The following is a 72,089-nucleotide window of genomic DNA, read 5'->3' as shown; positions in this document are numbered from 1 at the left end:
TTGCAGTCAGACTGATAAATTATAGCAGTACCAGTAAATGGTCTGGGATCAGATGGTTATATAGCATAAATAGCATTGCTGAGATTCCAGCCAGCCACACTTGCCATGCCTCTTTGATGCACGGCCAAATTCTTGACTGGATTTCCCACGCTTTTCCATCGACGACCTCTGCTCTAACTAATTATGTTAAATATAAACACTAGCGCCTCTTTGTTTCAATAGTTATTTTTGTGAAATTTTTCTGTCGGTATGCAAATTTAATAATGTAATGGTTTACAAGGGAATGACAAGAAACAATTTCTTCCAAAGACATTCACATGTTCTTAAGTACACAAAATGGTATTTAAAACACATCTTATTCAAAATTTGTGCTTTAAAAATGTAGAAACAAATTTGTTAACTGATTTGGCAAGATGTTTATAATGGCAACATTTTAATATATGCTTTAGAAAACTGTATTAATAAATGAGCATGCATTTAAGAGATTTCCCTGTACCTCCACTTCAATTGAAAAAACTATTCAGCATGCTTTGGCCAAACTTCAAAATTTAGGGTTCGGAATGCCCCATACTTTTGAAAAATTCTGGGTAGAACTATAGAACAAGACATGGGTACATACAATGTTTACATGCATGTGCACTGATTAATGAACGTGTGCGAACCAAAGTCAAAAGACACCATCAGTCATTGTTCTATCCTCAAATATGTCAAATTTATGTATCAGCACTCCATCTGACCCTGTGGTGAAAAAGCCACAAGATAGAATGTTTTCTTTGTTTATTATGAGAGGAATTTACAATAATATAGAACCCACTGCACACTGGTGTAAACCTGGGTTCCCTGCCTGCAATGGCAATCATGACTGCAGTTTCTCGTAACACGAACTTGGGGCCCTTTCAGCCTTGGTTTGGCTCCATTAACATTAAAATGGAAAAAGCAAAGATGGCTACCAAGTGGCTACAACGTGACAAAATGGGAATGTACAATATAATGGTAGGATTTGAACCCAAAACCTTGTGATTGCAAGTCCTGCAGTCTTCAACAAGTTTTAAGGCATCTAAATTTGAATTTTAATGTACAATGCCAATGGACATAATTTGCCCTGCACTTTCAGTATGTGTACTTGTACACATGATTACACATGAGTACCTTGTCTGACAAAAAATATGCACAATACAATGAACACTTTACATGTTTTGTAGATCACACTGTAAAGCAATTAGGAACGGGTCATATTAGGTCTTTTGGCCTACAATACAATAAGCATTATTGTTTGAAGAGCATGTGCAGTCATACAATGAATAGCAGGAATTGTGTTACGTGTCTAAAAGAATAAATTAACTTGCCCCACATTTTCATATTCCCATATGGAAAATATTTGAGCCAATTATTTGGACAATGGATTAGTCATGGTGTCTGGTCTAGCACTACGAATTGAACACATGATACATGTACAATGTCTTTGTCTAAATGAACAGTGACAGAGGTAACCCAATAGCCAGTCAAACCAGGTATTGTTGGTCATTCACTGCTGAGAATTTGATGATAATAAGCAAATACACACACACAAAAAGATTATTAAAAAAAATCAGTTTTTGAGACTTTGACATTGTTTGTTAACTTTTGTGAATCTCATCTTTTTAAAACGGTTGATTTGTATAAATTTTGTCTGGTCCAGACTTTTATTGTTGTTCTTTTCCAGCGCCTTGAGGCGGACTCTTTCTGCTAGTGCTTTTGCGCTGCCAACAAAATGAATAACGCACACAGTACTTGGTGCTTCACTAAACATTCATCATTCACCACTTCATGTCAGTATTCCAAAAACTTGCCGGTATTATTTTTTGAACATTTTGGAGTAATAACTTTTCTTTGAAAATATTGTTGACACAATGAAACCCTGACTCGACTAAGGAAATACAACAAACATTCTCATAACGAGCACAGGGATATAGTGAAAAAATATGAGTAGTCAGTCACCCTGGTTCACAGAACCTCGGCTGTAAGCCACAACCGATAATCTGCCAAGGTATGCTAAAAACGCAGAACGCTGGGACTTGCCTCCCATTGAGCAAAATACAAAGATAAACAATGGTGGCAGCTTGTCCATTCTTGTACGACACATTTGTACATTATCAGGAAAATGGTCTGTAACCAAAAGATAGAGGGCGGTTTCAAAGTTCTTGTAGGCCAGTAGTCCAGACAAATTTTGTGAACTGAATACAAAAATAATGTCATGCAAGATAAAGTGGTTCCTAAAACAATGAGTGTTTTCATTGAACTAACGCTTTTTTTATTAGACAGTAAAGTAATTTATTTTTAATAAAAAAACACTTTTTGCACTCCTGGTCACTGTGGTCCTTGCAGGACTTGCAATCAGAAGGTTGTTGGTTCGAATCCTACCAAGCTAACCACTGGTTAAGAATTGAAGTCTAGTACTGAAGCACAATTTCTTGGTTTAAAAGTGCAATTCGTAATCATTAGATTATTAGATTAGATTAGAATTATTTATTCAGCCAACATTAAAAAGTTCAAAACCAAAAACATTGGAAATTGTAGTGCACCTTGAGCTCTCTAGGTTTTACAATCATAAAATTACATGAAGAAGATAAAAATATTATATATAAATAGATGTTAGATATTAAAGGTTGGCTGTTGCCTGTTGCCAGTTTTGTGTTTATATCCCTATATGGGAGTTTGCCGAGTTCCCTTGGCAGGAAGATCAGCTAAACAAACAAACAAACAAACTCCTCAGAACCCAACTTCTTACGTTAGTTTAAAAAGTGAAAATAAAATAGTAGGTTTTATAATCCGACTGCTCTTGATGTTGAATTTGAAAATATGCTTTCATGGGTGTGTTCCATCTTGCTAAATGAATACATTTTCTTTTGCAGTGGGTGAGTGAGAGTCACTGCTATAAAAAGGTCTGAAAAACAAACTCTGGTGTTTCTGATCAGCACTGAGTGTGGGTTCGAATCCCCAGCCGTGACACTTGTGTCCTTAAGCAAGAGACTTACATGTAACCATTGCTTCGTCCTTCAAAAAGGGGGTAAAGCCAATGGTCCGATGTGTTGTGTTACGCATGTAAAAGAACCCAGAGCACTTTCCAAAAAGAGAAGGGGTTCGCCCTGATGTGTTCCTGGCTGTGGCTGCTGTATGCGCCGTAGCACCTTGTAAACCCTTATAAGGTGCTAAATAATTGGGTCTGAAAGTTTGTATACACTCAGCGCCTTGAGTACCTTGTTTGGTACGTGCGTTATATAAGACTTTGATATTATATTTAGAAAGTATGATGAAGGGATGACATTGCCACATTTTGTTGACCCCTGCAGGTATAGATTTCAAGGAGCTTTTTGGAACAGTATCCTCAGGACTAGAGAAGTTGTTCACCAATGAGCATATTTTGTTATCTGAAGAAAATGAATAACAGAGCTACCTTTTTTCATCAAAATGTCTGAATTTATAAAAAGGTCTGATATTTCTCAACCCCCTGTTTTGACCCAAAAATTTCAATAAATTGTACCACAATAAGATCATGTTTTTGGTTAAATAATAGAATCTACTTCATAAGTTCAAAGCATGCCTGTCTTTCTCCAACACTTTTTCTAATATTGACGGATTCAAAGGGGGGAGTCAGAACTCCATTGCATTTTATCATAATTCTGTTACATGCAAAGTTTCCATGTAAGGTATCACAGCATGCAATAACCAACGGAACATCACACCTCCAACCTGATCAAACAGGCGCTCGCAAGGATGCCTTCTTTCTACGTGTAAATTTTATACACCAATACTTAGTGGCTGTCAGATATAAGACAGCTTTTCAACTTCTTAAGTGAAGGTAATTATTGAAGTTTATATCACTTTGTCGGTTTATTCTGATTCTAATTTACAGACAACAATAAAAATCTGTAACATTTCAATCATTCAATTAAATAAATAAAAAACAATAACAAACAAGAAACATGATCCGGATCGAGACTGTCTGAATTAAAATTAAATAAATTATCACAAACAAAATTCAATCACAAATGTTAACAACAAATCACTTAACAAAGCATACCCAATTAGAAAACCAATTTGTTGTAATCGATATTAATTCGCACACGAGATAATTTTGGGAGTAGACCCCTAAATCTGGCATCGTTAATTACAATCCAGTAGTACCCACCACACACACAATACACTTACAGTATGCATTGCAAATGGAAGCACGATGTACCGTACAACGATGTACCGTACACATAACACAGCGTAAAAACGCATACACAGCCGTGTGTATAGTAGTTCCAATGCAATGGAAATGAACAGTCGGCCATTTACGGAAGTGCCAAACAAACGTGACAAAATCATGAAAATATACCTTTAAGTAGCCTCTAACTTAAACGTATACTTACACAGATGATTGAGAAATGTACTGGCGTCCTTCGTAAATATCCTGCTTGAATACAAGTCATAAATTCCTCGGGTTTTGAACTCCATAAACTCCTCCCTGGTTCGTTCACAAAATGGCGGACGAAAGCGCATGCGCATAATTGGCCTGTGCGCGCTGCCACCGGGATTTTTGTCACAAAAGGTCCATTTGACAGAGGGCGCTAGATAGTCACTATCGAACCCAAACTGTTGCTCCTGGGGGGCGGGGCAGGTTTTTTTTTTAGTTTTAAGGGTTGGTGGGATCAACGCACTTTCATAATCCCTTTTACCAAGAAACGTATTTGATGCTGATAGCTAGCTCTACACATACGCGTGTATGTTTGTAAAAAAAGCCATGCAACAAAATTAATGGGAAAAAATCTGTTATAATTCTTGCCCATGTCTTTATTTGCCATGTCTTGCCATCTGTTCCTTGCTCTATGGTCTTTCATAGCACTTTTGGTAACGAGTGAAGGAAATAAACCACTCGATCATAACACATTAAAGACCCAGTCTCATAAATAATCTTGACCCTAGTTAATGTATGTGCCCCCCGCCCCCCCCCCCTATTTTGAAATCCATCCTTTTAAATGATTACAAGTGTAAAATGTGGCATAAGGAGAGCTGAAAGGGGCTTAGAGAAACGCAAATGTCATCTACAGTTATTCTTGGCCAGAGCCTTCCGCCCTGAAAAAAAAATGGTGCACCCCCTTGTGTCCCCCTTAAATTTTACTCTATTCGGCAATAGAAAGACCCTCAACCTACCATAAACTCAAAGGGATCATTAGTAGAAGGGCCAGGGAAAAAACACAAGGTCACATAAACTCAGTATGTAAAACAATAATAATTTTTAATCAATCATCCTTCTTTCAACAAATTCGTACAAGTTTAAACTTGATCATAAGGAAGTTACAGATGGCCACATTAGGTTCATTGGGGAAGCAGATAAGCTTGTTTATATTCTCATAGAGGTTAAAATGATGAGAAGATTGTTTTAACTTGTTTTTCCTTTCCAACCTGGTTTCATACACATAATAACATTATAGCTTCGAAACCATTTTGTAGAAAACAACTAAATTTGTTATGTTGTTTTTCCCCAAAAGAAAGGACTCAGAGTTTGAATCAAACAATATAGTGAGATTAGACTGGTGCCTTTCATAATTGGTGTTCTGTCATGATGATAATAGTCAGGCAGTCTGGCACTCAGGACAACCCAAAGACAGTCCAGATACAATCTACAGTAAGACGAAACTCAGAGACAAGCAGAGTATACTGTTCGAAACATCGAGACCAAACCGGCACTTTTCAAAGCCAACACTCACTCATAAGATATTTACACATGGTTGTACTCGCAAGTTTACTATTTATTTAAAGTTTCTTCTTATTTCTCTACACCATGCAAAGCTTCAAACAATACTTCCATGCACAGTGTTCCAAAGCAGCTTCAGCATTGGCCAAGTTCGCGCGTGGACTATTGTTGACCATAGTTTGTTAAAAGTTTGCTTGAACTCTGTCAAGTTAACGATAGATGGTCTACACAAGTCGACTATTTGGAACTAACCCACCGGGCATGGTCGCATTGCTGGTTACCAATAGCCAGTTCCATAGCACATAGCTGAGTGGACCAGTTACAACAAAATGATAACATGCATTAAGTTGCCGGTCGACCTGAGATGACTCGACAATAGTAGTTCGCACTTCAACCTCTGTGCGCATGCTCACGTCTCTAAACAACCACTCATTCGCCATTTATCCTTGCGCGAACTTGACCATGTTATGGTTTCCTTTCCAACAATCCGTTACATGTCACCTCTCACCATCCGTCTTGGCACCATACTGAAACAACAAAGGAAAGAAACCTAATTTATATAGGTTGAAAACCGCTAGTTGAGTTGCAAGTATAATTGTTTTTAGTTAACCAGTTTGAGGGAAAATGGCCTCCCCAGGGTAAACAGGGATCAAGTTGGCTCAATGATTTCCCACGCTGACTTTCGCCTCTGTTAACCCTGGTTCAAACCCAACCTCAGACCAGAGTCTTGCATGTGGATTGGGTTTTCAGTCCCTACCTGATTGTGTAAGTTTTCCCCGTAAAGGTTTTCCTCCAATATCTAAATCTTAAATACAGTGGACACTATTGGTAATTGTCAAAGACCAGTCTTCTCACTTGGTGTATCTCATTATATACATAAAATAACAAACCTGTGAAAATTTGAGAGATAATAATGAAAGAAAAAACACCCTTGTCACCCATAGTTGCGTGCTTTCAGATGCTTGATTTTGAGACCTCAAGTTCTAAATCTGAGGTCTCGAAATCAAATTCGTGGAAAATTACTTCTTTCTCGAAAACTACTCCACTTCAGAGGGAGTCGTTTCTCACAATGTTTTATACTACCAACCTCTCCCCATTACTCGTTACCAAGAAAGGTTTCACGCTAATAATTATTTTTGAGTAATTACCAATAGTGTCCACTGACTTTAATGTTTCTCAATCATTCCTTGTACGTAGTGTTACAAGCACTAAACACTTATTGTGCTGTTGGATATTTGAAGGCAGTGGACACTATTGGTAATTACCAAAAATATATGTTGACATAACAACTTAGTTGGTAACAAGCAATGGAGAGCTGTTGACAGTAAAAAACATTGTGAGAAACGGCTCCCTCTGAAGTAACGTAGTTTTCGAGAAAGAAGTTATTTTCCACGAATTTGATTTCGAGACCTCAGAATTATACTTTGAGGTCCCGAAATCAAGCATCCGAAAGCACGCAACTATGGGTGACAAGGGTGTTTTTTTCTTTCATTATTATCTCGCAACTGCGACAACCAATTGAGTTCAAGTTTTCACAGGTTTGTTATTTTGTGCATTTGTTGAGATACACCAAGTGAGAAGCCTTGTTACCAAAAGGTGTCCAGAGTCTTTAATAATGAATTCAAATAACAGAAAATAAACTGTAGAGGGCGCACTATATTATTTGCCCATTTGTCACTTCTCTATTGAATTGATAAGTTTCTGAGAAAATAGAATAAGCTGTTGCAATCAACTTACCAACCAAAAGGACCTCAGGCAAAAATTCAAAAAAGATAGTTTTAAAGACACTGGACCCTATTGGTAATTGTCAAAGACTAGTCTTCTCACTTGGTGTATCTCAACATATTCATAGAATAATAAACCTGTGAAAATTTGAGCTCAATCGGTCGTCGAAGCTGCGAGATAATAATGAAAGAAAAAACACCCTTGTCACACACGATGTTGTGTGCTTTCAGAAGCTTGATTTCAAGACCTCAAAATTCTAAATCTGAGGTCTCGAAATCAAATTTGTGAAAAATTACTTCTTTCTCGAAAACTACATTACTTCAGAGGGAGCCGTATCTCACAATGTTTTATAATATCAACCTCTCCCAATTACTCGTAATCAAGTATGGTTTTATGATAATAATTATTTCGAGTAATTACCAATAGTGTCCACTGCCTTTAATGGCCTGCCATTTCGACCCTAGCAGAGTCTTTCTCAAAGTTTAAATAAGTTTTTAACAGGTTTAATTTCTGGTGGATAATGGGATACCTTATTAAGTATCCAATCAGCATCTAGTATTGCTTTGCGTATAATCTCCTGCACTCTCATTGGATCAGACTCATCGGCATGACTGTGGAAGCTCTGCAAGTTTAAACAAGAGATAAAATGCAAAAAAGAGCATTTTTAAGTTTTAAATGTTTTAAATGTGAGATGTGAAGCTTTGTGTGGTGTAGGGGTAAGAAAACATGTCATTTATGGGTAAAATGAGTGAACAGGGGGCATTGTAAACGGACAGCGACATGTACTGCCGCACTGCCTTGTAACACCCCTTTAACAGAATGGTTTAGTCCAACTCGGCCGTGGTTCAACAGTTTGTCAATCCAATAGGCTGGTCCTGCGGTTCAGCGCTTGGTGACCAAAACATAAAGCGTTGAACATATCGGGAAGTCAAAACACGTGCGATGCAACGCAGGTCCAAATTTTCTGTTTCGCTCAATTGTGTTTTTGAGTGTTATTCATTAATGACATTGTCATTATTGAAGATTAAGAACTTCATCCTAGAATTTGTGTCAAATCTGTTGACTAGACCATTTCGCCCTTTGCATTCAAATTTGGCTCGTAACCCTACGACTCCGCCGTCGGGGTTGTTCTAAAACCCCCTCGACCCCCACGACCCACGACTTTTGTGCGATCTTTTTTTCTGTACACCGAAATTGCCACAGTTCACAACCTCAGCCAATCACACACACAATTTTGTATGCTGACATCGACTACCATGCCTCGCACATCACAACAACACAGCGTACGAGACATACCATACACACGTAGTATGCACGAAACAAACTTCGCGTGATTGGCTGCTGAGATCGGGCCTGTGGCAATTGTTATGTACAAATAAAAAAACGCGGTATTTACACGCGTATCTCTTGGCCGATCCGAGATTATTATCCAAACTGAAAACCTGCGTGTACCGCCCGAATACGATTACGGCCAACTCATTACGTGATGATCAGGCAGACCCATTTCCGGCCGATCGCTCCCGTCCTGTGTACTATTCCTCCATGGTACTACTAGTTGCTCTAAGCGGAGCTCAAGGTTGTAGACCAGACCGACCAAATGGCCACACGGACGTGTTTGGGGTCCCCAATTGGTGTGCACGTGACGTGCGGAAGCGGAGAGTAAATACTCCCAATTCTGTGTGGCTGATGCAGATAAATATAACCGCAGTCTCAGACTTGAAATCAAGTCTAGTCGTGGAAGGAAGTTTGGTCGCGGATCACACACTGTGAATTCTAAATCGGGGACTTAATGCTTACTCGGCCGTAAAGCGACATTTTATGAATTCGGAATTGGGACATTCTTCGAACACGGGGCGGACGTCGAGGGGTCGTGGGTCGTGGGGGTCGAGGGGGTCGAGGGGGTTTTAGAACAACCCCCGCCGTCGGGAGGAGGGTTACGTTTAAATGTTATATACGTTATCGCAACTGAACTAGTTTAATTCATTAATAACGGGGCGACTTCGCTGGGGGCAAGCATGGAGGAAAAGGAGATCACTTACAAACCCATCACTAGCTATCAATATCATCAGTTTCATCATAAAGTGGTATCACTTTCAGCTGTCACTGCCTGTCAGTCAGCAATCAGTTTTTACTTTTACAGTGTTTTGTAATTGTATATGGCATGCCGCCAGCGCACAGCCGGCGATAGCCCAGTTTTACTCGATTTACTTCGTGATAATTCCAACATCTCACAATGATCTTACCTGTCTTACGTGGTGTTTGTAGTGACCTTGTGACTCTTCTGGCAGTTTCTTGCAAGCTCTTAACAGGTATTTATACAACTGCTTTGAGTTCTGTACGCCTTGTTTCGCCATTTTAGATATTTGTTTATGTCGAAATAAGGACAGTCAGCGGTGCATTCTTTGCATGTGGTGAAAAGACCAGGCTGAACTCAGCACTAAATTTAGTGCTAGCACCAAATTTGGTGCTGGCGAGAAATTTGGTGCTGGCACAAAATTTCAAAACAACCTGTCAACACACCGTCATGACGAAGCAACGGCGGCGCGATAACAACCGTTACAGGCAGTAAGAGGTACTACGGTATGTTAAATGTTTTCAAAGTAAGATCAATAAATCTTAAGATTTTTCTTTACAGATATCTTCCTTAGATCCCAAACCATCATACCTAGGCGCCCCTAATGAATACTTTGGCTAATTAGCTCAGCCCAACTAATTAAACATTTGCATAATATAGCCCGTATACGCATTTTGTAAAATACGAAAAAAACGCAAGTATCGAATAGTACCAATTTTAATTTCAAATGTTTTCAAAGTAAAATCAATAAATCTTCAGATTTTTCTTCACAGATATCTTCCTTAGATCCCAAACCATCATACCTAGGCGCCCCTAATAAATAAATTGGCTAATTAGCTCAGCCCAACTAATTAAACATTTGCATAATATAGCCCGTATAACGCACATTCTATATACGAAAAAGCGCGCAAGTATCGAAGAGTACAAATTTTAATTTGAAATGTTTTCAAAGGAAAATCGATAAATCGTCAGATTTTTCTTCACAGATATCTTTCTTAGATCCCAAACCATCATACCTAGGCGCCCCTAATGAATACTTTGGCTAATTAGCTCAGCCCAACTAATTAAACATTTGCATAATATAGCCCGCATAACGCACATTCTATATACGAAAAAGCGCGCAAGTATCGAAGAGTACAAATTTTAATTTGAAATGTTTTCAAAGGAAAATCGATAAATCGTCAGATTTTTCTTCACAGATATCTTTCTTAGATCCCAAACCATCATACCTAGGCGCCCCTAATGAATACTTTGGCTAATTAGCTCAGCCCAACTAATTAAACATTTGCATAATATAGCCCGTCTAACGCACATTCTACATACGAAAAAGCGCGCAAGTATCGAATAGTACCAATTTTAATTTCAAATGTTTTCAAAGTAAAATCAATAAATCTTAAGATTTTTCTTCACAGATATCTTTCTTAGATCCCAAACCATCATACCTAGGCGCCCCTAATGAATACTTTGGCTAATTAGCTCAGCCCAACTAATTAAACATTTGCATAATATAGCCCGTCTAACGCACATTCTACATACGAAAAAGCGCGCAAGTATCGAATAGTACCAATTTTAATTTCAAATGTTTTCAAAGTAAAATCAATAAATCTTAAGATTTTTCTTCACAGATATCTTACTTAGATCCCAAACCATCATACCTAGGCGCCCCTAATGAATACTTTGCCTAATTAGCTCAGCCCAACTAATTAAACATTTGCATAAAATAGCCCGTCTAACGCACATTCTACATACGAAAAAGCGCGCAAGTATCGAATAGTACCAATTTTAATTTGAAATGTTTTCAAAGTAAAATCGATAAATCTTAGGATTTTTTTCGCAGATGTCTTCCCTAGATCCCAAACCATCATACCTAGGCGCCCCTAATGAATAGATTGGCTAATTAGCTCAGCCCAACTAATTAAACATTTGCATAATATAGCCCGTATAACGCACATTCTATATAGTACCAATTTTAATTTAAAATGTTTTCAAAGTAAAATCAATAAATCTTAAGATTTTTTTCGAAAATATCTTCCTTAGAACCCAAACCATTATACCTGGGCGCCACTAAGATATTAATTTGCTAATTAACTTAGCCCAATCTTACTATATCTTGATGCTACAGGTTCTATATTAAAAAATAACAAATGCTTTGGTAGCTCAAAAAAATACTTACTATACGATCTTGTAATCAGACATCCGATACTTGGAAATCCACCTTTGGTTATTGCCTCACTAGTTACAACGGACCAAAGTACAGTCTCGGTCTCATTTTTTTTACATTCATTTTTGCATGATGAACAACGCATTTACGGACACAATGGAGTCAAAAATCCTCTATTAATTATGATAGATGGAAGTGCCATGCTACTTTTAGCAGTTCTCTTTTGTTTCACTGGCGAGTTCGTTGAAAATTATTTCATGCGTTGTTACAGAGTAGTTACTGGAGGCGCACAGGCTAAAGATTTAAACAAACTATTTGTACATCAGTGTGCAAGCCACTTCATCAAAAACGCGTCAAGAAAGTGTAGGAAGCTCTATCGTGCTAACTTTCATGAGGGCATGTATTGGATTGGGATTCTGTTAAAGTCTACTAATATTGAAGAGATCGACAGCATAATATACCTATTGGCAATTTTACTGCTCTCTGAAAAAAGTAACGACGACGTTTTTGACAGTTACCAGAAAATGCAGGAAAAGATCGGTATGAAGGAAACATATCTAAATTTAATTACCCATGATGACCAGGACCCAGAAGATAATGAACTTGATAATGAAAATGACACAGACATGAGCCAAGCAGTGTTCATTGAAAAATTAGAAAATTCTCCATTCAAAAACCGCTTTCAAAAAATTGTCAATAAAGCAGTTGAACACATAAGAAAATCAAAATCTTCTGAACAAGAAGAAAACCTTCTTCCAAATGCCTACCGGAGTACAGCTTTCATGGAATATCTTTTCAATTACGCATTTCCATCAATCGCAAATTGGTCAGGGCTCCTACTTGGTGATCTAGGCCGCCATGGTACTGGAGAACCATATACACAATACACAGACATGTTCAAATCATTGAAAAAATCTAAACATCAAAATATTTCATCAAACAATAGAACGCAAGGAATAATTGAAAAAAGCATGGGTGAGGTCAAACGGAATAAACTGCAGTATGAGAGATGTAGTAAACTACATGTTCTTGTTTCAATTTTCCAGAATGATTTGTTACCACTACATCGAGAATTCGCAGAAAGCTTTTGCAAGGCTCGTAACAAGAAATCAAAGTCTCAAAAATTAGCTTCCGAAAAATGGCTCAAGAGGGTTCGCCGACCAGGAAAAGAAGGAAAATACCTGACACCCCCAACCAAAAAAATGAAATTTAAAGAAGGATCATGTGAACAAAAGAAACAGGTTTCAACACAACAATTTCCACAAACAAGCACACCAATCTTAAGAAAGGACAATAACAAACAGCGAAACAAAATTACCACAACAAAAAATAAGTCTGATTATCGGCCACTTTTTCCACTTGGGAGAGGAATATCAAATAATTCATATTCTTGTTGGTGGATTGCATCTATTCAAGCGCTCTTACCTCTGTACCTACAACTTCGTGGAACTGCTAGTCAGATACCTAACTTGAATGAGTTCAAAAGAAGTCTCATGTTCATATTTGATCAACTGAAAGATGAAATAGGGCATTCAGTTCCCTTTCATTCGGTTAAAAAAAGTATCGGTCTATGTGCCTCGTTCCTTTCTGTTAGTGTCCAACGACAGCAAGACGCAGCTGAATTTCTAACTTGTGACGAGGTATGCACTTTTTTTCACGATGCAGGATTATCGCCACGTTTTGTATTACAGAAGACATCACGATGTGCGTTGTGTGACAGAGCCTCAACGGTAGACACAACTAAATCAACTGTCTTGACCATTCCTGCAACAAATTCACGTTTAGATAATAACATCAACAGTTTTTTCAGATGCGTGCGTCTGCCCGACGAGTTGTGTACGCATTGTGTAAATATTGGAGTGAAAACGGTAACTACCAAAATATTACACGCACCTTCAGTGTTACTCATTCAACTAATGCGTTTTCGTTGGAGAGATTCAAGAGCCGAAAAAGTTACGACCACAATCCAGGTTCCCGATACTGTGGACCTCACACAAATGTGCATGACTAAAAACGAACCAACTAAATATCGCCTTATCTCAGTAGTTGTACATGTTGGGGGAACTGTTGAAGGTGGCCACTACGTGACATATGTGAATGACAGAAGCTACAAAAGAAAGCTGTTGTTCGATGATCACATAGTTCGTCAAGTAACTGACGAAGATCATAGCAAAGCTGTCGATGAGGGAGCATACATACTGATATACCAAAAGCACAACAATTCATCAGAGGGGCACACAAAAACACAATACAGATTGTCTCCAATAACAGCAGAGAGCTCTGACTTGAGAGGAGATCCCAATTTCTTCTACAATTTTGATGATAGTTACATTTCCACAAACGAAGAGGACCCTTTCGATCAAAGTAATACTTTCACAGTAAACAAAAATGAGAAGATCTTCGTAGAAAATGTTTGGGGTTACATAGATGAGAGCCTAATAAACAAACAGGCAGTAAAGTTGAAGTCTTCGAACGAAATTTTGACATTCGCCCATATTGCCATGCTAAATGTACACATACCGGCCGCTGTGTATCAATCCTTCATAAAACTGTCACCAAACTTCAACCGGGGATGGATTAGTGATTTCTTTGTAGATTTCTACACGCAACAATTGGCTGAAAGTGAGGAAGTAAGTCAAACATGTGCTGCACTATTGTGCTGTGAAACAAGTGCAATTCTCACGGGAGATGTGACAGCCGCGACATACCGTTCGGTGCAGAGAAAATGTTTCGTCAGCGGTCATTGGTGCGACATCATATTATGCCCTTTTCTTAGAAACTCACATTTCAGGCTTCTTGTCATCGATAAGATTAAACGATCTGTATGTTGTTACGATTCAATGTCGCCCTTCTCAGAACCACTATTGCGTCAAATCGCTAAATGTTTTGGGTTTTTTTTTCATTATGGGAAAATATCAAAATACTGGGGAGTTTTGCCAACATTCATACGCAGCAGCAATGAGGTGGATCGTATCTTCGTCAGCGATAAATCATTAAATTATTACCCAAGATGACTCTGACTCATGTGGGCTGTATTGCTGTGCTGTTGCTGAACAAGTTTCCCTTACAAAAAGAAAGGTTACACAACACGATCGAAATGAAACGCTTCGAATGTATCTTACACTCTCTGTCATTCGAAGAAGTCACATAATAGACATCGGGTTACGTCAACTTTTTGAACAGAGTAATGTGTAAACAAACACACAAAAAAACGATACAGTAGCAGTTTTGCTATACAACGCATGATTTAAAAAAGATTTAACATATTATTTAACACGAACTAAATCAAAATTATTTGTTTTTCAAAAGCTTTAATACATTGCAAATTATTATACAATTACATTTTGTTTTGACTTTATATTGAAGCATTATGAGTGACCAAACTGTTACACACTATACATAAATTAGTAGAAAACAAGTAAGGTCTACACCGTGTGTGCGTTAAAACATCTTTCCTCATAGAGAGGCTGACCATTTTTTGTATAGAAAATGATCTTGATAAAACAAAATTACGACTCTTTGGCCAGTTTCAGCGTGCTTTGTTGAAAACTATTTTGTGATAATAACGCTCTTTGTTTTATTTCTTTTTATTTGAGCGACTTTACACCACAGACCCGTGGTGTGTGACATGGACTCATTCGTATCGTATTCTTGCTGTCACGAACGGCGGCGACGGGTCTGGTGATTTGTAGTAGACAAAGAGGAGCTTACAGTGCGGTACTATGACAGGAGAGATGTTCGGACTTGCTCCAATGAGAAATGGTTCAGCGAAGCATGTTGCATCCACGTCTAGCCTTACCCCGGTACTTTAAGTATTTACTAAAATATGAAGGATGGACTAAAGGCCCGGTCACACAGGCCCCGACAAAGAGAACGACAACCAGAACGATAAAAATGCATGCGCTCGATTGGTTGAATGGCGTGGGCGTATTCTGCGTGGAGCATTTCAACCAATCGAGTGCGTGTATTTTTGTCGTTCTTGTCGTTCTCGTTATCGGGGCCTGTGGGACCGGGCTTTTAGTTCTTCATAATAGTCTAATAGTCAACACAACATAGTGAGCAGGCACTGGATTAGTAACGTTTATAATGATGTCACCGTGAAATGCTTTTGAATTTCTGATCAGTTTAATATCTATGTAAAAAATCAGTGTTGAACTTTGTTCCAAAGAGAAAGAAATATATTTCAATGTGCCATACAATGTTTTGTTAAGTCCCTTTTCTGTAGAATGTGATGTTAAAACTGTGGTATTGTTTTTCAAGTTCATTATGACTCCTTTGTTCATAAACTGCTTGCATAGTGACTCTAAGTCTCATACTGCCAAGATATAGCTGGCACGGGGATAACATAGAGTGAAGAGACACATGGTTTTGAGTAACTTTGCAATTGGGACAACAGTTAAAGTTATTACAATCTATGTAAAATTACAGAAAAAGTTTAAATAAAAGGCAGTTCATATGCCACCGAGATAAATCGAAGTGTTTATTGTTGTTTCTATAGCGGTTGACGTTTGTTAATCACTCTTATAGTTATGGGTCTTTATTATGTAAAGTTTGATTATTCGGGCCAAGTGGATAATTGTTTGGTCTGGGCACGATGGTTTGTGATATAAGGAAGGCATCTGTGAAGAAAAAAACTTTATTTAATGGTTTCGTACACTTACTTTTTGGACGCAAAATGCGCAAACGGGCTGTATTATGCAAATGTTTAATTAGTTGGGCTGAGCTAATTAGCCAATCTATTCATTAGGGGCGCCTAGGTATGATGGTTTCTGATCTAAGGAAGACATCTGTAAAAATAAATCTTAAGATTTATTGATTTTACTTTGAAAACATTTCAAATTACAATTGGTACTATTCGATACTTGCGCGCTTTTTCGTATGTAGAATGTGCGTTATACGGGCTATATTATGCAAATGTTTAATTAGTTGGGCTGAGCTAATTAGCCAATCTATTCATTAGTGGCGCCTAGGTATGATGGTTTGGGATCTAAGGAAGACATCTGTGAAGAAAAATCTGAAGATTTAATGATTTTACTTTGAAAACATTTCAAATTATAATTGGTACTATTCGCTACTTGCGCGCTTTTTCGTATGTAGAATGTGCGTTATACGGGCTATTTTATGCAAATGTTTAATTAGTTGGGCTGAGCTAATTAGGCAATCTATTCATTAGGGGCGCCTAGGTATGATGGTTTGGGATCTAAGGAAGACATCTGTGAAGAAAAATCTGAAGATTTATTGATTTTACTTTGAAATGTTTAATTAGTACCTCTTACTGCCTGTAACGGTTGTTATCGCGCCGCCGTTGCTTCGTAGGCAAAATGACGAAGGTTGATCACAAGAGGGCGCTATGGTATGCAAATGTTTAATTAGTTGGGCTGAGCTAATTAGGCAAAGTATTCATTAGGGGCGCCTAGGTATGATGGTTTGGGATCTACGGAAGATATCTGTGAAGAAAAATCTTAAGATTTATCGATTTTCCTTTGAAAACATTTCAAATTAAAATTTGTACTATTCGATACTTGCGCGCTTTTTCGTATATAGAATGTGCGTTATACGGGCTATATTATGCAAATGTTTAATTAGTTGGGCTGAGCTAATTAGCCAATCTATTCATTAGTGGCGCCTAGGTATGATGGTTTGGGATCTAAGAAAGACATCTGTGAAGAAAAATCTGAAGATTTAATGATTTTACTTTGAAAACATTTCAAATTATAATTTGTACTATTCGATACTTGCGCGCTTTTTCGTATATAGAATGTGCGTTATACGGGCTATATTATGCAAATGTTTAATTAGTTGGGCTGAGCTAATTAGCCAATCTATTCATTAGTGGCGCCTAGGTATGATGGTTTGGGATCTAAGAAAGACATCTGTGAAGAAAAATCTGAAGATTTAATGCTTTTACTTTGAAAACATTTCAAATTATAATTGGTACTATTCGATACTTGCGCGCTTTTTCGTATGTAGAATGTGCGTTATACGGGCTATACTATGCAAATGTTTAATTAGTTGGGCTGAGCTAATTAGGCAATCTATTCATTAGGGGCGCCTAGGTATGATGGTTTGGGATCTAAGGAAGATATCTGTGAAGAAAAATATGAAGATTTAATGATTTTACTTTGAAAACATTTCAAATTATAATTTGTACTATTCGATACTTGCGCGCTTTTTCGTATGTAGAATGTGCGTTAGACGGGCTATTTTATGCAATTGTTTAATTAGTTGGGCTGAGCTAATTAGCCAAAGTATTCATTAGGGGCGCCTAGGTATGATGGTTTGGGATCTAAGGAAGATATCTGTGAAGAAAAATCTGAAGATTTATTGATTTTACTTTGAAAACATTTAACATACCGTAGTACCTCTTACTGCCTGTAACGGTTGTTATCGCGCCGCCGTTGCTTCGTAGGCAAAATGACGAAGGTTGATCACAAGAGGGCGCTATGGTATGCAAATGTTTAATTAGTTGGGCTGAGCTAATTAGGCAAAGTATTCATTAGGGGCGCCTAGGTATGATGGTTTGGGATCTAAGGAAGATATCTGTGAAGAAAAATCTTAAGATTTATCGATTTTACTTTGAAAACATTTCAAATTAAAATTGGTACTATTCGATACTTGCGCGCTTTTTCGTATATAGAATGTGCGTTATACGGGCTATATTATGCAAATGTTTAATTAGTTGGGCTGAGCTAATTAGCCAATCTATTCATTAGTGGCGCCTAGGTATGATGGTTTCTGATCTAAGGAAGACATCTGTGAAGAAAAATCTGAAGATTTAATGATTTTACTTTGAAAACATTTCAAATTATAATTGGTACTATTCGCTACTTGCGCGCTTTTTCGTATGTAGAATGTGCGTTATACGGGCTATTTTATGCAAATGTTTAATTAGTTGGGCTGAGCTAATTAGGCAAAGTATTCATTAGGGGCGCCTAGGTATGATGGTTTGGGATCTAAGGAAGACATCTGTGAAGAAAAATCTAAAGATTTATCGATTTTACTTTGAAAACATTTCAAATTAAAATTGGTACTATTCGATACTTGCGCTTTTTCGTATATAGTATGTGCGTACAGGCTATATTATGCAAATGTTTAATTAGTTGGGCTGAGCTAATTAGCCAATCTATTCATTAGGGGCGCCTAGGTATGATGGTTTGGGATCTAAGGAAGACCTCTGCGAAGAAAAATCTTAAGATTTATCGATTTTACTTTGAAAACATTTCAAATTAAAATTGGTACTATTCGATACTTGCGCTTTTTTCGTATGTAGAATGTGCATACAGGCTATATTATGCAAATGTTTAATTAGTTGGGCTGAGCTAATTAGCCAATCTATTCATTAGGGGCGCCTAGGTATGATGGTTTGGGATCTAAGGAAGATATCTGTGAAGAAAAATCTTAAGATTTATTGATTTTACTTTGAAAACATTTCAAATTATAATTGGTACTATTCGCTACTTGCGCGCTTTTTCGTATGTAGAATGTGCGTTATACGGGCTATTTTATGCAAATGTTTAATTAGTTGGGCTGAGCTAATTAGGCAAAGTATTCATTAGGGGCGCCTATGTATGATGGTTTGGGATCTAAGGAAGACATCTGTGAAGAAAAATCTGAAGATTTAATGATTTTACTTTGAAAACATTTCAAATTATAATTGGTACTATTCGATACTTGCACGCTTTTTCGTATGTAGAATGTGCGTTATACGGGCTATACTATGCAAATGTTTAATTAGTTGGGCTGAGCTAATTAGGCAATCTATTCATTAGGGGCGCCTAGGTATGATGGTTTGGGATCTAAGGAAGATATCTGTGAAGAAAAATCTTAAGATTTATTGATTTTACTTTGAAAACATTTCAAATTATAATTGGTACTATTCGATACTTGCGCGCTTTTTCGTATGTAGAATGTGCGTTATACGGGCTATACTATGCAAATGTTTAATTAGTTGGGCTGAGCTAATTAGCCAATCTATTCATTAGGGGCGCCTAGGTATGATGGTTTGGGATCTAAGGAAGACCTCTGCGAAGAAAAATCTTAAGATTTATCAATTTTACTTTGAAAACATTTCAAATTAAAATTGGTACTATTCGATACTTGCGCTTTTTTCGTATGTAGAATGTGCATACAGGCTATATTATGCAAATGTTTAATTAGTTGGGCTGAGCTAATTAGCCAATCTATTCATTAGGGGCGCCTAGGTATGATGTTTTGGGATCTAAGGAAGATATCTGTGAAGAAAAATCTTAAGATTTATTGATTTTACTTTGAAAACATTTCAAATTATAATTGGTACTATTCGCTACTTGCGCGCTTTTTCGTATGTAGAATGTGCGTTATACGGGCTATTTTATGCAAATGTTTAATTAGTTGGGCTGAGCTAATTAGGCAAAGTATTCATTAGGGGCGCCTATGTATGATGGTTTGGGATCTAAGGAAGACATCTGTGAAGAAAAATCTGAAGATTTAATGATTTTACTTTGAAAACATTTCAAATTATAATTGGTACTATTCGATACTTGCACGCTTTTTCGTATGTAGAATGTGCGTTATACGGGCTATACTATGCAAATGTTTAATTAGTTGGGCTGAGCTAATTAGGCAATCTATTCATTAGGGGCGCCTAGGTATGATGGTTTGGGATCTAAGGAAGATATCTGTGAAGAAAAATCTTAAGATTTATTGATTTTACTTTGAAAACATTTCAAATTATAATTGGTACTATTCGATACTTGCGCGCTTTTTCGTATGTAGAATGTGCGTTATACGGGCTATACTATGCAAATGTTTAAATAGTTGGGCTGAGCTAATTAGGCAATCTATTCATTAGGGGCGCCTAGGTATGATGGTTTGGGATCTAAGAAAGATATCTGTGAAGACAAATCTTAAGATTTATTGATTTAACTTTGAAAACATTTCAAATTAAAATTGGTACTATTCGATACTCGCGCTTTTTTCGTATGTAGAATGTGCATACAGGCTATATTATGCAAATGTTTAATTAGTTGGGCTGAGCTAATTAGCCAATCTATTCATTAGGGGCGCCTATGTATGATGGTTTGGGATCTAGGGAAGACATCTGCGAAAAAAAATCTTAAGATTTATTGATTTTACTTTGAAAACATTTCAAATTAAAATTGGTACTACTCGATACTTGCGCTTTTTTCGTATATAGAATGTGCGTACAGGCTATATTATGCAAATGTTTAATTAGTTGGGCTGAGCTAATTAGCCAATCTATTCATTAGTGGCGCCTAGGTATGATGGTTTGGGATCTAAGGAAGACATCTGTGAAGAAAAATCTGAAGATTTAATGATTTTACTTTGAAAACATTTCAAATTATAATTGGTACTATTCGCTACTTGCGCGCTTTTTCGTATGTAGAATGTGCGTTATACGGGCTATTTTATGCAAATGTTGAATTAGTTGGGCTGAGCTAATTAGAAAAGTATTCATTAGGGGCGCCTAGGTATGATGGTTTGGGATCTAAGGAAGACATCTGTGAAGAAAAATCTGAAGATTTAATGATTTTACTTTGAAAACATTTCAAATTATAATTGGTACTATTCGATACTTGCACGCTTTTTCGTATGTAGAATGTGCGTTATACGGGCTATACTATGCAAATGTTTAATTAGTTGGGCTGAGCTAATTAGGCAATCTATTCATTAGGGGCGCCTAGGTATGATGGTTTGGGATCTAAGGAAGATATCTGTGAAGAAAAATCTTAAGATTTATTGATTTTACTTTGAAAACATTTCAAATTAAAATTGGTACTATTCGATACTCGCGCTTTTTTTGTATGTAGAATGTGCATACAGGCTATATTATGCAAATGTTTAATTAGTTGGGCTGAGCTAATTAGCCAATCTATTCATTAGGGGCGCCTATGTATGATGGTTTGGGATCTAGGGAAGACATCTGCGAAAAAAAATCTTAAGATTTATTGATTTTACTTTGAAAACATTTCAAATTAAAATTGGTACTACTCGATACTTGCGCTTTTTTCGTATATAGAATGTGCGTACAGGCTATATTATGCAAATGTTTAATTAGTTGGGCTGAGCTAATTAGCCAATCTATTCATTAGGGGCGCCTAGGTATGATGGTTTGGGATCTAAGGATGATTTCTTCGAAGAAAAGTCTGAAGGTTATCGATTTTACTTTGAAAACATTTAACATACCGTAGTACCTCTTACTGCCTGTAACGGTTGTTATCGCGCCGCCGTTGCTTCGTCATGACGGTGTGTTGACAGGTTTTTTTGAAATTTGGTGCCAGCACCAAATTTCTCGCCAGCAACAAATTTGGTGCTAGCACCAAATTTAGTGCTGAGTTCAGCCTGGTGTCATTGACACACATGCAGCTAGCTTAGCCAGCTGTGTGTCAATGTGATGCAGACACTACATACACCACAGACTATACATACAATAGGTTCTTTATGTCTGTGGACTACACAGACACGGGATCGAACTCGGACTGGATCGGGACTCTCCCCCTCCCTTAAGAGCTGTTTTTATTGTCTCAGTTTCCTCCTAGTTTGATGCAACGTTCGCAACACAACGTAGCTGTAGATTCATTTTTGGGTTTGGCAAGTGGTGCCCCTACCTAGTTGTCTGTTTAGTTTCGTCAAGTTCGAGTGACACCCGAGAAAGTGCGCATCATTGGTTGTTCACAGCAAAGGTAAAAAGCCCATCTGTCTTGACTATTTCTTACCTCCATGATCAAGTGTCAGATCCCTGGTCAGGTAGAGTTCAGTGACACCGACACTGCATGCAGACTCACAGTCACTGTGACAGCAGAGACATTCCAAAATCCTCTATTATTAATATTAAAGGAGAATACTTGGAGCCTCTATCACTCTTAGTACCTGTTGGTCATCAGCCAAAGATTTATTCAGTTAATTTTGTTATCATCAACTTCCACTTTGAAAGGATAAAAACTCTACTGTTTGAAATAGTAATTATTTTTTGGGAAAAATGTTGTATCCGATATCCTAGACCTAGTTGCGATAACGTAACCCTCCTCCCGACACTCGGGAGGAGGGGTAACCCGACGGTCGGGAGGATCAGGAGGGAGGAGGGTTACGTGGATAACTTTCCGTATGGCGCCACCACTTTTTCACTCATTTTTACAAAAAGGGATATATCAATCAGGTAAATTAGATACTATATTATTTTTTTTCGAATGAAAAAGTGGTGGCGCCATACGGAAACTTTTCCGGTTACGTTATCGCAACTACCGATATCCATAATCCTGCCAGTGCCACCACTTTTTCATTTGTTATACATTGTTTGAAATAGCATTAGTGATTTCATTGGAAAAAGGTTTGTGTACTGCCACCACTTCTTCATTCGTTCCGATATAAATTAGTAATTGTATCTGATTTACTCAACAAAATGAGACGTGAAAAAGTTGCGACAGCAGCCAATTTCAAGGATCTTTTTCCTCCTACACCTTAAACTAAATAAATTTCTGACATCTTCTCTGCTCAGGTATGTTCAGGCCTACCTTTTTCAAAACAAAATGTCCTCCATTAAAGTTTGTATAAATTACTAATTAATTATCATTCCCATTTTAGAAGCTTGCTGAAACCATTTTTAGCTTTGAGGGGATCCTGTCACCACTTTTCCACCAATTTTTACCCAAAAAAAATCATTTATTTTTTTAGGTAAATACGATACTATTTATTTCATAACGAATGAAATAGTGGTGGCAGGATATGAAAACTTTTCCCAAAACCCTTGCATTTAAAGAAGAATTTAAAGCATAATTTCTAACTGTTTATTTTCTGTGGGTAAAACGAAGTGTTGTATGATGAGTGCTCCATCCTCCCTGGGATTCCCAGCCGTCCATCGGTCCTCCGACCGTCAGGAAGATGGAGGGTCATGATTATCGCGATTACATGTAGGTGACACAACATCTAAAAAGTATTGTCTCCTAACATGCATCGGAGAGGGGGGTGGGGAAGGGAATAACATGCAGTGTCAACTGGAAATAAATTCTATGGGTTACCTTTAACAAAAAAAGGTTTGTAGTTTATAATATTTTTTAGTAGGCCTGGTATTAGGAATCTTGTGCAATGATTATGTTTGCACTTACTGTTGGTTTCATATCAATTGTTGCATTGAAGCAACCCTACCTACCCCACCTGCATGTAGAACCGGAGCTCGTTTGTGGATTTGGTTTTCCCCACTTGTTTTTTCCTCCTACGTTTAAAACTAAATTTCTGACATCTTCTCTGCTCAGGTATGTTCAGGCCTACCTTTTTAAAAACAAAATGTCCTCCATTAAAGTCTGTATAAATCACTAATTAATTATCATTCCCATTTGAGAAGTTTTTTGTTTCAACCCTCATTGTGATTAAAACAAGCCCTTTCCCTCCACCCTCCCTTTCAGTGTTTGTCAGAGGGGTGTCTGGGTGTCTTTTGAACACACTGTTTTAAGTTTGGGCACCATGTTTGAGAACTGTCATTTGTATCATTGCTCTATAAGTTAACAGTTTGGACAACCAGTTTGTAAATTTCCAGCACAGTTGGACACCTTTTTACCAAATCCTGACTATAAAACCTTGACCCCACCTTCTCTTGTCCCCTCTTCAATTGTTCATCTTTTTCTAACAGCATTCTGCTCCTCACTTTCCAATTCGTTTCTACTTGACTGCTAGAACTGTTATTTAGTGATGCAAGAAGCTTTGCATGGTTTAGAGCCAACACCGTTTTCAGAGCCAACTCTGCCTGGCTTTAATTGTTAATTCATTGACAATTGCTTGCATTACCATAGTTCATTTGGGTTGGTATGTTTGCAGTCAGCTGAATGTTTTCTTTGTAAAAATGAAGGCATGAATGATTACTAACTGTGAGTGATCTTTCCTGTCTGCTCTTCTGGGAAATGTTAGGCCTCTAATACTTTTATACTTATTGTATTGTGTGTATTGTGATGTCATATTAGCCTTTGACAAAAAACTCTGCTAGGGTTGATTTGTGAGGTCATAAGGTTTATCACGATTCAGAAACACAATGCATTGTGGGAAGGAATGTGGGGCGGTTTCTATGCAGTTTCTACGATTCGCGCACGCAACGCGTTCAACAGCGCCTCTCTTGATATTTTGCTATTCGCGATAAACCTTATTGACAATTGCTGACATTAATAATAGTTCATTTTGGTTCGTAAGCAGTTTGCAGTCAGCTAATGTTTTCTGTTTTAAAGGACTACATGAATGTTAACTTACTGCAAGTATATATTTTTCCTTTTAGATTTTGGTGTTCACTTGGCTTTGCAAGGACTCAAATTCTACAAGATGGGTGAAGAAACGGACCCTTTGGTGCCTGTGGTATTGCAACGTGGCTCAAATCCCAGCCTAGGCCTGAGCCAGACTCTATCAAGGCTACATAGTGGATCGGCAATCGCTTGGAAACACAAGAGGAACGTATTCGTCTTGTCCGTTGCCTTTCTCTTCAACTTCACAGCTTACGCTGCCCTGCAGAACCTCCAGAGCAGTCTGAACAACAAGAGCGGCGTGGCATCCTTGGCTGTCATATACGGAAGTATTATCATCTCTTGCCTCTTCGCCCCAGCATTAATCCGCGTCGTTGGCACTAAGTGGACAATAGCCATCTGTGTAGCTTGCTACTCAGTCTACACAGCGTGTAATTTCTATCCCGAAGATTACACACTCATTCCAGGCGGTCTGGTTCTGGGCATGGCTGCTGCACCCCTCTGGACAGCTCAAGCGACTTATCTAACGACTTCTGCGATCAGCTATGCCGACATTAAGAACGAAGTCCCAGAGGTGGTCATCAACCAATTCAATGGGATCTTCTTTTTCTTCTTCCAATCGAGCCAGATTTCCGGCAACTTGGTTGCGTCGCTGGTCTTGTACCCATACGCCAACGACTCTTCTCAGCCCTTGAGAAATATCTCAAACTGCGGCATTGAATCATGTGGGTCAAGTGGGCATCATGGGAATGACTCAGACTCCATGTCGGGTGAGATTTCTTCCCCACCCATCAAAACAGTAACTCTGCTCATGTGTGTGTACCTAGCATGTGGATTAATGAGCTTTCTTATTGTGGTCTTCTTGCTGAGTAAGTTACACACACCTCAAGGAAGCTTCTTGGAGAACACAAAGAGTAGTCTGGTGGCCACTTTACACCTTCTTATCAACCCCTATATAGTGATGCTGATACCATTGTTCATGTTCAGTGGAATGGAACAAGCTTTCTTCGCCGGTGATTTCACCAAGGTAAACAAATTTAACAAATATTGGATGGGTGTCTGAGTTAAACCAGAGACTTGTGAATAAAATCTGATTTTGTAGAACTTAGTTTGAAATAGACACCAATTGCATTGAAGCCATTGGACACTTTCGGTAAACAGTATTGTCCAAAGGCCCACACATCGTGTATCACAAGAACAAACCTGTGAAAATTTAGGCTCAATCGGTCATCGGAGTCGTGAGAAAATAATGGGAAACCCACCGTGTCATGACATGTGTTTAAAATAAATCCGTAATTCTCTATATCGAGAATTGATAATTGTTTTAATGTTTTCTCAAAAAGTAAAGCATTTCATGGAATAATATTTCAAGAGAAGTCTTTCACCATTACCTTCTGTAAACCCTGTAGGTTATTTGTAAATCTGTGATTTTTTTTGTCCTGTTCCGAAAGTGTCCAATGGCTCAATTATTGGGAAATAATTTTGATATAAACTTCATCCAGTGACCAAAATGTTTGACCAATGTGTACCAACTGATGTGTACAGCACACATTCTTGCAAAACAATGGCGTGTGTCCAGAGCAGTCCAGTGTCTATTTTACAAAGTGTTAACGGCTAGTTCTTGAAAGAATGGTATACATCTTGTGGAGTAAATTTGGCTAAATAAGGACAGGATTAATGGTTATCGCTTAAGAGTCAAGATTCCCTCTGATAAGAATAAAGATAACATCGACTTTTCAAAAGCGCAGATTGAAAGAATGATCACTGCGCTTTGAACTTTATAACCCCTGACCAGTGGGCCATTTATTTAATCTATTTTATAATCCTGTGGCGTCAAGTTAGTAACTCACTTAGAAGCTTTTCAATCACAAGAACCACCGCTGCCCCCATTTATCCCTGGGTGGAGAGAAGCAATAATAGTTAAGCGTCCTTGCTCAAGGACACAAGTGTCATGACCTGGATTCGAACCCTCACCCTGATGACTCAGCAACCAGCGCCTAATTTCATAGAGCTGCTAAGCACGAAAGTTTGCTTAGAATGAAATTTATTCCTTGATTAAAATAACTTAGATTACCAGCCAAACTTCCACGTGATTTTCAGGATAAGCAAACTGTTTGCTGAATACCAGTAACAAGCAATATATGCAACAAATAGAAATTTGGTTGGTAATAATATTGTTTTTATCAAGCAAGAAATTTCATGCTATGTAAGCAAATGTGTGTGCTTAGCAGCTCTTTGAAATTGGGCCCAGAACTTATCATTTGCACTTAACTGCTTGGCCACGGTAAGCCAAAGGGATCAACAGTTATTCTTGGTAAATAACAATTTTACTTGTAATATTATTTGCCCTGAATCTGCAGGCTTTCATCACGTGCACCAGTGGTGTCCATTACGTAGGTTTCATCATGATGGTATTTGGCATCAGTGACGCTATCTTCTCGTTTACCTTGGGCCGTCTTGAGAAGTACTGCGGTCGCATCATCATCTTCACTGCTGGAGGACTAGCTCATTTGTCGCTGATCCTTGTCATAATATTTGTCTGGAAACCAGGAGATGCTTTGTGGGACCGCTTTCTCATTGCCGTGGGGTGGGGATTTGGGGATGCCGTGTGGCAGACACAGATTTCATGTAAGTATCAAATCGCAGTGGACTCTTAACAGGCCTTGCTCTGAAGCTTTTTTTTAAGTGGCCAACCGTGCTAATAAAGTCCGGCTAGACTTGCCCTCAGGAAGTTTTAGTAGCCCTGATTTTAAACATATATTGTTTTAGATGTATTTCTGATGCATTAATAGTAGTAACCACAAGGTGTATAATAGGCAAATAGAGTTACACACTCAAAAAACTATTAACCCATGTACATGTAACAAATGTATTATTCATATCTGGCTGAGTGGAAGAAATAATGAGCATTTTAAACATGTAGGTTGCACAGTTTTTAGTAGCCCACAGGGCAAGTTGGGAGTTGGTGTTTACTAGCCGGTAGCAGTTTTTACTAGACAATGTACGCCTGAAGTTTGTGTTGTTACTGACAATATTACCTTTGGTGATTACTCAAAACATTCATGACTGTAAAAATGACTTGGTAAGAAGCACTTCAGCTGTTGAAAATGTCTAGTATTTTGAGAAACAACTTATCTCCTTAATTACCATGGCCCAGTTTCATAGAGCTGCTTTGAAGTACAAAAAGTACCTAATTGCAAGAACATTTTGCTTACCAGAGAAGAAGGTTACCAGCCAAAATACCTTTTTATGACCATGAGTGACTGGTATGTTGTTCCTCGTTGTTTAGCAGGAAATTGCTGCAAGTAATGTTTTCTGCTTAAGCAGTTTTATGAATTTGGGGGCCATGTGACTGGTTTTGCTTAGCAGATTAATTTTGCTTGGCAGATAAAACTGTCTTGCAGGTATACATACACCTGCGCCTTGATATAATATCTATCTAATCATTGCGGTACCCGCAGCTTAAACATAGGATTCGAACTGCCTCTATCTATTGAGCATTCTTGGTGGGCTAGTTGGTATATGACACTGTTCTAGAATTGCAAGGGTCGTGGATTCGAATCCCACCCCAGTAATATGCCTGTGATTTTGTTTTCACAGTGCTTGGGAAAGTAATGAGTATACAGTGTTAAAAGGAAGGTACACGTTTGGTAATTACTCAAAACAAATGTTAACTTCAAAACTGACTTGGTAACGAGCATTGGAGAGCTGTTGGTAGTATAAAACATTGTGAGAAACGGCTCCCTCTGAAGACTTCTAGCCAGAAGTCTTTTAGTCCTTTCTGAAAGCACACAAATTCGTCCAACAAGGGTGTTTTTTCTCTCATCATTTTCTCGCAACTTCGATGACCAATTTAGCACAAGTTTTCAAAGGTTTGTTATTTCATGCATATTATGTTGAGATACACCAAGTGAGAAGACTGGTCTTTGACAATTACCAATAGTGTACCTTCCCCTTTACAAACATATGTGTAAGGGTCAAACCAAAGATTAACATGGTTATAACTAGTTCCTCTGTGTTTTTCTATTCAGCCATTCTAGGGGTTATTTTCCCCGAGAACCAGGAGGCAGCGTTCTCCAATTTCCGGCTTTTTCAAGCCGTCGGTTTCTGCATCTATTTTGCCATCTCCACGGTCAGCATTGTATGTGTCATACACAAGATGATTATGATTGGAGGACTTCTACTCTTTGGACTGGCGTTGTACTACATCGTCGAATTGCAGATAAGAAAGGGTATAACGTACTGAATATTACAGGCGTGATATGATTGGTAAGGATCAACAAAATTAATTTGTTAGTTTAAATTTTAAAGCTTACTCTTTTTCAGGTTGTTTAATGGCACTGTACACGTTTGGTAGTTGTCAAAGACCAGTGTTCTCACTTGGTGTATCCCATCATAAGCATAAAATAACAAGCCTGCGAAAAGTTGGGCTCAATTGGTCATCGAAGTTGCGAGAAAATGATGAAAGAAAAAACACACTTGTTGGACGAGTTTGTGTGCTTTCAGATAGGAATAAAAGACTTCTAGATAGGAACTACCTCTTTCTCAAAAACTACGCTTCTTCAGATTGAGTCGTTCCTACAATGTTTTATTTTATCAGCAGTTCTCCAATGGGAATGAAGCAATTTTCCACTAAAATATTTGAATTTTATTTCCAGACCTCAGAATTAGATTTTGAGGTCATGAAATCAAGCATCTGAAAGCAGAGATGGTAAGGGATACACGAAGTGAGAAGATTGTCTTTGAAAATTACCAATAGTGTCCAATGTTTTTAAAGCCAAATCAATGACGAAACCAAAAGTTGCACACAATGCAAATAGAAAGCTTCACTTCAATACAAAAGCAATAGAGCATACATGATGTCTAAATATATCAAATGTTTAAACTGTTTTGATAAAAAACTACCAATAACAAGTGATACTACATGTAGTTCACTTCCTCAAACTGCAATTTTTTCAGTTGAATCATGCTCTTTTGTGTTTTAGTTTAATTATTGCTCCTTAAAATACTAATAGTTATGTATTATCAGACATTTCAAAATACCACCAGAAATGAAAGAACAATAAGACTTTTTCATAGAAACCAAATATTGTTCTTTATATTTTTATATAATATTGAATATTTTTTGTATACTCAAATTAATGATAACCTTGAACTGCACTGGAGATATGAAAACAGCAGGTCCTTGAAGCAATTACTTTTAAAATTCTATATCGAGCGGTAGGCTTTATCAGTTATGTAGTGCCTCTCAGCCTGCTCTCACACTGTGGCGGAATACTCTTGCGAATATGAATATTTAAATTTTGCTGTGAATTTGCCCAAAAATTGCAATTGGATAAGAATTATTTTTCTATTAAAGGCAAATTACTAGTTACTTGTTCTTTTTCCTAACACAATTCACAATGTCCACAGGTTTACATGAAACTTTAAACAGTTTGAAGATTAGGATAGTAGAAAGCTTCCCTTGAAATTTTACTTACTGAGGTGCTGTAGTTATGAGGTGCTGTGAGGTTATCTCAGCATTCTAATCTGGGTCCAATTTCATGGCTTTGCTTACCGTGAAATTCTGCACATACAAACAGTAGACTCACTTACTTTACAGGGCTATGTAAGCACAGAATTCTGTGGTAAGCAGTGTCATGGCCAGGATCAGTTGCTCGTCATTTCCTCATTTTTCTTTTTTATATGTGTACCACAGCAAATAACTGTGCAGTGATTGTGTATTTTGATAAACCAGCATTTGTTATTTGTTAAAATGAGTAGTTTTGGTCTGGAATGAGGTAAAAAAAAAAAATATACTCAAGCAGACATTTACTTAAGACGAGAGCAAAGTTTGAAAGATATGTGTTTATTTGAGGGAAGCTTTTTTGATGACATGTTGTTATTGCACAAGCAAGAGTGGAATATTATACAAATAACATGGTTTGAGGGTGACTAGTTGATATTAGCTCCCCAAGGTATTGGAAGTTGACAAACTAGTTCCCGAGGCGAAGCCGAGTTAACTAGTTTGTCAACTTCCAACATCGAGGGGAGCTCATATTGACTATAGTCACCCGAAATAATCCATGTTGTATTTGTTTTACTATACTTCATACATAATTCAGTTGTTTGGAGCAAGGGAAAACCACGACTGTGAAATAAAATGAACCATGATACGTTGTTCATGCGATGGATTTCGCTAGAGCGATGTTCGTGCATGTGTACAACAGTACAACGATTGAAAGCGCATGACAAGTATAATAGTGCCTGGGTTGGCGTCGCACAATGACAGTGCGCATGACAAGTAGAATAGCTCCCGGGGAGCTATTCTACTTGTCATGCGCATTTACCACTTGCGTGAATACTCACGTGCCCGCTTGGTAATTAGCAAAATTAACACCTGGTACGTGATGATGAATGGACCAATGAAAACTCGACTCTTGTTCATGAATATGTATGAGGTATAGTAATAAAAAATATATACCACTTCTGCATCCTATATCCAATGAGGCTAAAGGGAGAGTGTGTTACAACAAATTTATCTTCAAGTAAACTTAACCTGTAGCTTAAAACAGCGCAATATGCGGAGTTAAAACAGGGTTTTTGCTATGGGCCTACAATATATTTTTAAATCACAATTCTTGGTGCTATAGATTGGCCAATTAGAAGGAATAAGGGCTCTGCTTGAACATAGTTACTAATTTCACAATATTTGTGTCCATGAACTTTATCTTCTTCTGTTGTTTTAGCCCATGTGACAACAAACAGGTTGATGAATATCACACTTCCTGATTTGGTATTCTGCCATTTCTTAGATTGAAAGTGAAAGTTTGGATAATGTGCATCTGTTTTGTTTGAACATGTTTTGTACAATTGTTTACTAACTAAATTACTTTACTGTTGGTTACAAAAATGATGAACAAAATTAATGTTGGAGGCAGGGTGTACTTTTGGTAACAGTCAAAAACAAGTATCCCAACTTTATGTTTTCCAACTTGCATGCAAAACAAATCTGTACAAATTTGGCCTCAATTGGTCATTGAAAATGGTAGAAAATAACGACACAAAAAAACATCCTTGTTGCATAGAATTGTGTGCTTTCAGATGCCTGACAAAGGCTTGGTGCCTGCAGCCGTCCTCAGATTCAAATTTTGGGGTGAAAGGTAACATCTTTCTCTAAAACTATATTGTTTCAAAGAAGTTGTTTCTAACATTGTTGAAGAGTATCAACAGCTGGCAGGTGTTTTTTAGTCAGTTAGTATTTTAAATATGTATTAAAGGCAGTGGACACTATTGGTAATTACTCAAAATAATTATTAACATAAAACCTTACTTGATTACGAGTAATGGGGAGAGGTTGATAGTATAAAACATTGTGAGAAACAGCTCCCTCTGAAGTGAAGTAGTTTTCGAGAAAGAAGTAATTTTCCACGAATTGGATTTCGAGTGCTCGGATTTTGAATTTGAGATCTCGAAATCAATCATCTGAAAGCACACAACTTCCTGTGACAAGGTTGATTTTTTCTTTCATTAATATCTCGCAACTCCGACGACCAATTGAGCTCAAACTTTCACAGGTTTGTTATTTTATGCATATGTTGAGATACACCAAGTGAGAAGACTTTGAATAGTTTACAAAAGTAAGCCCTGCCTTTAAATTGAATTTGTTAATTGGGTTTATGTAGTTACTTTAAGGTTATTTTGTTTTTCTGTTTTAATCTCAATACTTATGTGTGTTATTCACAAGGGACAAGTCAAAGTTTTGATACCATCATGTTATATATCGTGGGTCAGTTAAATGTTTTGTTTTAAGTACTAATTTTCTTAGTACTGAAAACAATGTATGGTTAATCATTTGTGTTTTGTCTTTGTGCTTGGTAAAAAGTAATACATTTATTTTTCTAAATTAATTTCTTCTGAGGAATTTAAACAGATAAAATTAACTCTTTGAACAACTCTTCAGCTGAGTAACTCACTGTTTTGCACAAAGTGTTACAAAATAGACATAAATGTTCTACCACAAATTTTGGTTTAAGTGGAGATATTAATGGTGTAAAAAATTATGTAAGAAATTATATTTAGATGTTATACAAAATAAAAAAAAATAAAAAACTTCCTCTTTGGAATTCATTGCTTTCAGTCAGTATTTGTTTAATGCTACAGCTTTATACCTGTACTTTATTTTATTAAAAGCATTTTTTGACAAAAATGAAAAACTTTGTCTTTTGAATTCATTGCTTTTAGTCAATATTTGTGTGTTTTTCTACAGCTTTATACTTTATTTTATTAAGTTTTGTTTTAATTTTTGTATACTATTTTTCCTCGGGGGGGGGGGGGGGGGACAGTGACTAATGGCTTTCAGACATTGAACCTCCATAAATAATAATACTTTGAAGCCTTTTAAAAAAAGTCCTATTGCTTGCATGCAACTTGAGCTAAGAGTTTAGAACTATAGTCTGGATTGATAAATGGTGCAGGGGGCTTTTTAAGGTATCACTGTGACTCTGATCACACTCTTATTCAAATTTGTGTATTTCTGATCTTTAAATATTCCCTGCTGGCCCTGGATGAAATTTGAGAAAAGTGCTCAAAACTATGAGACTCTTGAGATTAAAAACTTGAGGCAGTGTCCCCCACCCTTCATAAAGTAGGGGATATCACCAAGAACAAATAATAATAATAATATCGAAGTCTTATATAGCGCACGTATCTACCAAACAAGGTACTCAAGGCGCTGAGTATATATACATTGCAGTTATTGCAGTGATGAATTCTGAGACCCAATTATTTAGCACCTTATAAGGGTTTACAAGGTGCTACGGCGCATTAAGCAGCCACAACCAGGAACACCGGGGCGAACCCCTTCTCTTTTCGATAAGTGCACTGGGTTCTTTTACATGCGTTACACAACACATGGGACCAACGGCTTTACGTCCCATCGAAGGACGAAGCAATGGTTAAGTGTCTTGCTCAAGGACACAGTGTCACGGCTGGGGATTCGAACCCACACTCTGCTGATCAGAAACAGCAGAGATTCGGTGCTCTTAACCGCTCGGCCACGACACTTCCACGTATACACCTTTTCAGAGAGTACATCATACAAGTAACAAAACGCGCAATAAATTATACCATCCCGCATTTTTTTAAAGGCTAATAATAGCTCCACTTACAACAGCTAGGTTTGATGGTTTAATGATCGACGTCTCAAGAGTTTGAAGCTAATTACATTAATAACTGTAAATTTCAATGTATTAAAGCTTTATAATGTAGGATCTGACTCAGACGGTCCGTTTTGTCCCATGGAGCATGGAGGTCTACCTCCATGTGTGAAAGTGGTAAGTTTGACTTTGGGGAGTAAAATGTGGGTTTTTTGCGGAAGGAAAGAAGAACAAATAAAAATCTTGACGAAAACAATAGCTGTTCAACAGCTGCTAATGACATCTAATATACTCATCGGTCAATTTGAAAATTGTGCCCAGATGGCCGCCGCATTGTGCCATTGTTTGTCCATGTTCCATCCATGGAGGAATTTTCCTCCACGGTCCGTCCAGGTCCGTCCAGGGCCCAATTTCCTGCTAAGCACAAAAAATTGCTTAGCATGACATTTTTGCCTTGATAAAAAGCATGATTACCAACAAAAGTTCAATAGGATTTTCAGGATAAGCAGACAACAGCTGAATACCAGTAACAAGCAATGTGCATCAAATGAAAATTTGGTGGGTAATCCTGTTTTTATTAAGAAAGAAATGTCATGCTAAGCAAATTTTTGTGCTTAGCAGCCCAATGAAATTGGGCCCAGGGTCCGTCCGCGACCTCTTTTGGGGACACAGCATGCCCTAAGGCTAGTCACATGATGTCCGTACAGTCGGTCACATGTGCGGTCAGCTGTTTGTTTTTATTTACCATTATGAAGTGGGAGTCCAGCTGCGAGTGAAAATGAAATAAGTATCAACGTTTAAAGTCGTATAAATAGCGGGTTTTTGAATGCCAGCTCTGTATCTTTTCATGGTGATTGAACCACGCAACACAACTGAGTGAAAATACATCATATCCGTTCAGTTCAGTGCATTTAATGATGTTTGCAGTTGCAGTACAGTTTGAAGGCATGTGAAGACTACACTTAACACTGTACACATAACACACAGCAGAGCAAGGATTCAATTTTCAAGTGAGTTGATGTACAATTTACAAATTTTTACCACTTTTGGAAATAATGACACATATTTTAATCACACTGATTTGATCTTCAATGTGTAATGAATCAATTTAAGATGCCTAGCTCATCATCGAGAACATATTTTGTAGAAAAAAAACGACAAATCTTGCCAGAAACTGACCGAATTTATGGGACAGCTTTATGCCTAGTGTAGTAACTGTGCTTCAGTACTAATTTTTACAAAATGTTGACATTTGCATTTTTTTTACTTGTAGTTACAAAAATGAAAACGTCAATTTTTTTTAATGAATGAGTACAGAGCCCCAGTAACTGCGTTCAGTCACAGCCTGACATGGCCCCATCAATAATGCCATTACGCTGGACTCCCTCAGCTTCGTGGAGGGAGTCCAGTGTTGATGGGGCTCAGCGTGACAAAGAGTGTGCCTGACATTGTTCAGCAAAGCTTTAAAGTTTAACTTGCAGCTCAGTGATTTGCTGTCCCTGCCTGCCTTTTCACCGGTGTGGATCCCAGCACCATGAAATCGTGAAAGGCTATGGCTGGGCGCTAGTATGATGGATATAATGTCAATGACAACATGTAAAAAAAAAAAAGGAGTACAGCGCCCCAGTTATGGGTTTAGATGTGGATTGGGTTTTTCGCTACCTTCCTGACTGCATAGGTTTGCCCTTTTAGCTCGGGTTCAGTAAAAATGACTATTGTTTTTAAATAAGGTAATAAAAGATTGGCAACGAGGTGAGACGGCTGCAGGTTTTGAACTGCTGATTGAAAACCTGCAGGTTCAAGGCCTTGTTATCAAAGGACAAAGCCGAAGGCAAGCTTTCAAACAGCTGTTTCCATCTCATTTCTAATGGTTCAAATTCTGTATGAAACTTGACATCAGCAAGGCACTAAATAACCATAATTGCTTCCCTTGTTCCAGGAACAGAGATGCCAATTTCAGAGGCCAGCTATGTTTGAGATTTTTCGGAGCCTACTTCGAAAACTACTGGGTTGTTTTTTTCTTCAAAATGGTTGGGTTTACACTAGCAGACAATGACAACTATTTCTTTTTCTTTACAGATTCTGAGGGTTGTTTGAATGACTTTTGATGAAAATTCAAAATGGTTGTACACAGATCAAGTTCAGATGTTGACTCTGATGATTCTAACAGTATCACTGATGAAGCCCAACCGGTGTCTCTTAAAAGGGATTCCAATTCCAGTCAGGGAAAAATCAGAGAGTCTTCCAGACCTTCTGTGTTTAGTCTGTCCCCGGCCAAGAAACACAAGCTCAATGTCATTGTGCTCTCCGTAGCGTTCCTGTTTAACTTCACCGCCTTCTGTGCCCTGCAGAATCTCCAGAGCAGTTTGAATGCAGTGAATGGTGTGGCATCGTTGGCCGTCATCTACGGGGCCTATATCATATCTTGCCTTTTTGCTCCCACTTTGATCCGCATCATTGGGACCAAGTGGAGCATAGTCATCTGTGTAGCTTGCTTTTCTTTATACACGGCCTGTAATTTCTATCCAGTTGACTACATACTCATCCCAGGTGGGGTTTTAGTTGGTCTTGCGGCCGCACCACTCTGGATATCCCAAGGGACTTATCTAACAACCTCTGCCTTCAGGTATGCCGAGCTCATGAACGAAGTCCCTGAAGCAGTCGTCAACCAATTCAATGGCATCTTCTTCTTCTTCTTCCAGTCGAGCCAAATTTCTGGCAATTTGGTGGCTTCGTTAGTCTTGTACCCTTCCTCCAATGCCACAGTTCATTCTCTGGAGAGTTTCACCCACTGCGGGGTGAATTCATGCAGTGGTGGGTCTAGTACAGAGTCAGACCATCCTCTGAATGACACAGAGTCGTCGTCAAATACCGGTGATAATTTATCCACTCCATCCATGACAGTGACTCTTCTTCTTGGTGTGTATCTTGCATGCGGAGGTGTGAGCTTCCTCATTGCAACTTTCTTGTTGGATAAGTTGCCCAAATCTGAAGATAAAGCCTCACAGAAGACCAACAGTAATCTGTCTGGTACATTTCGTCTGTTTCTGCATCCTAATCTACTGTTGCTTGTACCGCTATTCATATACACTGGAATGGAGCAAGGCTTCTTCTTTGGTGACTTTACAAAGGTAAAAGAAAAACTTAGTTTGGGATTTGAACAAAGAAAAATTTACCGAAGCAAGACTTGAACCAACGACCTCCGATTCAACTCCTGTTTCAGTCAAATTTTATTTGTTCAAACCCAAACTATTAAAACTTATCCCGTCAGTTTCCCTTTGTTTTATTGCTTGATTATGATAGACACAAACTTAAAGGCAGTGGACACTATTGGTAATTACTCAAAATAATTATTAGCATAAAACCTAACTTGGTAACGAGTAATGGGGAGAGGTTGATAGTATAAAACATTGTGAGAAACGGCTCCCGTCTGAAGTGATGTAGTTTTCGAGAAAGAAGTAATAAATTGTGTCCATGAATTTGATTTTGAGACCTCAAGTTAAGAATTTGAGGTCTCGAAATCAAGCATCTGAAAGCACACTGCTTCGTGTGACAAGGGTGTTTTTATTCCATAGTTATCTCGCAACTCCGACGACCAATCAAGCTCAAATTTTCTCAGGTTTATTATTTTATGCATATGTTGAGATACACCAAGTGAGAAGACTGGTCTTTGACAATTACCGAGTGTCCAGTGTCTTTAAGACACTCTTCCAATACAAATTCATGTTACATATACAAAGTCTATAAAAGTCAAAATCAAAAGTCAACCTTAATTTGGGTTCACTAGCTAGCTGGTTCATTTAATAAGTCTACCTTAGAATTTTCAGAAAGGCCTGCTGTCATTATTTTGGGACTTTTGGGGAATTTATTTTACACTTGATACGATTTGTCCTGATTGAATCTGCAGGCTTTCATCACGTGCACCAGTGGTGTCCATTACGTAGGTTTCATCATGATGGTATTTGGCATCAGTGACGCTATCTTCTCGTTTACCTTGGGCCGTCTTGAGAAGTACTGCGGTCGCATCATCATCTTCACTGCTGGCGGACTGGCTCATTTGTCGCTCATCCTTGTCATATTATTTGTCTGGAATCCGGGAGAAGCTTTGTGGGACCGCTTTCTCATCGCTGTGGTGTGGGGATTTGGGGACGCTGTGTTGCAAACACAGATCTGTTGTAAGTATCAAGTGTTGTATGTCCTTGTTTATAAATACTTTATTTATGACATTTGTTTTTAAAACCTTCTAGTTGCTATAGTGCTGCTGTGACCAATTGGTTGTTATAGGCCCCTTGCACAACGCAAAATGCTACAGGGAGACTGATGTCACGCTAACTGTTAGTATCACGCGCATTTTTTCAAACAAAGAACCCAGAGCAATTTATTGTGGAAGAGTGGTTGTTAACCCCGGTTATTCTGGTTTCACAGAGCAAGCTCCCTTGTTAACCAAACTGGTTTCCTCAGGCTTGCCAGCTACAGTGATTAAGTTCAAAAACCAGAAGAATACATGTACTAATAAAACTATTCCAAGAATGCTACCCACACTTGGTGATAGAGCCTTCACTACTGCCGCTCCCACACTGTGGAATAAACTCCCAATATCTCTTCGTAATCAACAATCTGTCAATATGTTCAAAACACTGCTCAAAACTCACCTGTTCTGTTAAACATTTATCTCTGTCAAGCACATTTGAACATGTATATGGAAAATGTGTTATATAAGTACATTATTATTATTATTATTATTATTACTTACCGCATAAATTTTCTCACTCTTCTAATACAGCCATTGTTGGGGTCATCTTTCCAGAGAACCAGGAACGAGCATTTTCCTGCTTTCGTCTCGGCCAAGCCTTTGGTTTCTGCCTGTATTTTGCCGTGTCTATAGTAGGTGGTGTATGTGTGATACACAAGATCATTTTCCTTGGTGGGCTTCTGATATGCCAATATGTCTGCTACTATACTTTAGAATGGCGCTTAAGACGAGTCTCTACTCATGATGTACTGAGTAACTCTGATGAGGCAGAAGCAGTAAAAAATCAATCAGACGCTGTTGCTGTATAGACCTTCACACTTGCCGTATAAAACAAATGCCTTTATAAATGTTATTTGGCCTTCTTAGAAATTGTTCATGGTGGGGTTTACCCCCCCCCCTCCCCCCTAAAAAAAACAAAAAAACAGATTGTTTTATGCGTCTGTATAGCATTGCTAGGGGCAGTGTGGTGGCACGTGAAGTGGCGTAACCAGCAAGGGGGGCGGGGGCGAGTGAAATAGGGGCATTAACCTATGCCCCCTCTCCACTAAAAAAAACCCCAAACAAAACGAGACCGAAAAACTTCCCAAATGAATGGTTTGATACAGCATTCCCCCCCCCTAACAAAAATGTGGAAAAAGTGTAGTGTTTTTTCTTGGGGGGTGGGGGGGGGGGGCGATGTGCCGAGGGTTCAAATCCAAGAAGTGGTAGCTAAGGCACTGCTTCTAAGTTCTAGTGGGGGTCTTTGAGACAAAATGAGTCTACTTATAATTGTTTCTATTATATTGTTAGTAAGTCGATATTGGGCTATTTGTGGTGTTGTGCAATATCAGTTAAACCTTGCAAAAAGAAGTACTTAAGATAAAAGGTTTAATACAAATTGTTTGTATGTTAAATAAAGGCTAATGCCATTGGTCACATCAACATAAATATTAAGTTTTGGGTACTTTTTGTGGGACAAAAAAAAACCACAATTTCCACAGATTTACATTAAACTTTCAAAATTTGAAGATAACAACGGTACAAAGCATCCCTTAAAATATTACTTGCTGACGTGCTGTAGTGTTTGAGAAATTAGTAAAACAAGTCACAAAATTAGTTAAGCATGTAAAACATATTTAGACTGAGATGACAATTATTTCTAAAAAAAAAACTACAGCACCTCAGCAAGTGATATTTTAAGGTAAGCTTTCTCCAATCATTATCTTCATACGGTGCACTAAGTTTAATGTAAATCTGTGGACATTGTGTTTTGTGTTACAAAAAGTACCCAAATCCTGAACAAGATTTCTCCCTCTTTTTATTGTTATTACTCACACTTCCCACACATAAACACAAGTTTTTGTACTGCATTTCAAAACTGACTTTTATCATTGTATGGTGATTTCAGAGATTTCACTGGAGTCCAGGGTTAGATGATGACGAATTTCTATTTATTGATTTTCAGGGATTTTAATTGTTTTGAAGGATAAACAACTCATCAATTAAAAATGAAATTTTCCATTGTTTATGTATGTATATTTTAATAAATTTATTATGGAATTAATGAAATATTAATTTATAAATGGTAAGGACTCTAGGGAGAAATTTAAAGTGCCCCCCCCCATATTTAGGTTTTACGGGTTCAAACATTTTATACTTTTGTATGTTAATGGTATCTAGACCGTTTTGATTTTATTATTCATAGGTTTTTGGCCGTGTTTTCATGAAAAAACTGCTTAAACATTTTATACATAAACTGTTTTCTCTTTGTAGCCTTTTCAAATTGTGTAAGTTATACCAGATTTCAGTTTATAACAAGAATTTAAACACAATAGTCGCTTTACTGCTACATTTTGTGCCAAAATTGAAATACTTTATACATTTTAGGTGCTTTATATACACAGTGTCCTGCCTTTATTCGACTTGGCCTTCGAAAGGGGTCAAGAATCAAGGCAGTTTACCATGTGGACTGTGAGGTTGTTGCTTATGTTTGTAAATGGTTTATCCCATTTGTATTTAATATTCCCAGGTTCTTGTGCATGTTTTTATGATAATAATAATACTTAATAAATTTACTTAACATGAAAATAATATTACTTAATAAATTTACTTAACATCATCTTCAGAAACCTCTGTCTTTAAGACGCCCTTTACAAGTTTTGCATTTGTTAGGAACAAGTAATACATAAAAATTCAATTCACAAAATATTTATACACAAGGTTTCTAATCACTTGTTTTCTAATCAGTTTTGTTATCTGTTATCAGTACTATTGCCAACATAAATAAATAAACTACCACTTTACTGCTATCTGCTGCATTATCATTGGGACACTCAGTCATTTATTATTTTTTGTATTGCATTTTTGGTGCTTCATCCACAGTGACCTGCCCCTACCTATACGACTTGGATTTGGAAACAACAGTCAATAGGCAGGGGCCAGTTTACTGCATCTTCATTATTGGTCTGTTAGTTTTTTTCTTATTGTGTGTTTTTATGGAAAAAACTACTTAAAACAATGTAAACATAATGTCTCCTTTTTGTAGCTTTTTCAATATTTTTTGTTGAAGGAACAAGTAATGTAATATTTCAACGTTCAAATATTTAAACAAATCTTTTTATCACATGCTAGTAATTATTACTTACAATGATTAATATAATGGGGAAAAAAATAAAGTAAATTTATTTGATCTATCAATGGAATAAATTATTATAAGATCATTTTAGATTTAACAGAAATGACCGATACTTTTCATTAAATAAACATTATACCTATTAAACTCTTTTTGTTTTGCTTTATAACATATTTATAAATAAATAAAGAGCCGAGTCAAAGGCAAACAAAATAATGGTTACAGACCAATTAATAATTTGTTGTCCTTTGTTTATTGCTCTAGGCTTAGTTATGAAATAAAGCATAATAAGTGTGATAAGTTGACCCCCCCCCCCTGCCCTAGCACAACTCTCCCCAGGTTGTAAAGTTTTAAAGTTAAGTTTGCGGTGACACAAGGGAACTCTTTATTTGGCTTTCTTATGGAGCTTATTTTCTGTGCAACTCGGCGGATCGAGCGAGAGGTAGGTATCGAAATTTGGAAAGGCACGGTTGCGGGGTTCTAATCTGCCACAATAAAAACAATTAACAACAGTAGTTATTACGGAAGAATTAATTGGGCGCCCATAAAATGTTTTTTGTTCCCCTCCAAAAAAGTTGATGTCAGAATGTTACTACTGATTCAAGCGCGGTGTCTGTGTGAAATTGTTCGCCGGAGATTCTGTGCTTACACATGCCGGATGAGGTTGATTCACAAGAGGGCGCTATCAGAAAAAGTTTGTACCAAAGATCTTGGCGCCAATTGGCTATACAAATCTTGCGCCAAGCTGATTAAATAATGCATGATGTGTAGGCTCAAAATCTTTTGCATAAAAACATCTTTAGGGGTCATGCAAAAACAGACTGTGTATACAACAATGTTTCACAACCCGAAGGCTCTGTGCTTCACCTTATGAGGAGATTAGTTTAAATTGGTAAATCATGATCAGCTTTGGAGGAAAGTAGGAAAGCTCCGAGTGGAAACTACAAGTCCGTTTGGGTCGTGTGTTTGCAATGTTTTGATCAATAAATCATCATAACAGTTTTTTCGTTCTTTTGTTTCTTCATTAAATTTGCTGAAATAAATTGCTGTAACTAACTGTAACTTTATTTTGTAAACGATTCAGCGAACATCGCAAACAAAAATGTTGCGCAATTGCCTGAATTTCAAAAAAATTCCATCTTCTGGGGGTGGGGGCACATATCCTCCTCGCCAACCCCCCCCCCCCCCCAACCACATGGCTCGCGACGGGCGGTGCTATAAAACGCACAGGCAACCCCCCCCCATTGCTTCTTATCATAATTCAATATTTTTGGAATAAACAGTGATACTTCGAATTGTCGTGAAATGTTTCTCAAAACGCACTATATTTCCAATACAAATCCTAAAGTAACTCTACCTTCGCTCGCCAACGAAATAGAATGGCACGTAAGTTCAAGAGTGACATATGCCGTATAAGTAGAAGTGAAATTCGGCGCTCCCGTTTGCCGAAAATGATGACCGGGAAAACCTATTGTTATATATAGTTGATGAAGGATGACTGTCAGCAGAGTGCCGTTAACCAAGTTATTATTTTAAACTTTGTGATTTATAATTTAGTCAATATTTTAACAAAGTATCGACGACCAGCTTTATTTTCCGCCAAAACCTTATTTTACTTGACAAATAAGAGGGACGGCAAGGGGTGAAAACGGGAAACAGGGCACAACTAGCACTGAGCAGCAAGCTATTCTAAAAAAAAGATTGCTTTTTATTTTGGATGAAGTATCATTAACTTTTCTCCTGAAGTTAACAATTTGTAAGAAAACGTTTGTATTCCTTCAAATTTATTAAAACAAAGTTGGACTTTCAATGTAATAATATATTTTGATTGTACCTGTCACAAGTCCATGCAGCTGTCATTATTTATTTACCCCAAATTTTTAATAAAATGTTTTCACTGGTGAAGGTAACAAAAGCTAATTCAAACTACGTACGACGAGCAGGGAACCAGTCATCTATCAATTATCAAGGTTCAGGTATCACAGCGCATGCGCACATTATTGTTTAATGAATTTCACCAAGACATGCGCTTTCGGTCGGCCAGGTCGGATTTTGCGCCAAGTTACGACATTTGAGTGTTCACAAAAATAATTAATTTTGTATCTTCGCGACATTTCACTGCATAATAAATTTAATAAATCGGTAGAAATTAACCAGTACTACTGCTTCGTCAGCTAAATTTGAAAATTTATTCACGTGAAGTGTCAAGAACAGCATTTTAAAACAGATAGTATTTCAGTGTATTGCCTGGTTGCATGCACCAAGACCAAGTAGCGCGCACACACTCTGCACACACAAGCCAATAATTTCTGTGAACTTCATGTTTGACGTCTGGCTGAAACTATTGTGGTTTGACTGCTCTGTCCGTCCATGTTTTTTTGTGCCAAGATCTGCATGATAGAACAAGGTTTCATGTGGATAAAATGACGACAGTGCAGTATGATTTGGACACGTCTGGTGGACTTATGGACGTAAGTAATTTCATCAACCCTTACTCATTTTGACAGGTCTGTGTGTGTGTGTTACGTTTTCCAGTGCAGACAACACGACTAACCAAAAGTCCGTATCTGTCTGCAAGTCGAACGTCGAACAAAAAGTTCAGAATTTCGGGTTTTGGAGGAAAATTTCTTGAAGGAAACTTGACATAGACTTTTCATGACATTGTATGTTTCTCATGCAGCAAATTCAGGCTCTCATAGCACCTCCGGAAAGTGACGAACCGCCGAGGAAAACCCGGCGAATAAGGGAACATCGTCGGACGGGTCGCGCCATCAACCATGATAATTGCGATAGTTGCCGTGAGGGTGGAGATTTGCTCTGTTGCGACCGTTGTCCGTCCGCCTTTCACCTTCAGTGCTGGTGAGTTTAAACCCCAAACCCTACCCAATAAAACAGCATATTCTCTTTCTTGGTGCCCTCTTTCTTTGGTAGGGCCAAAGAATAGTTAAACATGCTTGGAGAACTTCGTATTGTAGGTGACATTCCACCGTGGTGGTTTCGTTTGATGAACATGAAAAAGAAAATGGCTGCCACCCACAGCCAACTCAAGGCTCCATGAGCAACGTATTGTATACTGCGGTACAACAACTACCCGTGTGTGTGTGTGTGTGGCGGGAAAGGGTTTCATGCAATGATATGATGAGGGGCCAGTACAAGGTGAAGAATGAGAAGTGCTGGTCAAAATGGTTGCACTTTATTCTTTACAGTACTAGTGTAGTGTTACTTTGGGAAGGGATTGCAGTTTTAATAATCACTATTGCTCTTTTACAGTATTGTTGAAACAATGAAAGTAAACTGAGTCAAACATTTATTTCATAGTAGTAGGCACACCCAGTTGACCAGTGTTCTATTATAATAGCTGACTCTCTGATGATCTTTAACGTGTACAAGAAATAACGAGGCAAATTAGGGATAGCAGATTACATTGTACATTTTGCACTGACAATATGCAAGGCATTTTGGAAAACTTTCCGGATGGCGCCACCACCTTTTCACTCATTTTTACATAAAGGGATATCTCATTGAGGTAAATTAGATACTATATTATTTCATATCGAATGAAAAAGTGGTGGCGCCATACGGAAACTTTGCCGGCGTTTTTGTTGTCACTGTCAGTTAATGTTTCATATTAGTTTGTAAATTCATGTTGCTGGTTTTGGCTGCATCACTAACAAAAAAAAAAGGCAAGAGACAATGAATACAGGTTTGCTGTGGCAACATGTGTGACCTTTAAGAGATTTTCATGGTTTGCTGTGCCACACTGCCAGCATGGATTCTTTGCAAGCTTTTGCTGACAGAGCAGTTATTGTGTGTCCTTAAATTAAGTTTCCAGCAATGTCCCAACAAAATATTTGTCAATTTGAAATTAATGGCAGTTCTTGGATGGTAGTACTTGTGTTCGTTGCAACATAGGTTTTTTCTGAAGCATTTTGTGCATTTTCAAGCGAGCTAAACGGATAAAACCTACCTTTGTCATGTCCGTTTGCATTGTTCTCTAGCACAATTAGTAAAATAATTCACTATGACTGTTAATTTCATGGCACTACTTACTGCGGATTTCTGCAGTTGCAGGTCATAGAATCAGGCACTTTACAGGGTGAGCCCAGAATTCTGTGGTGTGATAAATTGTAACCCTTGATCCTCCTGACGATAGCCTGGGACATTTGTCTGGATCTGGATAGTTACTACGTAACATTCTTGGTGGAGCCTGGCACATAGGGTTGGGTGTGTGGGCATGAAGATGCTTAGTTATGCTGGGTGATGTGCTGGAGAGCAACTGTTTTGAAGTATTTGTTATCTTGGATGGTAGGAATACTGTACAGAAATTTGTTTCCATTCTTTAATGATGTTATGTAGAAAACTGAATTTGTAGCAGTCCGTGTTGGCTTGAATTGTTTGGCAGTTGGAATAGCAGTTGGAATGAAGGTACCGCAACAGACGCTTGATGTTACAATTATTGGAATATAGCGATTATTGCAGCTATGGTAAGCAGTGCCATGAATCCAGGATCCTGATCTCATCTAAGGTTATTGACTTTGTGTGTGACTTGGACGTTGCCGTTTTTAAAATATACAAATATATTCATGTTTGTGGTGTGGTGATGATAATGCATGCAGCGTGTATTTTTATAGGCTTTTATTAGCCAGTTGGACTACTTGAATAGTAGCCTATATGAACTCAATCGTAGTTGTTTTTACCACAAACATTTGTTTCGGTGTGCTTTCAGGCTCCAAGGCGGTTAATGATTGTATGGCTTCTGACTGGCACCCCGGAAAAAAGGATAATATAGGGAGACTGCCAACATAGGGCTAGATAGCTAGACAGCTCAGTTGGTAGAGCTCTGGCATGTAAATCCGGAGGTAGTTGGCTCAATATCAATTTGTCTTTGTTCAACCCCAAAACATAAAAAGCATACATGAATCTGTAGGAAAATTTTATTACCTGTAAAGTGCTACGTATTGACACGGCAGCAATGTAACTGGGGTCACTTGCTTAATTTTAGCATGGTTGCAAAATGTAGCAATGTATGATAAAATTTTGCAAGCGAACTTGGAAAGTAGAAAACATTGTTGTCGTTCACACGGGGTACATTTGGTAATATATTACAATCATGCTAAAATTTACCATTACTAAATTTATTGCTCTCATGTGAAAGGGGCTTACAACAAGAAAGCCAAATGGTGTATTGAAATCAGAGATGAGATGGGTACGTGTGCAGGTACATGTCCAGACCTGTTTGTTTTTAATTTATTTAGTTTTAAAAACAGAGGAGAACGATAATTGTAAGATTTCTCTACTGTTTTCTTAGGATATTTCTCCTACCATGTCTACATGGACATGTAGGTTCTTTAGTCTATAGATAGTTCCTGAAAGTGACACCATACTATCTTCATTGGCAATTAAGGCTTGGGCTTTGAGAAGCATTCTAGTTTGTCTTCACCGTAAAGTGGTTCATGCACCAAATTTAATCAAAATCCTTCATGCTGCAAGCAGTGTTTAGGTATAATGCATAGTTGTGCGTAATCAGAAATGATCTAGCACTACCCGTATTCCGTTAAGATGGCCAACTTTACACTATGTGATGTTATGTGGGAACAATTTATAATGCAACTTACATATATGTACACTAATTTGAGTTATGCAGTATAACTGAAGTGCAGCGCTCTTAATGTGTTGTTTCATTTTAGTAGATGAAAAGCCGAGACATTTCAATAGGATTGTTGTTGAAAAGATGTGACATTTCTTTTGGTTTCAAAGTCTTCACACTCTGTAATGGTTGCTAGATCTGCAAACAGTGATATACAAGTACTTAATACAACTGATTTTAAGTGATTGTCATTGAAAGTCTTCACCATTTAAATCAATTTGGGGCTGGGTTCAACTTGGTTATTGAAACTTATTGTTCACAACAATACCTTTCACAATTCAGCGTGTAAAAGCAATATCGAATAAAAACAAGAAGCTTAAATAGTACACACACATGCATGACTTCAAGTTCAAGAAAATTTACATTTGACCATGTTGATGTTTTTTTTATCGAACTAATATCTTTCTCATTATGTTTAATGAACTTTCAGGAGGAGGTTTGGACTGGACTTGAAAATTTAAATTTTGGATTAAATATCTGGGAAAAAAAAACCAATTGACGTGGCTTGTGTGATTGCCCATGCATGAATTATACACTTGTACAAGACTCTGGCCAGTGGTGCAGTGAGTATTCTGAGCAGCCCTTAGTCCATGTCATGACATTGGTTCCTTCCTCCATGATTGATGCATTATTGTTCACTTGCACTCAGGTCAATTGAGGCTTGTCCTGACCTATTGTACTTGGCAGACATTGTGTTGTGTGAGTACTTGTAAGCATAGAGCAAGGACAGATTTAAGTGATGCTTGGGCTTTTAAAGCCTGAAGTATTCCTTTAACTTGGGGGGGGGGGGACATGAGACTATTCGAAGTTGTTAAGTTTGTGAGTTTTCCTGAAGTATTCCTTAAACTTGGGGGGGGGGGCATGAGACTAGTCAAAGTTGTTCGGTTTGTGAGTTTTCTGGACAAACTGGATGCAGGCTGGTACTGTAGATGTAGTCAAGTGGGTATTCTTCCTGACGGGCGCCTTTGAATGTTTTTAAGTTAAAAGTGCGCCTTATAAATGCTTTAGTTTATTTATTATTATTTCAAGGCACTTTATGTTTGTAAATTTAATAAAAAGTTGGCTTTTTAAAAGGGAGGATGCAAAGACAGGTTATTGTGGTGGTGGGGGGGAGTACATGTCAATGGTCCCAACACAAAAGTGGAACATAGGCACTTCCTTGAAGGCACTGGACGCCTTTGGTAATTGTCAAAGACCAATCTTCTCACTTGGTGTATCTCAACATAACTGCATAAAATGAAAAAACCTGTGAAAATTTGAAGGTCTCGAATTCAATTCAAATATTTTAGTGAGAAGTTACTTCTTTCTTAAAAACTATGTTACTTCAGAGGGAGCCGTTTCTCACATTGTTTTGTACTATCAACAGCTCTCCATTAATTACCATTATAGTGTCACAGTGCCTTTAAACAGCTTTTGGTAGATCGTCTGCAGTGGACCTCTTATGACTCACAGGCCAGCAGGACCAGTTAGCTTGTCATTTCACAAGGCAATACTTCAAATCAGATATGGATGTTTTATAACACTAAACTTTCGCTCATCCCCAGCGTCTTGCTTTAACCAAAGGCGCTGGGATGGGCAAACGTGTTATGCACGCTCATTGGTTAATGCGCAGTCCCATCATGCATCACACTCACAGTCGGGGTTCTCCACAGGGTAAAATTTTGTCCGGGCGCTAAACCAATCCTGCACTATTATCAAATTGCGAAAACCATTCCTGCACTGTTTTCAAATTGCGCAAATTATTCCGTATCTATCGGCATATTGCGCACACTACTCCTGTACTATTGGCAAATTGCGCAAACTATTCATGCTCAATTAGATAAGCCAATTACACAAACCACAAACCATTCCTGCACGATCGGCAGTTGCACAAACTATTCCTGCAAGATCGACTGATTGTGCAAACAATTTTGCGCAAATCATTTCAAAACGAACAAAACCACTTTATGCACGATCGCTCGAAAAAAAATTGAGTTTCAGACTTACGTCCGGGTATTTTTCGATCTCTGATCGGTCTCCACATACCACGTTAACTTGATTTCAAGTCTGAGAGTGCGGTCATTGCTCTTCAGCGACGTAGAATTCCCCCGTCGATTTGCTACCACGCTCTAAATACGCTCTAATGACGGATGTTAATTCACGAGAGGGCGCTGTTTCAGCCAATAATATATCAGGGCGACTAAACCGCATGATTCACAGACTTAGAACCAAGTGTAAATACCACGCTGTTGTCAAATGGTAGTCAGGATGCCCTGCGACACAGATAAAAATGCACGCGTAATGCCATTACGAAATAGCAGAGATCTGGGTACCAGTCTTTGCACACTATTATTATATACAAAAAGGTAAGTGATACAGCGCATCGAATGGTGGTTTGAGTTCGTCGTGAAGTGTTTTTCAATTTTTTTTGTCCGGGCGCGATATTTTTTGTCTGGGCGCATTTGGTATTTTCAGAATTTTGTCTGGGCGCAGCGCCCGGACAAAATGCATGGGGAGAACCCTGACAGTGCGCCATATTTCTATGCAATGCATACATGACGTACTTCCTGAACAAGAGTCTGTGCAAGCCCATCCCAGCAGTCTTGGATAAACTGGCCGCTGGGGCCGAGCGAACACTAAACTAGCCAGCCGGACCACTTGGAGTGCTTTTTAACTCGTCAGGTGTTTTAACTGGCATTTAGCCAGCGGACCACTGTTAAGGGAGAACGCTGGACTCTACATAGTAGGTGACTAGACATCTTGACCTAAATTTTGAAGTCCGTTCTTAGGCTGTACATAGATCGGGGCTCCATCTAAAAAATATGTCTCTCAGCCACAGCCAAACTCGCTCAACTTTGGCACAAAATATGCATACATTTTACAATCACTTTGCAAGATTGTATCTATAAGTTCATGACTTTAAATGCAAAAGAAACATTCTTTGTTCCTTGACATTTCCTTCACCAAACTAAATCCTAAACATTCTCTTATCTGGCTTTTTGTTGGCATTATGTCACATTCATGTCCGAATAAACAATTTCATTGCAAGGTAATCACATTAATTGTGTCTTGTTTTTGCATCCATATTATTTGTTACAAGTACATTTAGTTAGATTCCCATTGACTTGACTGCCTGTAATTTGACTAAAAAACCTTAATAAATAGAATAAATCCCTTCTAAATACAAAATGAGATCCACATTTGTCCTGTGTCATCTTTGAGAAATTAAAGATCAATCCTGCATCCAATAGCACTACTTTGCCTTTTGACAATATGAAGTTATCATCAATACAGTTTGTTTGATTGAATGAGTCTTAAAGTCTAGACAGTTTGAATGACAGTTTGTGTTTTTTTCTAAAGCCAATGCTGCACATCCCTCTGTAAACTTAGACAAGTCAGGGGGCTTATGTGTACAATTTATGTAATTAATATGTCTAATAGCATGATCAAACCAATAAGGTGTTCTCAATATGGTGTAATTCATTATTTTGTATTAAGAAGTTAATCAAGGCTTTAACTGTTTAATGGGAGTTAAGGGTCAAGTCCACTACACATTTTTTTTTTTTTTTTACAAACTACAGTGACGTCAAAAACATTAGGCCACACTGTACATAATGCTTTGTTTTTGAATTAGGGAATAACAGTGCGAGTACCCGGTCTTCACTGCGTGGTAATGACCGGGTTGGTGGCTGGCACTGTCTTATAGCAATTAAGAATGTTTTAATGAAGCCCTCTCTCCCAGACCATTTACAGACAGTAGTTAAAACTCAATATACAGCAAGGACAATCATTATGGTTTTATGTTTTACAAAAAGGGTGGTACAGTGTGTATAATTTAGGCTTGTTTCTTGCGTACATGTAAACAAAATGTAGAAGCGTCTCCATTTTAGTAGTTACTTACAGTAGGTTGTTCATTAGCATAATTTATGAGTAAGGAGCTTGCACATTGACCTTGGTGACCTGTTTAGTTGTACACTATGTAGTAGCTTGTCTGCGATATAATTATGGCTTGCTTCCGTGGGAAAATTTGTTATGACATGTGCATTGTCTTTCGTCTTGCTCATTCAGGGCCTCTTTGAATGGAATATCTTGCAATTTGAACCCAAAACTTTTTGAATAATTTTCTGTTTCAAACTCAAACTGTACAATGTACATTGTTTCAAACTCCCCCCAAAAAAGGGCTGCGGAAAAAAGTATTGACTTATATTGTGACCACAGCCAAAAGGGTAAACCACATTCTGTTACCTTGTTGATAAGGCCTTTGCGTGCACAAGTGGACTTTACGTGGGGGAACTTCAAGACTCTACATGTACATGTACATGTATGTAATGTAAATGGTAGATGGCAGCAAGGTGTACTTTTACGGAATAGGGCCTAATAATAATAACAGGTATTTAGAAATGCTGATCATAGCAAACTTCATCACGGCGCTTACAAAAAACTAAAAATGAACAGTAAACAAAAAAGTCTTATCGGAAAAGCTACATATACAATGTTTGAAAAGAATGAGAAAAAGAGAAAGTTTCAGAAGTTTTTTAAATTGGTCTGTGGATTTTACGGCTTTCATGAAGGAAGGGGTTACAGTGAATGTGCGATTGCCAGATTTGCTAAGGGTCCTAGGAACATGGTAAGCAAAAATGGGTCTCTAGAAGAGCAAAGATTAGGGTGAGATGGGTCATGAAAAGTAAACAGTTCTTGATATATAATGGCGTCTAGCCATGGAAGGCTTTAAAAACAAACAAAAGTACTTATGAAATAATTGTTAATTTTTATATTATGTACAACGAGTTCTGGTGATGGACACATTTCTGTCACCAGTAAAGAAGTCGTCTGAGCCTTGTGTCTAAAGAAAGTGTCTCATTTGGAGCCTTGTGTTTGTGCTGCTTGTCATGATAACCTGTTATCTAGTATTGTACATGTTCCAACATTTCCATGCAGGCCTGATACATTACTTCACTGAGGTGGCAGAGGCAGTTCCCTTTGTGCCCTGCCTGGTCATTGCCTTGGTGCCCCTCGCGGGCCTTTCCCCCGGAAGCATCAGGCCTGCACATGTGTGACTGTGTTTAACCAGTTTCAAGTGGGGGGGGGGGGGGGGGGGGGTGGCAGCGAGGGGCATTACAAGACCATACTTCAGGCCAGTGGCCACTCAATCATTTTAGGCGGCTGAATGAAAATGACCTGGGCCCATTTCAAATGAAACAGAAAACAACCACAGTTGACATTGTTAAATACAAAGCCATGGTTGGGTTGTGAATTAAGGGATGGACTCTGTGGTGCATCTAGTCAAGTTAACAATACCGTAGCAGGCATTGTATTCTTCCTAGTGTAGTCTGATTTCCCCATTTGTTTTGCCTATGGGAAAAAAGAAAAAATTGTGATTTATTAAATACGTAGTTTGAAATGTCTATTATTAAAGCCTAGACGATGTGTTCATGTACATGTAGGTCGGTCCTTTTACTCAGTATTATTCCTACTTTTTTCCAAGGACTAACGTGACATCTTGTTTCTTTTCCTCCACAACAGTATGAGTCAACACTCCATTGACATTTTAGCCCTTAACCTCCAGGAAGCCATCAAATTTCAATTGTGCATAATTATTGTAACTTAACCTCTCACAAATTGTACTTTGAAGGAACTGATAACCCATCAGCAGTCGGCATCCCTAACTTGGCTTAAATGCACCATTGAATCTATCAAAATCAAAGCAAAAAAACTCTGCTGTGGGCTGTGACAGCTCCAATCTATCTAATCCACATTATGTGTAATGTAGGCCTACATAAACGAGTTTATCAACCATTTTTTAAAACAATGATATACAATACATGTATCAAAATGTGACCAGTTAAAGAACTAGTGACTAGTTTTACTAGTACCCCAGACCTTATTGTCATTGTCTGCTCTGATAATGTTGCATCAAAAGAGTTGCTTGCTGCAATGGCATTCTTTGCAACGCATACTTCGGCCTCGATTTGAACCATCTCGTGACTAGTGAAGAAGTCCAGACTTTTTGAAGCACAACTAGTCGGGTAGTGGATTCACTAGTCGCCCAATTGTACTCCCACGACAGAAAGTTTCTTAGGGGCTCAGATGTTCGTGTATGCCACAACTACTAATTATGTCATTCTTTTTCTCCCTCGCTCTCTCTATCAGTAACCCTCCGCTGTGCGACGAAGATCTACCTCCCGGTGAATGGTTGTGTCACAAGTGCACGGTAGCCCCTGAGGTAGGTTTGGCCTGATTGGTGTGCACAGTACATCCATGTAATTCCTTTCTTCACAAGGTTTCTTACAATGTTTTCTAGGTTTCTTTAACAAGGTTTGTGAGAAAGGGGGCTTGAAGTTAGGCGGGAGCTTGTGTTGGGCATTGGAATTTTTTCCACGTGGTGGAAAAAGCACACTGTGGCGAACTACAAACAGTGGTGTCTCGGAAAATTCAAGACTTCAAGTGCATACATGTACTTACATGTACATGTGTAGTGTAATTCAACAACAAAAGTATCAGTTGTTTTGTGAGGGTTAATTTATTTCATAGCTGAACAAAACTTAAAAAGGTAGTAGTCAAATCTATGTGGAAACAGGGTAACCGAAGCCTTATTTGCAGTCTTCATAATCACTAATAATCATTATGTCAAAAAACTTACATCAAGGGGTCCTAAAACAGCAAATTTTCAAACAACAATACATGTCCAAAATAGTAAAAACTCGAGACTTGTTCAAAAGAGGCACAGACACTTGTGTCGCAAAAACCATGCCAGATACAAGACCCTTCCAATTTCTGGTGATGCAATTTCAGGTTGTGTATTGCATCATTGCAGAGGCAGTGGGTTTAGAGTAAGGTGTTAAACAAGGCAGGCAAGCCAGTTTTTAAGAATGGTTTGTACACCCCATACCTGATTATTATTTACAAATGAGAAATGTAACACCCAGATGGTCAAAATGGGGGCAAAATCCACAAGATCACAGGACTTGGAGCTCAGAATCTTTACTGGACCGGGATTTTATTCACAACACAGGAATAAAAATGAAAAGGTACTAGAATAAAAATGAGAACATGGGTAGCTATCTAGATTGATCTTGTATGTTGTGTGGGTGATACTACGCAGGATTGAAAATACTTGTGAGACTTAAACTAAACAGTACTGAACTGAACATCATTCTTTTGAGACAAAGATGTTGAAAAAAAAAAAAAAAAAGACCACCGGACTTGTCCTGTCTTGAGTTTACTGGCCCTACACTAAAATCACTGACCTTGGGCCAGTGGTGCAGTGGAAAAATTGAGCCCTGGAATAAGCTTGGGCGATATCACGATATTATCGAATATCGCGATATTAATTTGGAAACGATTTCGATATCGGATGGATTTGGTTTTAATCGAAATATCGATATATCGCGATATATCACAATAATCGCGATAATCGCGATATATTGCAATATCGATTAAATATCGCGATGTATTTGCTAGCTGAGACATCCTGCACCCCATAGGTTTGGAGTAAAACCAGAAGAATAGGTCATTAGAACACCTCTCTTAAGCTATGACTGTCTCTTCTACAACTTTCACTTGGAGTTTGAAGACTGATGATGTCAAATTTCATTAATCGCTATTATATTGAATATCGCGATATATTGTTGGCAATATATCGTGAATAAAATAAATCGATATCGCCCAAGCTTACCCTGGAATTGTCTAGGTTTTGTGTTAGTCAGGATCATCTGAAAATGTGCTGAGATCAGCATGATACCATTGCCAGTGCAAAAACACGTCACTTTCTATTCAATACCCAATCAATGATTGCACTGTACACAACCAATACAGTAGTTCAGCATGATAGACGTACATGTATGTGAGCTCTGAGGGTGTACTTTACATTCTACAACGACATTAAGTTGTCAGATTCAACCAGCAGAACAGTACAAGCCTCTGTGCTATTTAAAGTGATAGTGACTTTGGTTTCTTGGTTGTCTGTCCATCCGTCATTGAATAAGACATGCATCCATTACTGCTGCTACATGTAGTCATTGTGATTGGTGGGCAGTGAGCAGTTGGCAGTGACTCACCAGAGCAAAGGCTCTGCACATTTGCTGCATAATCATCTTAGTGCAGTACATACATTGGGAACATTACACAAGGATGTCTTGTGGGAAATCATGCACATGATATTGTATGGTTTATGTGCAGTTGCTTGGTTACCCTGGCAATGGCAATAGCTATAAATGTGTAAATAACAATTTTGTCTACGGAAAATCAACAAGACGGCACGAAATGTTTGCTGAATCATCCCTGACAACTGAACAGTTTATACTTGAACAATAATTACACTAAGACTAGGCCAAACTACAGAGTATTTATCTCATAATTGGTTCTTTTGGTATTACATATACCCAAGTACATAATTTCATTACGCAATATAATTTATAATTATTTATCATACACAATTTGTTTTCTGTCAAGGTGTCACACAGTGCATTGAGGTACAGAATAAATTTCAGTTTAATTTCACAAAAAAAATCTAGAGGAAACCACACAGAATGCTCCAGATTGCACAGTAGAGCTTTTAAACCCAAGATAAACACCAAGTAGAAAACATTTTGAAGACCTTGTTTCAGTTCAGTGTGCTTCGGCCAAACATCCCAAAATTTGAGTCCAAAATACTCCACAGTTGTGAAAAAAACCTGGGCACTTGAACATCATATTGACTGGTCCTCAGGTGTATATTAAATTGACATTCATAAATACCTCAACAGTTTCGCTATTCCTATTGGTGGAGAGTGCGTCACATGGGTGTGTTTAAACCTTTGGTTATGACCAGTAAAAAGTGTTGAAACATGGGCGTGACACGCGAGTTTGCACCTGTGTTTATAAGACAGTTTCTTCATTCCTATTGATCGAGAGCAACGGCCGAGACAGTTGTGCCACATCACGCGATACGCATGACGCGTACAGCATTCCCTTATAAGGAGTTGTTTACCCGAGGGCCTTGACGGGGTCTTACCATTCATAGCTGGAGGAGTGTCGTTTTGAAAGAAATCATTGAAAAATTATAATTTTGCATTCTTTTTACTTTTTGACCATAAGTGTTGATGTTTTTTGACCGAAAAGGTATTTATGAATGGGAATCAAAGTGTGTTGAATCGGTTTTCAACGAGTGGTTTAAACCCGCCGAGGCCTGGTTCTTGATAATTAACCTTGACTTCGTCTCGGTAAAATGATCAAGAACCAGGCCTCGTTGGGATTAAACCACTAGTTGAAAACCTCATCACCACACATTGATTCCCTTATTTGGCCAGCCAGCAGATCACTGTTAAGGGGGATAATTTACAATGTCAATGTTTGCCCCTTTCAAAATTGTAGATGAATGTAATTGATATGAATAAAGTCTCAACTACAGAGTGTATGCAGGTTAAATAAACAGCTTGCACATTATGCAGTCTGTCTGTAATGTACATTGTACATGATGCAGTTTTCAGTATTTAAGAACTGGCTTGTCAAGAAGAAACACACATTAATGTAAGCAGCCTTGTGTTACAACCAGTGTACACTCACCATGGTCAAGCGGTTAGACTGCAGGAAATGCACTCGAAGGGTTGTGAGTTTGAATCCGGGCAATTGATTGATTTATGCAATTCATAATGACAATTTAAAATTAAAAAAAATGGGCGTATTAACATTCTTTTTAATCTTTGTGTCACGTCCAAATGCTTATTTCTGGGCAAGTGAAGTCAAACACAACTTCATCAAAGCATTTCAGACAGTAATGCAAGATTTGAAAATAAAAGTGGGCATATTTACAACCTTTTTAATTTTTTGTTTCACATCCAAATGCTTCTTTGGCTTAAAAAAACTGGGAAAATTAAGTTTGAGTCAAACACAACTTCTTCAAAGCATATCAGATGGGAAAATTTTTCACAAACACTTACAAATACCAGTGCCAACTGTTCTAAAATTTATATGTAAACTTATATGTCTAGGGCAAAAAACAACTTTTGCGCACATTTAACTTGAGATTTAATTATTTCCCAAATATTTTCAGCCTCAAGACGACGATGCAAGCTCAGTCACGTCGACAAAATCAGAAAAGGACAAACAAGCTAAGCAGCCAGTGGTAGCCACATCGGGTAAGATTCCGTCTGCAGGAGCTAAGGTCCCTGCAGTCGCCAAGGTGGTAGCCCCTGCTGCACCCAGTAAGCCAACGATGAGGTTGAATGACCGACTGATGAGAGAGAACAAGCCCTGTCTGAGGCTGGTACAGCTACAGGCTTATAGGTGGGTAACTCAATGTAGTTGGTGTGTAATTCTTGCTTTGGGGTTTATAGATGGCAATCCAATCCATGAAATCCCGCCTCCGTATTGTACTGACCAATCACAACTGCTAAGGCATGCCCAAAGTCCAGCAAATTGTTCAATTCCAATTCCAATTTGAAAACAATCTGCTGCAATTTAGATTTTCACTTTATAAAATGGGAGTATCTATCATTAGGTAAGGTTTGCAGTAGCACCATCTCTTTTGAGTAGTGTTCGTTCGGAAAACCACCTATTCTTATTAATTTTTGAACTTTTCAACACTGCTGTAAAGAGATTTACACATTTAGATTGATGCATCAACCATATTTTATGTTGTGCAGTCAATTGCTTTGCAGGGTCAAACGCGCTTTGATGTTGTGATTGCTGTTTTTGTCTTTCACTGGTAGATAACTTAAACAATACAAATCAACTTTATACAAAAATAATTTTATACAAATCTCCAGGATTCTGTTGAAAGTTCCCTGAAATCAAACCAATCTTTCCACGTTCTGATAACCAAATTTAACAAAAATTTAACCAAATCTCCCTGGGCCTGATTGTTATACAAACTTTCCCTAATTGCAAGATGCAAATGTTGGTAGCTCTGGTGTACAGACATAGGATATGCTATTTTTATCTCTTCAATATGTTAAAGGCAGTGGACACTATTGGTAATTACTCAAAATAATGATTAGCATAAAACCTTACTTTGTGATAAGTAATGGGGAGAGGTTGATGGTATAAAACATTGTGAGAAACAGCTCCCTCTGAAGTGATGTAGTTTTCGAGAAAGAAGTGATTTTCCACAAATTTGATTTCAAGACTTCAGATTTAGAATTTGAGGTCTCGAAATCAAGCATCTGAAAGCACACAACTTCGTGTCACAAGGGTGTTTTTTCTTTATGTAATCCACCATATATATAAACTGACAAACCTGTAGAAGTTTGAGATCGATCGGCTATCTGGGTCACGAGAGAATAGTGAAAAACTGATCAAAAATTTTGCATTGCCAATGCCAAAACAAAAATGAATAAACTGCTCCCTTCGCGATTAACTCCAAACGCGAAGTTAGACTATTTGTTTCTCATCAAATATGAAATTTCCAACATAAATATTTCAAGGAATGTTTTCTACTATCATCATCATTAGACCATGTAAGTTTTATGTAAATCTGTGATCTTCACGATTTTTGTTTCTTACCAATTCTGTAACGTTCCTTTAAACATTTGATAGAATGAATTGTAATCAACCATTTCCTTCCACTACAGAGAGGCACAGAAGGAAGTCCAACAAGCTAAGACCCAGCCAGGAAGGCCGACCACGCCGGTAATTGCTGCACTCGTTCCCGACGAGCCCTCCACAAGCTCTGCCCCAACCACCAGGACGCGGCTAGCCCGCCTTGAAGCCAAACGAGACCTCAGATCCACCCTGGAGAAGCCAGTACAAGATGCTAGGACGGCTGACCTCAAGGCCAAGCGAGATATCAGACTCGTTCTGGAGAAGATGGGGGAGAAGATGGGGGAGGTGCCAATGGCAAACGCCCCGGACAGTCCGAAGCACGTCGGGGAAATCAAGAATCCATTCCAGATGTTAGTGAAGGCTGCGGAGATACAGAATCCTGTACAGTTTGGTCTGCCAGGGAGTTACATGGTGTTTGCCCCATTGCCAGGTAAGTGTGTCAATCATTTATCTCTATTATATAGCACATTTCCTTTAGTATAGGGGACTTTTATGAGGAGAGTAAATTTGTATTGTAACTTTGCAAGGAGCACCACAGTAAAAGCACAGGGCACGATGGTAATTACTGTGGCTGCTTTTGGGTTAATGGCAGGCTTGATCTAACACCACCCAAAATGTATTCTAATGGTTTAGACTCGCACACCAAAGTGCATTTCACTGGTTATGTGTGACAACAAAACATAATAAAATTAAAGCAAACAATTCTAGGATATACTCAAGAGGTCAAAATCATCCTTGAAAATGGTTTAGTAATTTGATACGTACATAGTTATCCCTTCTGAATGTGATTATTAGACAAATAGTGATTGTTAATTATTGCAGTGGTTGAAACTGCTTTGGTGCACAGCCACAATCATGTGTATACACTTCAGGCCCTGGACTTCTCTCTTGAAGGGGCATGGCAGTTTTTCTTGAGCAAAGGGGAATCTCTATAAGGAAAGTGTGAATTCGTACTTGGCAAAGGGCACTACAGTAAAAGCACAAGGCGCCATGGTAATTACTATGGCTGATGTCAGTTTAATTAAGGCCTGGGAGATGTTCAGAAGTCAAAATCCTCTTTCAAAATGGTTTTGATATAGTAATCCCATCTGAAGGAGACAATTATACAAATAATAAATGTTAATGAGTGCAATGGTGAGAATACATTATTTTGAGAGAATTTTCTTAACCCATACACTCTTGCTTTGCTGAGCCATTCCACCAGCTTTATTCCACTCAGTGCATCTCTTTGGAACTCCTTGCCTGTTGTATTGCTTCCCTCCATCCTACTTATGTACATCAATTCCTACCTTCAGCTCCCCCGAGTTATTTTCATCTTAAACACTGTTCTTCCTGTAGCCTCTTACCAGGGGTGGCTTTTAGCATTGTTTGATGCAAACTTGCATAATTTTTTTTTTTAAATCCATCTTTCATATTGATTAGCATTATGTAATATTTGTCTGTATAACACTTTCCAGGAAGTAGCAGAAAAAGGCGGAAAGAAGAATTGTCCAAAAACTTCAAGAAGCCCCATGAGATAGACAATGGTATAGTCCCTTTACCAGCCAAGTTGTGCTTTCAGTGTAACAAGTAAGTGTCTTGCTTTGTGGTAGACGAAGGTGTCCTGAAAAAGTGCATATTTTCTCCCCAAATATTAACAAAAGTCACAAGTTTGCCTTAAAGGTAGTTGACACTATTGGTAATTACTCAAAATAATCATCAGCATAAAACCTTACTTGGTAACGAGTAATGGGGAGAGGTTGATAGTATGAAACATTGTGAGAAACGGCTCCCTCTGAAGTGACGATAGTTTTCGAGAAGTAAGTAGTTTTCCCCGAGTTTGATTTCGAGACCTCAAGTTTAGAATTTGAGGTCTCGAAATCAAGCATCTGAAAGCACACAACTTCGTGTGACAAGGGTGTTTCTTTCTTTCATGGTTATCTCGCAACTCTGATGACCAATCGAGCGCAAATTTTCACAGGTTTGTTATTTTATGCATTATGTTGAGATACAGCAAGTGAGAAGACTGGTGTATGAAATTTACCAATAGTGTCCAGCGTCTTTAACATTGATACAGGCAAGATATTCTTCCTACTTTAGTCTTTCTGATTCTTGTGCAAAAATTCTGAAAAATACCAGCCTTGAAAGTTTACAAAAGCCCATTCAATGTGTACATGTAGGTCAGCCTTTGTACGCAAGAAAATGTCCTACTTTTTTTCAACAGTTATCCATTGTGATTGGTCAAGGGGAAATCAGAATGGCCATGTTTAAACACACTATAAAACATGTGTTTTAAAGTGACTCGATCTCAACCGTCTGTTTAAAACAATAAAGGACCTTGTGCAATAAAGGACCTAGTGCAATAAGGACATTGCCTTCAGCTTTGTCCTTTATCACATGGCCGCGACCATGTCGGTTTTCACCAGCCATTTATTCCCTTCTTATTGTCAACAGGTTTACATTAAACTTACACAGTTTGAAGATAATGACAGTAGAAACCTTCCCTTAAAATATTATTTGCTGAGGTGCTGTAGTGTTTTTGAGAAATGAGGTAAACAAGGTCACGAAAATAAGTTTTACATGCTAAAATAATTTTAGTTACTAGTTTTACTCATTTCTCAAAAACTACAGCACCTTAGTTTGTAATATTTTAAGGGAAGCTTTCTACTATCATTATCTTCAAACCGTGTAAGTTTAATCACAATCTGTGGACATTGTGTTTTGTGTCCAAAAAGACCCTTTAGTATAATAGCAGGCCTGATACTTCACGGAGGCAACAAAGGCGATTGCCCCCGTGTCCCCTGGTCATTGCCTTGGTGCCCTTGAAATGCTCCAGTACAAATTTGCATATTCATCATTGGGTGCCCTTTACCAAGACAAAAATGCCTTGGTGCCCTTGCCCTTTCATAAACAAAGCATACAGCCCTGTAATGGTATATCTTTTTGTTGTGGTGTTTCAGGAGCTGCCGCCTAAGTCCCTTGATACAGTGTGACTACTGCCCTCTATTGTACCACAAAGACTGTATCAATCCTCCATTGACTGCCATGCCGACCGGCAGATGGATGTGTCCAAACCATCCTGAACACTCCATGGTAAGTGACTTCAAGACTAGAGCATTTTATTCACGTTTATCATATCATGGCCTTCTTGTTCTCTCTATCTTTCTTAAAAAGTTGCATCCCCTGGCTGCCGCTTCCTAGGTTGTATCATAAACTTGGGTTTGATCCTTAGCTACACGGCAGCTAACAGTTGGGAGACCGCTAAGAATAGAAGAAAATCCAGTGTGGCCCATTTTGAACACTGATTTCAGTGCCGAGCCAGTAAACTCAAGACATGACAATGGTCTTGTTTGTTTCAATTCAACGTCTTTGTCTCAAAATAATGATGTTCAAATGTTGAGTTTAAGTCTCACAAATATCTTTCAATCCTGCTGAGTATCACTCGGACAACAGAAGAGATAAATATCCTCATATAGTTTTGTTCAAATAAAACAGTCTATTTGGTCAAACTATGTTCTCATTCTGATTCTAGTCTGTTTCTTATTTTGAACCTGGTTTTTTAAATAAAGGCCTGGTCCAGTAAAGATGAAGAGCTACAAGTCCTGCTGTCTTGTGTTTTTGTATACCAAAATTGGAGCCCTGAGTTTTAAGAACTGTGATATTTTTATTTTGTTACAGACTGGTTTTCAAGGAGTCCATTACACCGAGCGTTGTCGTATCTTCAATGAATTCCACGGCCGGCTAGACCAAAACGCCATCAAACTCCGCTTCATGCACAAACTAAGAAGTACGGGCCCGCCCCCGAAGCATAAAGAGAAGGTGGTCAAGCGGCCGGCGATGGTGGTGCCCAAGGCCATCAAGTGTCAGTATGCCCTCCCTCCACCGTCGTTGCCTCTTCCTAACGAGAAGCCTAGATTAGTGTGTATGACACCAGAGGGATTCAGGTCTAACAGTGTTGTCTGTTCACCGGAGGAACAGGAAGAGGTAAGCAGGCCTGTTATGTGTTCAAAACTTCATTCATTGCTTAACATTTAGGCATCCCCCCAAAAAATGTTACGTTGGCGTAACCCGAACTACCCTAAAAATTACTGCCGACCCTAGATATTTTAATTTTTTTCCAGGGAAGAATTTTTTTAATTTAAATCAATTAAATACATAAAAATTAAATAAATGTCATCAAGAGTTTAAAAGTATACTATTTGTTGTGTGTAGCCTTGTTTTCTTTTGTTGTCGTGTATACTACTGGCTTAAACAATTAGAAAGCGTGTCATTTTCGTTGTTGGAAGGGGAAAAAAATATTTTAAAAATCCCCACCTACCTTATTTTTGGGGGGCCTGATACGCCAATTAATTTTTCATTATGCCTTAGCAAAGCTGCCAGTTCTCCCTGATTCTGCATAAAGGTCACCTGGAAATAAACCAATCTTTCAATGTTCTCAACAAATTTGACAATCCCCTTGATTGCGGAAACCTTTTTCGTATTACATACACATTTATGTTGAATGTAAATATTGCCCTGATTGTTACACAAAATCTCCCTGATTGCAAGATGCAAATGTTGGTTGTCTGCATGTAGCTGAAAAACTTTACTGCGTTTCTTTTGTGGAAGAGTTGACAGTGTTATTGAATTAGGGTTCCTCAATTGGTATTTTTTGCCAAAAATTTGCTTTGCTAAGTGATGTGCTGAGATATTTTTTCTGTGCATGGCAGCTGAAATAAATTAAGCTTCAAGCCTCGATCAAGGAACAGTTTTGTTTTCATTTGACTCTCAAACCAATCATGGGATAGTTGAAATTATGTTATATTTTTTTACAGTGGTTGAAGTGTGTGACAGCCTTACAAACGAGTATAACAAGGTACATGGTCAAGAAGCAACTACCTAAGGATCCAATCAGACCAAAGATCATCACCACCTCCTCACTGTCCAAACCCACACACTCTTCAGCTGCAAACAGTCCTGCCTCATTACATAGTTCGACAACACCTCTGCACTCCTCGAGTAGGACCCCAATCCCAACACATAGCACCTCCACGACGTTAGCGGAGAAGAGACTTGAAAGCACGATTGATTCGAGTCAAAGCAAAGTAGACCTCAAGCACAGAGAGATCAAACTGAGCAATGGACCCGTGCCGCTACAAAACGGTCCAGTGACAATAAATAAAACCTTAGGACACAAAATTGAAGGGACCTTGAATACCATCGTAGTGAAAGAGGCTGGTATGACAAACCACACCTTGTTGAAAACCAAGGCAGGAGAAACGTTACCCCATAATAATTTAGGACTTAAAGTCGTGACGATATCGAACAAGAATGATTCTATGGTGAATATGGCCAGTCCGGTGAATGGATCGATGGTTGGAAAGTCACTTGTGAACTCAGTTAGCAAAGCCAACCCAGCTGTTATTCATAAGATTATATCCACGTCGGCATCGAGTAAAGGATTGACGACGGGGCCCAGTTTGCCCAGAGCAACGAGTCATCAATCAGTCCACCCTAATGCAAAAATGGAAGGGTCTCAGTCACTGGTCAATAGGTCAGGTGGCATAGGAGCCACTGCGAAGGTTACTATAGCAACGACCGGAGGGGTGACTCTATCGTCGGCCCAGGGGAAAATAGTCACTGTCTCAAATGGGGGTGAGTTGAAATTTTTTTTTTGAATCTGGGCCCAATTTCATAGAGCTGCTTATAATAGCTAATCAAATTTGTTAATAGATTTCTGCTAAGGCAACATATGCAGGATATCATTCACAGAGCTGCCAACTCTTTCGGATTTTGCGGAAGACTCACGTATTTGACGGCAATCTTCCGTCATCCCGCAAGCAGTCAAAATCTCCCGGATCCCCAACCTGTTAATGAAAAAATAATAAAATTGACGAATTTCCTAGCCCTCCGCCGTGGCCCGTGTGTGTATAACGTTTGCGCGCGTGCATATTTAATTGCATACATTCGCAGAAAAAGTTGTTCTAACCGTAGTTTCGTCTTCTGCGCATCCATACATGTGCATGCTATGTTTGGCACTGATCAACCTCGCCACCATGGGTAGCGCGCTATATCGATACCTCTCGTCACTAACCCCTGGAATAGATGATTGCACTTACAGTGGCGTAATACTCGTGTGGGATCGTTACGACGCACTGCCCACGATCGAGCAAACGACGCTGCTACATCGTACACCACTGGGAACGTGGTTGGGAATGTAAAGCAAAATGGCGCCGCCCAGCAGAGCAACTGGTAAGTCGCTGAAGAAAATTAAATACGCTCAAAAATACAAAGAAGACTACCACAAAGAATGGCCTTGTATAAAGAAATCATCAAAGGATGAAAACCATGCCTTTTGCACTACGTGCAATATTCTTTAGTAATATTTCAAATGTATATGTCTGTACATGAATATTGGTTTTTATGTCCGCAAAAATCGTCATGACGCGTGCTGAGATTGAGTCTTTCTGACTTAAAATAAAATCTTCCTGATTTTCAAAAACCAATGTTGGCAGCTCTGCATTGACAGAGGGTAGATGTGAGATAGTATTTGGGGGTGGTAACCTTATTCTGGTAAGCAGAATTATTTTGTACTCTGCTCCTTATTGCGCTTAAGTCTATCAAGTTAGGCCCGTGGCCCAGTTTCATAGGGCTGCTTAAGCACAACAAGTAGCTAAGCACAACAAAACTATGCTGACCAGAAAATTGTTACGCAATATTTTCTGTTTAAGCAGCTCTATGAAATTTTGCCCTGGTCTATTAGCTTGCTACCTCTCCTTTTAATTTTATGAAAAGGTTTGCACATGAAAAAAACAGAGATGAAGTGCGCAATGATTGAGGGTGTTACATGATTCAGTAATGATGGAAGAACTTCTGAAAGATGTTAAAGGGAAGGTACACCTTTGGTAATTACTCAAAACAAATATTAACTTAAAAACTGACTTGGTAACGAGCATTGGGGAGCTGTTGATAGTATAAAACATTGTGGGAAACGACTCCCTCTGAAGTAACGTAGTTTTTGAAAAAGAGGTAATTTCTCATTAAAATAATAAAAGACTTCTAGCTAGAAGTCTTTTATTCTTATCTGAAAGCACACAAATTCGTCCAACAAGGGTGTTTTTTCTTTCATCATTTTCTTGCAACTTCGATGACCAATTGAGCCTAAATTTTCACAGGCTTGTTATTTTATGGTTATTAGTGAATACACCAAGTGAGAAGACTGGTCTTTGACAATAACCAAACGTGTATCTTCCCTTTTAGTTTGATTTGGGCTGGTTTTTGCAACCGTTCGATTGTTTTAATCCTATATAAATAGGTATTGGACAATAGAACAAACATGTGCAGATTGAATTGAGGTGGTAGCGTTTTTGAGATATCGCTGAAGAAGCTGCAGTGCCTCTTACCCGATCGTTTTTATGGTCATTAATTTTTGGGTGTTCATCGAAATATGAAACTGCTTAAAAGACACTGGACACTATTGGTAATTGTCAAAGACCAGTCTTCTCACTTTGTGTGTCTCACTTTGTGTGTCTCAACATATGCATAAAATAACAAACCTGTGAAAATTTGAGCTCAATTGGTTGTAAGTTGCGAGATAATAATGAAAGAAAAAACACCCTTGTCAAACGAAGTTGTGTGCTTTCAGATGATTGATTTCGAGACCTCAAAATCTAATTTGTGGAAAATTACTTCTTTCTTGAAAAATACATTACTTCAGTGGGACCATTTCTCACAATGTTTTATACTGTCAACAGCTCTGCATTACTTGTCACCAAGTAAGGTTTTATGCTAATAATTATTTTGAGTAATTACCAATAGTGTCCAGTGCCTTTAAGAAGTATCATAATTGCCTATTGAGGATGATTACAGTTTTTTTGTAATTGAATTCAATGTTGGTGTTGTTTGTTTTAGCAGGAGGCAGTAAATCAAGTATTGTAGGCAGCTCAGGGAATGCCACCACATCATCCAAAGTGACCACAGCGTCTCTCAGCTCCTCACCAGCAATTATTAACCTCAATAGCACACTGCAGTCCTGTGTAGAGGGAAGTGGAGGTAAAGCATTTATTAGTTTTAGTGTATAGGTTTTGCTCTGCGAATGAGAAGCCAATTTTACCACCGAACGATTCTATTTTGCACTATTTATCAAAATGACCGAGAAAACCTTTACACTGGCGTACAAATATACAAATGTATACATACAGATACAAAGAAGCAAAATATATAAAAAATACCAAGCCAGTGACTGGCAAGGAAGAACAGGTGACCAGTACCTCTACAAAGCCGTCCTGCCACTACTGTTTAGATTGCATAGTTTGTTTGTTTAGATGATCTTCCCGTCAAGGGAACTCAGCTAACTCCCACAAGGGGATATAAACACTAAGCCTGTGCAACTAGTTCGAAGTTGCAACTGTTAATTGCATTGTTGAGTCATGACTTCAGAGGGAGCCGTTTCTCACAATCTTTTATACTATCAACAGCTCTCCAATGCTCATTACCAAGTCAGTTTTTAAGTTAATATTTATTTTGAGTAATTACCAAATGGGTACCTTCCCTTTAAGGCCTGGGCCTGTTCAGAAGTCGAATTCCTCCTTCAATGTATATTGGGAATTAAAAACTAGTGATTGTAGTATCTGTGCTTTTTGGATTTTTTTTTTAGATGTGGAGCTTAGTAAGCTAGACGAGAGGCTGGTTCAGATTCTAGCCTGGCAAAGGCTGCAACAACTTTTACCTCAAAAGGTATGTTTTTTTATTGTTAATTAGGTAGATTTTTTTTTCAGGCATAAAATGACACAACGCCCATGGCCTCTACTAACTCTGGTTTTGGCCTTGGTGCCTTTATAAAAGCTTCCTATTCGGTGTTAAGCTTTTCCAATGGAAGTGCTCTTTGCAAAATGAAAATGGCCTTGCCCTCTCAAATGCTATTAGGTATAATTTATCGACCATGTGAACTTTGTTTACAATAAGTGTGACCTTGTATATTCTTTGTATATTCTGGCAGGTAAGATACTACACAGGTCATATGGGAAAGTTGACATTTTGTGTCATAATTTCCGCATAAATCAACAAAGAATTATGAAAGTAAAAGCTGGACAAGTTTTGAGATGTGCCCCCTTTCATCATATCAAAAGTTGATAAGAATTAGACAGTGAAATCTTTATAAAATATAAGGTTTTATGATTTCTACCATTATGGCTGTGTACAAGTTTCGCCTGCAGGAAGTCCAGGCTCTGTGGCCCTTTTGTAAACATGTGATGTCACAGGTCACATCGTCTATACACTGACTTTAAGCTTTTCCAATGGACGTAACCTTTGCAAAATTAAATTGGACTTGCCCACTCAAAGATGATATTCCAGGCCTTTATTATGTCATGTACAATATTGTATGATGGCTTATAGTTCTTGCATAGTCTTCATCATCAGAATGATGACATCAATTAAAGGAACATTACAGAATTGTTTTTGCTGACAAAACAGTTGCTGGCAGTGTAAGCACTTTATGTAATCCACCATATACATAAACTGACAAACCTGTAGAAGTTTGAGATCGATCTGCCATCTGGGTCCCGAGAAATTAGTGGAAAACTTATTCACATTTTTGCATGACATCGGTGCAAAGAGAAAAATTAATAAAACGCTCACTGAGCGATAAACTCTAAACAAATATGACATTTCAGACAATAATATTTCATGGGATGTTTTCTCTTATCATCATCATTTGACCATGTAAGTTTTATGTTAATCTTTAATCTTCACGATTTTTGTTTTTTACCAATTCTGTAACGTTCCTTTAACACTTATGAGCGGCACTTTCACAGAATAATTATTTTGTACCAAGTTTCTAGTCGGACATTTAAGGCATCCATTATTGATCACTTTGTGTCACTTTCACGTGAACTTTGTTCTTGTTTTTTCCCCCTGCAGCCCCTTCCAACCTCAGCTACGATCAAGAAGCAACACATGGTCAACAATACCACCACACCAACAAGTAGCAATACACTCAGGCCATCGCCACCACTGCCAGCGTTTAGTAATCAGATCAAAGCGAGGGCGCTGTTCTGTCCCCTGACGGGTCGGGGGTCGGGTTCGCCCGTACCGATGTGCTACAGGTCGTTACATATAGGCACTGGTGAGTGTGATATGTTAGTTGGACACAACCTGTAGTTGTTATTATCCGTTCATGAGAAAATGAAAGTGACATTCATTTGAAAGGAAAAGTAATAACAGATACATGTAATTTTAATTACAAAAACTTAAAAGTTTTGAATATACAAGGGATGGTCTTTTGAAGGGAAGGTACACATTTGGTAATTGTCAAAGACCAGTCTTCTCACTTGGTGTATCCCATCATAACCATAAAAAAACAAGCCTGTGACAATTTGGGCTCAATTGGTCGAGGTTGCGAGTAAATGATGAAAGAAAAAACACCCTTGTTGGACGAATTTGTGTGCTTTCAGATAAGAATAAAAGACTTCTATCTAGAAGTCTTTTGTTTTTTTAGTGAGAAATATTACCTCTTTCTCAAAAACTAAGTTACTTTAGAGGGAGTCATTTCCCACAATGTTTTATACTATCAACAGCTCTCCAATGCTCGATACCAAGTCAGTTTTTAAGTTATTATGGTTTTTTGAGTAACTACCAAATGTGTACCTTCCCTTTAACTAAACTTTTGTCAAAACTTGTTCAAATAGTGACAAGCCCCAAGGTAGACCCTTAAGGAACATTGCAAATAAAGTATCACTGCAAGGGAACCGATTGTTTTTGATGATGGAGTTATGATGTTGCAAACTAAAGACCTTTGATGTTGGCCTAAGGAAGACGCTTAAGGAACCCAATAACTAATCATTTCAAAGGTAGTGTTATTAGGTTCCAACTTGAGCCTTACAAACTAAAGGCCAATAGTTTCATGTTGGCTTAAGGTAGACCGTTGAGAAACCCCATAAGTAACGTTGTTTGATTTTCCAATTTTCATTTTGATGTTTATGTTTTGTTCTGACAGGGAGTGACATGGATGTGTGTCTGAGTAACTTTGGTCATTGTAATTTTGTGTCTCCGAAGCACGCTTGTATATTCTATGACGAGGTATGTCACTCTAAATTTCTATTTCTGACTTGTTGATGGTACTGCCCTCTTGTTCAAAATCCAATTGTCTAGTTTTCCATTTTTGGTGAATTTGATCATTTGCTATTACTGCAAACAATTCACAGTTTATTTCACTGTTTAGAGCGGTTGGCCAAAGTGTTCAGTGTTCATAGTCATACGTGTGTTGGTGCCTGAGTTTGCATGCACTAATAATACTCAATGTAAAAATCTATTAGTTCAAGATGTGTTCTTGATATAGCGATGCTTTATATGTATGTATGTATTATGATTGGCTGAAAAGCAGCTCAAGCGTTCTATATTTATCAATATAGGACTCCTTTATTTATAATTATAGATATTGACCCATTTCACCTGACCTCATCAGAAAAATCTTGAATGCGCCATACTGGTGGGCAATTTCATTGTGCGTTTTTATATATAACTCTATGCTGCGCGTTATGCAGTAAAGTGTGCATTTTAGGCGACGCGGCGTTAATAGAGGTAAACCTAACTGCCCACCAACATGGTGAGCGTGGCATTGGTCGCCGCGTGTGATGCGCGTGCGAGGGGTCAATAGGACTATATATAAGTGCGGTTTATAGAAGGAAAATCTTGGATGTAAATCAGCATGTTATGAGGATTTCCGAAAAAGTGTGTACAGGACTCGAAGTTTCAGTAGTCGCATTTATTTTCTGTAAATCTGATTTTTTTTTTCATTTTGAATGTTTCCAGAATACGCGGCATTATGAATTAATCAACTACAGTGAGCATGGTACGACGGCCGACAATGTACTCTACTCATGTGACTTTTCTGATAAGGTTGTCGCCCCGTCCCCCGCTGCCTCCCCCCTCGTTAAATCCGTCAGGAACATCGTCCGGAAAGGCAAACGGAAACGAGAACATTCCAAGAGCCAAGTGAAAGAAGAGGAAGTTACGCAGGAAGACGACCAATCGGATGCGGCGATGATGATGATGATGAGCGCATCTGCTAATAACTTTAAGAAACCGTGTAACTGTAAAGCCAGCAGCTCCAGTTTAATCGGGGGGAGTGGGGCAGGGTGGGAAGGTACAGCACTCCTGCACCACGGCAGCTATGTCAAGATGGGTTGTCTTCAGTTTGTATTCAGTTTGACGGACCATGCTACGTTACAATCCCCACTGGATAAGAAACCAATGCTCAATTTTAAAATGGGGTCGGCGACGTCATCGGGAAACTTTGCATCGTGAGAGAGAAAGTCAATAATTTAAATTATTTTTTTACGGAGTGGACACAGCACAATGCCAAATTTAGAAACCTGGACGATATTGTCTACGTGAGATGGGACGACTGGCACTGAATCTTGCAGCATGATGTACCTGGGATTGCCAGAGCCAAGTGTTTGTCTGCAGCTGTCATCTATGGCAAGACCACGGCCCAATTTCATAGAGCTGGTTACGATAAATAATAATAATAATAATAATACAAGGTATTTATAAAGCGCTCTAACTAACAGGGGAAAGTACCACAGCGCTGTACACACAAAATAAACAAAGAGCAAAGAATAAATAAAGCAAGCAAATCAGTTGAACAGGTGGGTTTTGAGAGATTTCTTGAAGGCTGCTAGTGAGCTAGAGTGGCGGATGCTGTGAGGTAAATCATTCCAGAGTTTGGGGGCAGCAGCGTGGAAGCTTTTTTCCCCAGTAGTGGTGCGTGTTTTGGGGATGGCAAGTAGTCTGGTGTCAGTAGATGACCGGAGGTATCTGTTAGGTTTGTACAACTGAATGAGATCCGTTAGGTATGAAGGCGCAGAGGCGGTATTGAGACATTTGAAGACCAGGGTAAGTATTTTGAAGTTGATACGGTTGGAGACTGTCAGCCAGTGAAGATCGTGAAGAATGGGAGTGACTCTGTCATATTTCTTGGCCTGGTAGATCAATTTAGCTGCACGATTTTGGAGCCGTTGAAGGCGTTGACAGTCAACAGTTAAGCAGAAACAAAAATAAGCTTACCAGATTAAGGTTACCAACCAAAATATCATGTCACATGTACAATTTGTGACTGGTATTCTGGTTTATTTTGCTAAGCAACTGGTATTCTGGTTTATTGTGACTGGTATTCTGGTTTATTTTGCTAAGCAGATAATGTTAAAGCAAGCAGCTCTATAAAATCTGGCCAACACCATCTATTGCTGCTTCAGTGATTTTGCACAAGTCAACATCTACAGCCACTACTGCCCTAGACTCCACCATTTGGAGGGGTACAGGTGAAAGAAGCCAGAAGCACAAAGGTCAACTGTATAGTACATGAATATTAAAGGCACTGGACACTCTTGGTAATTACTGAAAATAATTGTTAGCATTAAAACTTACTTGGTAACAAGCAAGTGGGAGCTGTTGATAGTATAACACATTGTTAGAAGTGGCTCCCTCTGAAGTATTGTAGTTTTTGAGAACAAAGTAATTTTCCACTAAAAATTTTGAATATGATTTCGAGACCTCGGAATTAGATTTTGATGTCCCGAGATCAAGC

General features: G+C 38.3%; 5 protein-coding genes across 8 annotated transcripts in view; 3 read left to right on the top strand and 2 right to left on the bottom strand.

The window, feature by feature from the left end:
* The window catches only part of LOC117290380 (serine/threonine-protein kinase TAO1-like), a 54,586-nt gene extending 50,079 nt beyond the window's left edge, over positions 1–4,507 (bottom strand). For all 3 annotated transcript variants that reach the window (XM_033771746.1, XM_033771747.1, XM_033771748.1), the window contains exon 1: positions 4,395–4,507. The gene's annotated coding sequence lies outside the window, so the exon portion shown is untranslated. The remainder of the gene's footprint in view (positions 1–4,394) is intronic.
* A 1,246-nt stretch (positions 4,508–5,753) lies between these two features.
* On the bottom strand, positions 5,754–9,833 carry LOC117290663 (LYR motif-containing protein 9-like). Its single transcript, XM_033772181.1, has 3 exons — positions 9,688–9,833; positions 7,974–8,066; positions 5,754–6,246 (listed from the first exon to the last, which is right to left on the bottom strand). Exons 1-3 carry the CDS (start codon positions 9,796–9,798, stop codon positions 6,217–6,219), a joined length of 234 nt encoding a protein of 77 aa, XP_033628072.1. The 5' UTR covers positions 9,799–9,833; the 3' UTR covers positions 5,754–6,216.
* Positions 9,834–22,060: 12,227 nt separating this feature from the next.
* On the top strand, positions 22,061–29,307 carry LOC117289939 (protein unc-93 homolog A-like). The gene is made up of 4 exons (XM_033771142.1): positions 22,061–22,361; positions 24,935–25,923; positions 27,257–27,524; positions 28,928–29,307. The coding sequence occupies exons 2-4, from the start codon at positions 24,979–24,981 to the stop codon at positions 29,140–29,142; spliced, it is 1,428 nt and encodes a 475-aa protein (XP_033627033.1). The 5' UTR covers positions 22,061–22,361; positions 24,935–24,978; the 3' UTR covers positions 29,143–29,307.
* A 5,486-nt stretch (positions 29,308–34,793) lies between these two features.
* LOC117290591 (protein unc-93 homolog A-like) lies at positions 34,794–39,881 on the top strand. The gene is made up of 4 exons (XM_033772051.1): positions 34,794–35,043; positions 36,113–37,164; positions 37,941–38,208; positions 38,817–39,881. The coding sequence occupies exons 2-4, from the start codon at positions 36,154–36,156 to the stop codon at positions 39,092–39,094; spliced, it is 1,557 nt and encodes a 518-aa protein (XP_033627942.1). The 5' UTR covers positions 34,794–35,043; positions 36,113–36,153; the 3' UTR covers positions 39,095–39,881.
* Positions 39,882–43,440: 3,559 nt separating this feature from the next.
* Positions 43,441–71,019, top strand: LOC117290883 (PHD finger protein 12-like). Of its 2 annotated transcripts, none has more exons than XM_033772449.1 (14): positions 43,441–43,868; positions 44,078–44,256; positions 53,174–53,246; positions 57,054–57,286; positions 58,573–58,973; positions 60,001–60,112; positions 61,483–61,615; positions 62,201–62,506; positions 63,337–64,156; positions 66,416–66,553; positions 67,158–67,237; positions 68,423–68,627; positions 69,498–69,580; positions 70,313–71,019. In XM_033772449.1, exons 1-14 carry the CDS (start codon positions 43,821–43,823, stop codon positions 70,805–70,807), a joined length of 3,306 nt encoding a protein of 1,101 aa, XP_033628340.1. In that variant the 5' UTR covers positions 43,441–43,820; the 3' UTR covers positions 70,808–71,019. The 2 variants fall into 2 exon arrangements, with proteins under 2 accessions (XP_033628340.1, XP_033628339.1); XM_033772448.1 differs by having other exon boundaries at positions 66,413–66,553.
* Positions 71,020–72,089: the final 1,070 nt, after the last annotated feature.

This window comes from Asterias rubens, chromosome 5 (genome assembly GCF_902459465.1).
Source record: "Asterias rubens chromosome 5, eAstRub1.3, whole genome shotgun sequence".
Classification (NCBI taxonomy): domain Eukaryota; kingdom Metazoa; phylum Echinodermata; class Asteroidea; order Forcipulatida; family Asteriidae; genus Asterias; species Asterias rubens.
This window is presented reverse-complemented; position numbering and strand designations above follow the sequence as displayed.

Bases quoted from the DNA above. Each gene is read 5' to 3' on its own strand.
- LOC117290663 (XM_033772181.1), bottom strand. From the start codon at position 9,798: ATGGCGAAACAAGGCGTACAGAACTCAAAGCAGTTGTATAAATACCTG. The intron at 8,067-9,687 runs GTAAGATCATTG...TTAAACTTGCAG, and splicing joins ACAAACACCACGTAAGACAG to AGCTTCCACAGTCATGCCGA. The intron at 6,247-7,973 runs GTATCCCATTAT...TTGTTGTTTCAG, and splicing joins CTGATTGGATACTTAATAAG to TATGGTGCCAAGACGGATGG.
- LOC117289939 (XM_033771142.1), top strand. From the start codon at position 24,979: ATGGGTGAAGAAACGGACCCTTTGGTGCCTGTGGTATTGCAACGTGGC. The intron at 25,924-27,256 runs GTAAACAAATTT...CTGAATCTGCAG, and splicing joins TCGCCGGTGATTTCACCAAG to GCTTTCATCACGTGCACCAG. The intron at 27,525-28,927 runs GTAAGTATCAAA...TTTTCTATTCAG, and splicing joins GTGGCAGACACAGATTTCAT to CCATTCTAGGGGTTATTTTC.
- LOC117290591 (XM_033772051.1), top strand. From the start codon at position 36,154: ATGGTTGTACACAGATCAAGTTCAGATGTTGACTCTGATGATTCTAAC. The intron at 37,165-37,940 runs GTAAAAGAAAAA...TTGAATCTGCAG, and splicing joins TCTTTGGTGACTTTACAAAG to GCTTTCATCACGTGCACCAG. The intron at 38,209-38,816 runs GTAAGTATCAAG...CTTCTAATACAG, and splicing joins GTTGCAAACACAGATCTGTT to CCATTGTTGGGGTCATCTTT.
- LOC117290883 (XM_033772448.1), top strand. From the start codon at position 43,821: ATGACGACAGTGCAGTATGATTTGGACACGTCTGGTGGACTTATGGAC. The intron at 60,113-61,482 runs GTAAGTGTCTTG...GTGGTGTTTCAG, and splicing joins TTGTGCTTTCAGTGTAACAA to GAGCTGCCGCCTAAGTCCCT. The intron at 68,628-69,497 runs GTGAGTGTGATA...TTGTTCTGACAG, and splicing joins GTCGTTACATATAGGCACTG to GGAGTGACATGGATGTGTGT.